The 72089-nt window shown below is 43.8% G+C and overlaps 2 protein-coding genes and 1 long non-coding RNA gene across 5 annotated transcripts in view; 2 read left to right on the top strand and 1 right to left on the bottom strand.

The window, feature by feature from the left end:
- The first annotated feature begins 484 nt into the window (after positions 1–484).
- LOC147031395 (uncharacterized) lies at positions 485–5285 on the top strand. Its single transcript, XR_015052938.1, has 4 exons — positions 485–734; positions 1288–1409; positions 1905–1978; positions 4928–5285. It is a non-coding gene; the product is annotated as an uncharacterized LOC147031395 (long non-coding RNA).
- A 6840-nt stretch (positions 5286–12125) lies between these two features.
- SRP14 (signal recognition particle 14) lies at positions 12126–44024 on the top strand. Its single transcript, XM_085862414.1, has 5 exons — positions 12126–12268; positions 12376–12448; positions 34649–34761; positions 43687–43719; positions 43817–44024. Exons 1-5 carry the CDS (start codon positions 12245–12247, stop codon positions 43904–43906), a joined length of 333 nt encoding a protein of 110 aa, XP_085718540.1. The 5' UTR covers positions 12126–12244; the 3' UTR covers positions 43907–44024.
- Positions 44025–58219: 14195 nt separating this feature from the next.
- Positions 58220–72089, bottom strand: part of LOC147031393 (cytoglobin-2-like) — a 55879-nt gene continuing 42009 nt past the window's right edge. For 2 of the 3 annotated variants that reach the window (XM_085862399.1, XM_085862381.1), the window contains 3 exons: positions 60477–60597; positions 59585–59665; positions 58220–59281 (listed from right to left, as the gene is read on the bottom strand). In XM_085862399.1, the coding sequence (XP_085718525.1) occupies positions 59156–59281; positions 59585–59665; positions 60477–60597 (328 nt within the window). In that variant the 3' untranslated portion in view covers positions 58220–59155. The remainder of the gene's footprint in view (positions 59282–59584; positions 59666–60476; positions 60598–72089) is intronic. The other variant, XM_085862390.1, reaches the window with a different exon arrangement.

The following is a 72089-nucleotide window of genomic DNA, read 5'->3' as shown; positions in this document are numbered from 1 at the left end:
GAAATGATGAAGTTTGTTTGACAAAAATTGGACATTTTGCGCGACAAACGGCAGGTTAAAAGTTCCCCGTCGACGTGAACCGAGTCAGTGTGAACACACCCGGTGCACATGCATGAAGGGCCTCGTCGAACTGTTAACAATTGAAAGCATCCAATGTGACGGGACCCATCATGTGCCAATCACTCTTACAGAGCGTCGGCGTTGCCCAAACGGTCTCTCGGCAAAGGTGAAACTACGTGGTTTACCATCGCCTTCCCAGCAGGAATTTGGAATTCGTTAACGGTGCCGGCGATAGCTCGCCCCACTCGTTAACATCCACCAACTAGTACCGGCAGACGGACTGCCCAGTTTTCCGTCCATCCGAGGGATGGCACACACATTGGAATCAAACACCGGGATGGCAGTTTATACAGTTGCGTCAGGATTCGAACCCAGGCGAACACATCCGTACGTGTACGTACGTCCGTACGTTGGCTACGTAAGTGAGCCGCATGTCCAAAAATCCAAAGGGCGTGGTGTCCGTGCTCCCAGGGAGACGTGCTGGTTTCGTCAGAAAGCGGAAGAGAAGTGATGGCTGATCCCGAATGTCAAACGAAAGTGTTTTTAGCCAACACTTTGAGAGGCCTGAACGAGCTATATAAGTAATGGAGGACAGTTGAATTGTTCAATTGTTCAATTGTTCAATTGTGGATCCAAAAAGGGTTTTGCTGAAGACCGACGTGCGCTTCAACCTGGTAAGTTCCTTCTCTGTCCCTCTACCCATGACTGCTTATTGATTTCAGTTTGCTTCGTGCCTGCGGCCATTTATTGCCGTGGCCTAAAAAAATAAAAAATAAAATAAAAAACCGGCAGCCTCTGATTATAGCAATGTGCAAACAATTGATTCGTTCTTCTTTCATCGTTGTTGAGCAGCCATCAAAATGTGATGTGTTAAGATAGATGTGCATACTTAACGGAGAGTCCCACGGGGCATTACCACGCACCAGCGCCCCAAAAAGGGGGCACTGCTGTTGATGGTATGTTGGTTATGTAGCATGGATTTTCTCAAGTTCCCCATCAGTCCTGGGCAGCTCTTTCTGGCTCGACAACTTCATGAGAAGATAAAAATGGTCATTAAATTTGTGAAAAAACGATGTATTCGATTGTGGTACGTACCTAGTCCTACTAATCCTACTCCTACTCCTCAAGATATACCACTTGCGCAGCTGATTTCAAGTTTTCTTTGAGTTCTTTTAGAGGCTCGTGCTGGCCTTGCTTGGTTTGCACTAATGGTTTACCTTTCTACAGACGATTATTGAACAACCATCGGTGAAAGAAGCTGAAGACCATCATGTGTGGACTTGCTTTTCTCAAGACCTACAGTAGAGCCTTGTTTTCTCAAGAATCAACTCCAAGAATCACAGCAACAGGTGTTTATGATTGTGCTTAAAGAACTTCATTTGCTGTTTCGTAAAACAGCCTGTGGCTGCTGCTTGCGTAATATTTTCCTGGAAGCACAGCTGTGCCGCTGATGCAGTGCCCCCCTCTTACTAGTCAGCTTGTACTCATTTTGCCGACCTCAGAAGGATGACAGGCTGAGTCAACCCACCTGGTGTTGCTTGAATGGCCCGACGGGGGCTCGAACGCAAGACCCGAATTTGGAGGGTATAAATAGAGAAAAATGAATTTGAGTCGGAGTAGAAAAGGGAAAGAAGGTGGGAAGTAAAATGTAGGGTGGAGAGAAGGGGGAGAAGTAATGGATGTGCTCCACAAGAGAAAGAACAGGTTAAAATGCAATGTAGTGCATGTAACATGTAGATGTCCCTGAGCGGATGAATGGAAGCAGTGGCTGGGATGGGTAAGAATAATCGAGTTCAAAGGGTCGAAACCACATCCCAAAACGTTTTCCTTTTCTCGGTTTGCAGACGACAATGTTCGCATGATTGGCCTGGAACTTCGTCGCATCGCCGATGACTTGCACAGACAGATGATGAGCCAGGTACCAATCTCGATTGACACCAAAGTGATGTATAATGTGTTTTGCTCTGATGTTATGTCAAGGGTGAAGTGGTTTCTGTTGTCAGAAATTCTGTCATGCAATTGATTAGTTGTGCAAGATTGTACACAACTGAATGAATTTTTTTTTTTTTTTGCTGGTTTTTGCTATTTTCATCTCAAAGTGCTGGAGACTCGAGTCGAAAATATTTAATGCAGTAGAGATAGAATCGCTGCATAGAACAAGCTGGAAGGGCACTCGGTAGAGCGCATACCTCCGCCACGCAATGCCTGATCCACGAGATCATATCAGGCCCAATACATTTTTGAAATTTCATTCAACGCAGAACTGTATAGTTTTTGGCCCAATCCCTCAATGGTGACGAGTCACTAAAAAAAATTAAATAATTCTCGCATCCAGATACGGATCCGGATCTTCACCAGAATCTTATCAGTTCGTCCTTGTCACACACCGAAGCTGTCCGCAAATTTTCATCCATATCCATGCACAACTTTTTGAGATCTCCTGCACACAAACAAACAAACAAGAAGATGATGTCATGGTGAGCACGATAGTTGCAAAATCCATAAAACAAATTTGACCTCAAAAATAATTGCTGGTTTAATTCAATGACCAAATATGGAACTCCTCTTCAAATTTCAAGTGAATTGGATGAAAATTGACAATTTTAGAAATCGGGCCGATGTGGACCCTTTGGCCAATGTGGACCTCCAAAATAATTGGCGGTTTAAATAAGTGACCTGAAATATAAATCCTCTTCAAATTTGAAGTCGATTGAGGATTTTATAAATCTCACCTCGGTTGTTAACCTTTGGCCTATGTTGACCTTTTGACTACCTTGTGGTGAGATTTCGTGAAGATTGGTTTAAAATTGTGAACTGTCGGCGATAGACAGACAGAATAACAAAATTGACGAACCAATCTACTTGAAAAATCTTCGATTTTGCAAGTAACAAACAGACAGAAAGGGGGTGAAAACATCACCTCCTTCATCGTAAGCAGATGAAACAAACAAACATGTTTCATGTATGATCAAATGTGATTGCTCGCCCTTCCTCGGCAAGTGCTTTCTGCAAGCCTGTGCTATATGCTTCATAAATGACACATCAGTAAAACTTGTGATGTATTTACCAAAATGTGGAGCCCTCAGGATAGCCTCAAGATATGTCCACTCACCTCCAAGCCGTCGAGCTTGAGTTGGAACCTCGACCCAGCTGTAAACTGTCATCCCGGTGTTTCACAGGCAGGTGCGCCGTCTCTCGGATGGACGTTCAACTCGGCGTCTTGTCTCCGAGTATGAGTTGATGGACCTTAAAGGCCCTTTGTCGTCCTTTGTGAACAATAGGCGATTTATCAATGGCATCCTGAACGAAGCACCAATTGCTGCCTGATGTACCAGCGACCCAGTTGATTCCTGTCCAGTATGCAGGGACGGATTAAGGGTGCTTTGGGTCTCGGGCGGTAACCCAACAATGCCCTTCCCATCCCGAACCAATAGGCATCAGTGAGCTAAGTCACAGTGCACTCTGCTCAGTGTGCATAAGGTCACAGTCAGGTCAGGTATTGATCTCAGGATATGTTCCTTTCAATACTATGATGATGTTCGTGTAATATTTTATAATGTTTAAAAATAAATAAATAAATAAATAAACAGCTTTAAAAATTAACATGTTTTAGTTTTGAGTCGGACGGCTCACCCTCAACAACACAATTCTTTACCATCGTCGACAGATACATCCGAAGAGCTGTTTCAATGAGGGGGAATGTTTGGGTGAAGGTGTGTGTCTGGAGGAATGAGTACAGTCTCAGTTCTGCTGACTTTGTTCGTGTGAAGTTTGAAGCTCCGTAGAAGGTGCCGGTTCGGTGGAAACCTGGATAAATTCACTTCCAATCGTGGGTTCCAGACCGTTGGGACAGGAGCGGGCAAGATTTTCTGTGGCTTGCTTGATATTGATCTCGAGTCGAGCGAGACAGACAGAGACTTGCTTGAATAGGAATCCAAGCTTGTCATTGATTTCCTTGTCTGCTCCAGGATGGTATTTCAAAGCACTGATGAACTGATCAATGATGACAAGGAAAGCCTCAGTCTTTAATTTACCCTTTGGTGACAGCACAGTGGTTGAGGCGATAACATTACGTCTTAATTACGATGATTTGGACCCTGGGCGACAGCCCCATACGCCCCACCTCCCCCCCTCCCCCTTTTTAATCTGTCATTGCCAACACGAATTCACCAACAACACCAAAAATCCTTTTTAAACATTTTTAAACCTGCGAATCCTCGAGATCATTGTTTTCTTTCAAATCATATTTTACTTTGGATGTAAGCAACAGAATGTTGATTGAGGTATGCAAAAGCCCTTGTCACACCTTGACGATTTAGCCAGCGTATGGCAAAGTATCAAAATCTATCTAAAACGCTGGCGTACGCTGAACTATTGATGTTTTTTTTCAGTTTTGGGCGAATAATAGTGTATTCATAACGAGTTGGACGTATGCATAACGTATTAGTAACGTACACAGAACGTTTCGATAACTTATAGATAACTTAAGCCTCTGTCACACCTTGACGTTTTAGCCAGCGTATGCCGACGTATGAAAAATTTGGCGAATACGCTGGCACACGTCGAATACGTTATGGGTAAGTTTTGTACACGTTAAGAGCACGCTGGTATACGTCGTAGTACGCCGAGCTCGTCGCCAAATTTTGTGCATGCACAATCAACATCTTGTTGATTTAATCCGTTATTCAACCTATCCACCGACAGGTACTCGGTTTCATCAGCAAGACGAGTTCTTCGTTCCACATATTTTATTTTGTTGATGCCGGGCCATGAAAGACCATGCACGTATAATTGTACGGGATTTGTTTGCGACGTCATGTTGTGTAATTATACAGATGTGTGGTTTTTTTGACTCATCCCTACACAGCGTGGCACCAAACGGGAACATGGAAGAGACTCGAGCAAGAGCCTTCGGCACAACGGAGACTCAGGATGAACTCTGCCGAAGACAAAGCAACGGGTCACTATTTGACCCTTCGGAGGTCCGTGGAACCCTGGGAATTGGCTCTTTGGTCGATGCTTTGATCACGTTTTATATTTATAATGTACATTTAAAGATTGTTGTACAATACGTGTTACATTTTGATGTTGGTTTGTAAATTGAACTGAGTATGGTTTGGTGTTGGCTCAAACAATTTCACTGTACATATTTTAGGATTACTGCTGCATTGTACAATTTTTTTTTTTTAAAGTTTTTGTTTTTAATAAAAACTTTTTGAAAGATATCTGGCATTCAAAAATCTTTTAAAAATAAACGATGGCTTCGTTTCATGACCGGTTGCTTTTTGAAACGGTGACGACGTTTTAGGTTTTCGAACATATCCAAGAGTTTTCTTTTCAATCATGACGTCTTTAAACCACCTACCTCGGGCTGGCAAGATGGTCTTGAGCTTGAGCCACGATGCTCTTACCGAGCCTGGGTTCGAATCCCAGCCCAGCTATAAACTGTCATCCTGGTATTTCACAGACAGGGTGATTCATCAATGTGTGTGCCGTCCCTCGGAAGGACGTTAAACTGTGTGTCCCGTCTGCCGGCATTAATTAGTGGACAGGAAAGGTTTGTCCTTCCACGAAGAGTAGGCAGGCCAATTCAAAATTCCTGACCGAACCTACAGAGGGAATTGCATCAGCGGGACACCCGTGCCCTCAGCCAATGATGCTACCCTGTAGCCTAGTGCTGCATAACATATAAGAAGAGGATCACTTACCTAAACCAGGTGGAACTTAAAAACGACTCTCTGTGCAGTAAATCACTTTCAAAAGGAGCAATTTTACTTTTGCGAGTGTCTGTTATAAATGTAGAAGTCACGACCTTCACTGCGAGAGTAGAGGAGGTTCACCAGCATCGAGACGATGCAAATTCCTGCCATTCGCTTCACCCGTCACTACTGCGAAGTATGGAAGGAAATGCAAGGAACTTTGACACAGGAGGCTGTTTGGCTGATTGTGCGTGCACTTTACCAACACCACTTTAATATGACTGGTTTATCTCCTTTATTACATTTGTGTGGGACAGGACAATGGTGGAGTATCATCTTTCATGATCTTTTTTTGTCTTTTTAAATTTTTTTGTTGTTGTTGTCGGTGTTATTGATGTAACAATTGGTAGTGTACTCAAAAAGCATCGAGCACGTTGTACGTAGCTCTAAGGCAGCTTGTATGTAGGCTTGCCAAGTAGCGTCATTCGCTACCAGGAAACGTGCGTCATCTTATCGCTGTGAAAGTTCACTAAATACAGGACAAATTGTGATCGGTGAATCCTTTTGAAGAAATGTAACATTCTCTCCGAAACTCCGAAACATAACTCCGAAAATGTAACATAACTCCGAAAGACCCCAAAAGATTTGTGAGGACAAAATTATTGGCAGTCAAAGGATTTTGATGCATTACAGAAACCTCTTGCACTCTGTCAATCCAGCAATGTCATCAGACTTTTTCAGGCGTCTGCGTGATAAGGCACTTTCTACCTGCACCCTCCCCTTCCTGGCAAAAGTCAGGGAGGAAATTATTGAACTGGCGTCCCAAGCTAAAAGTGATCACTGCACATCATATTACAAAAGCAGGTTTGTAAGTACATTTTTTTTTTTTTGTAGGGAAGCGGGGAGGATATTGGGAGGGGACGGTTTGGGGTGCGATAAAAACTCAAAAATCTGATATTCACCTCTCCCCTTATCCTGCCAGCTGCACCTTATGGTGGGAATGATTCTGCACATTGACCTTCCAAATGGTGTCAGACGGGTCACCCAGTTTAACGTCCATGTGAGGGACGCCACACACTGATGAATCACCTGAACCTTTCCGCCTTTCGTGAGAAGTTTCGTGACATGAGAGGATATTGTTTGCAGTTTTGGTCGGCACATCGGAGGAAGGAGATAACAGAGAGAGAGAGAGAGAGAGAGAGAGAGAGAGAGAGAGAGAGAGAGAGAGAGAGAGAGAGAGAGAGAGAGAGAGAGAGAGAGAGAGAGAGAGAGAGAGAGAGAGAGAGAGAGAGATAGATATATATATATATATATATATATATATATATATATATATATATATATATATATATATATATATATATATATATATGAAGCTACTAGATTAGGATGAGTCATTTGTTTTCCATACTCTGTTTTCAGGGTAAGTAGAAATAAATAATAATTCACAGATGTGACTCAGAGTATACTGGGCATTTCTGAAAAGCTGAAGCTTGTGGTGAAATGCCTTGAACAATTTACTCTTAGTGGGGGCAGATAACAGCAATTTTTGAGAGGAATCGTGCAAATGATGATACAAGCACCAAATTTGGCACATTTGTTCTCCAGGGGATTCTAATCAAATCTGCCTGATTGGCCATTTGAAAATCCAAATTTTGAAAAATTTGGATTTTCAAACGGCCAATCGGGCAGATTTGATCAGAAAGCCCTGCAGAACAGAAATTTCCAAATTTGATGCTTGTATCATAATTTGCACGATTTTTTCTACTATCTACTACACTATATCAACTACCAGACAAAAGAACTACGAGAAAGAATGGACAAAATTCTGGAATTCAAAGATTGGTTAAACATCGGGGGAATCTTTTAAGCGATAGACCTGCATGTTACATATTGGGACATGAGAAAGTTATTGGGTTTGGCTTGGGTTTCACTGGTCCGTCAATAGCGTTCAGGAGACGAGGACCAAAAATTCTCATTCTATTCCCTGGAGTATGACGTGCGAGTGTTGGGTAAGAACAAATTGTTACAGGATCTGGTATGATAGAAAGTAAGTAAGGAGTAATTAGGTGAAGTAAGAAGAAAAAGTGCAGGTAAGAAAATTATGCACATACTTATACATTAATATCCTTGTGTGTGCGATTTATTACGATGGTTAAATGTCGGTGTTAAGTCTAGCGAAAAGAGGTGCAGTGTGGTCTCAAGGATGAGAGAAGGTAGATAGCCTCAAGGCTCTCTCTTTTTATGCCTCCGCTGACGAAGTCACCGGAGGCATTATGTTTTCGGGTTGTCAGTCCGTACATATGTCCGATGCTAATTACCTCCACCACCGAGGGTGAAGGAGGTTATGTTTTCACCCCCACTCTGTTTGTCTGTGTGCGGGATATCTCAAAAAAGTTGTGGACACTGATCCGGATGAAAATGTTATGGACAGGTTCAGTGTGTGACGAGGACGAAATGAGTAGATTTTGGTGAAGATCCAAATCCGTATCTGGATATGAGAAATATTTAATTTTTAGAGTGATTCCACACCATTGAGAGAAGGGGTTAAAAACGATATTACAGAATGATATTTGAAAGATGTACTGGGCCTGATATGCTCTCGTGGATCAGGCATTATGGGGTGGTGGTAATGCGCTCGATCGAGTGCCCTTCTAGTTTTCTCTGTTTTCTCTGCAACCGCTTATCCCATTGGCAAAAAATTTTTTGCCATCGGTGAAACGACTTATGCAGAATGTTTTAATGATAATTATGACATCATATGTCACCTGGTGTGGCAGCCATGTTGGAAAAAAAATACAAAAACTTTGGATCTCTATCTCTGAAACCACTCTATGGAAAAAAAATTGAAACTTGATACATGTCAAGAACTCCTCATGGGAAACAAGTGTGATTTTTTTTTTTAATGTCATCGGTGGCTTCGTTATGACGTCATAATTGCATTTGTCGAAAACTTTACCGAATCAGTTTGAAAATCTTTGATGTCTCGGGCTAAATTATATGGGGGGGGGGGCGGGGTGGAGAGTTGATGACATAATCAGTCACGTGGTTCAGCAGCCATATTGTTTTTAACGTACAAACCTTCAAACGTTTTAGCTGAACTGATCGAGGCGAAACTTCAGAGTAGTGATCGCCTATCCAAGAGGAACAAAAAAAATTCTCCACCTATGACGTCATAGGTCACATGGTTTGGTTGCTGTGATTTGTTTTTTTGAAGAATAATCCTTTAAAAATCTTCCTCTAAGGAATCAGCTTGGGAATGGGAAACTTCACCCATATGGTCCCCAAGCCTTGGGGAAACCAGGGTGTTCATAAACAATAGGCCACATGATCTGGCAGCCATATTGGGTTGAACGAAAATCTTTAAAATAATTTTAAAACTTCCCGTCCCAGTCGTACAGCTGCTGCAGCGATAAACATTTTAATTCTGCGACGGATTTCACTCGGATTCACACCCTCACTTCCCAAGAAACAGATGACAGAGCATTGCTCCTCCCTGGTGCGTGCTTCTATGGGAGCCGCCATCTTGGAACTACTCTACTGACGTCATATGCTCAATGATGCCAGATCTAAAACAGGCCAAACATGACTTTGAGATATAACATGTCGTCTACAATGACACACATTATATTCTCGAATTTATATCGCCATTTTAATGTTACTTATCGACTGTCCCTCGTACATACATACATACATACGTACATACATACAAACATATGAGACAGACCAACATTTGATGAAAATTTTAAATTTTCATCATAACAAACAGACACACAGACAGAATAACACACAAGACCAACCTATATACTTCAAAAATCTTCGATTTTCGCAAGGAACAAGAAATGTCATGCAGAGCATAATACTTGCCTCATCCATAAAACAAATTTGACTTCAAATATAATTGCTGGTTTAATTCAATGACCAAATATGGAACTCCTGTTCAAATTTCAAGTGAATTGGATGAAAATTGACAATTTTAGAAATCGGGCCGATGTTGACCCTTTGGCCAATGTGGACCTCCAAAATAATTGGCGGTTTAAATAAATGACCTGAAATATAAATCCACTTCATATTTGAAGTCGATCGGATGATGATTGAGAATTTTATAAATCTCACCTAAGTTGTTAACCTTTGGCCTATGTTGACCTTTTGACCTCAAAAACAAAAGGCTTCTTCCTTCAGACAAACTCCACCATGTGGTGAAGTTTCATGAAGATCGGTTTAAAATTGTGATCTGTAGGTGACAACAAACAAACAGACAGACAGATAGGGGTGAAAACATAACCTCCATCCACCTTCAGCGGTGGAGGTAATGATGCACAAGACCAACCAAGATACTTGAAAAAAATCTTCGATTTTCACAAGTAACAAACAAGACGTATGTCGTGCATAGCATGATACTTGCGAGACCCAAATAAACAATAGTTGCCATGAAAACAGCAATTTGGTGATTTGGAAAATTTGACCTGTCAAGTGTTCTTTTTCCATGATGGAATGTTGTGCATAACAAATCTGGTGGATACATTTTCGAATTGCCGCCTAATAGGTGTTTTACATGTTTGGGATGGCATTGACCTTGACCTTTGACTAGATTTTATACACGTATACTACACATGCGTAGTAATAAGCTGTGCAAGTTTCACTCTGATATCTTAAAATTCCTGAAGTTTAGCAACAATTAAATCACAAAATATACCACTTGATGATAATGGGGTAAAATTGCTTGTCATGGATACCACTTTCTCTTTGCCACGTGGGACTTGCCCCTTTGCCACATGGGACTTGCCCCTTTGCCACGCGGGATTGCCTCTTTGCCACGTGGGACTTCTCTTTGCCACGTGGGACTTGCCTCTTTGCCACGTGGGACTTGCCTCTTTGCCACGTGGGACTTTCCTCTTTGCCACGTGGGACTTTCCTCTTTTCCACGTGGGACTTTCCTCTTTGCCACGTGGGACTTGCCTCTTTGCCACGTGGGACTTGCCTCTTTGCCACGTGGGACTTTCCTCTTTGCCACGTGGGACTTTCCTCTTTTCCACGTGGGACTTGCCTCTTTGCCACGTGGGACTTGCCTCTTTGCCACGTGGGACTTGCCTCTTTGCCACGTGGGACTTGCCTCTTTGCCACGTGGGACTTGCCTCTTTGCCACGTGGGACTTGCCTCTTTGCCACGTGGGACTTGCCTCTTTGCCACGTGGGACTTGCCCCTTTGCCTCGTGACTAAAGTGAGCCACGCCTACTGGGAGGAGGTGACTAACGTGAGCTTCGCCCACTGGGAGGAGGCGACTAACGTGAGCCACGCCCGCTGGGAGGAGGCGACTAACGTGAGCCACGTCCACTGGGAGGAGACGACTGACGTGAGCTACGCCCACTGGGAGGAGGTGACTAAAGTGAGCCACGCCTACTGGGAGGAGGTGACTAACGTGAGCTTTGCCCATTGAGAGGAGGTGACTCACGTGAGCTTCGCCCACTGTGAGGAGACGACTAATGTGAGCCACGCCCACTGGGAGGTGACTAACGTGAGCCACGCCCACTGGGAGGAGGCGACGAACGTGAGCCACGCCCACTGGGAGGAGAGGACCGAATTGAGCCACGCCTACTGGAAGGAGGAGACTAACGTGAGCCACGCCCATTGGTAGGAGGCGACTAACGTGAGCCACGCCTACTGGGAGGAGGTGACTAACGTGAGCTTTGCCCATTGAGAGGAGGTGACTCACGTGAGCTTCGCCCACTGTGAGGAGACGACTAATGTGACCCACGCCCACTGGGAGGAGGTGACTAACGTGAGCCACGCCCATTGGGAGGAGGGGCCAAAAGTAAAACAAAGCACAGTGTTTGTATTGTTGAGATTTGGGAGTGTTCGTTACTTGGTTTCGTGAACCGATTTATTCGCAATTCGCATTGATGTCTCACGACGTCGGTCACAGGAATGCACAGAAATCCTCCTTCCAGTGTGCAAAGGTCAAAGGTCCCAACAAATGTCAGGCACACTGTGGTAATACGAGTTTACTGTACTTGGTGAATGTGAACGAGGCTTTAATTAATTATGTTACACACCTGAACCGGCCGTGTGGGGAAAAGTTCAAATTGTTGTAATTTAACATCGAATTCAGCATCACGAGGAACCTTGAGAGTAAAAAAAATCGATTTTTTGTTTGTTTGAAACCTTGGGCAGCGCTCGCCAAGTGGCTTAAGCACTCAAGCATGCACTCCACTCGAAACCGTTGCTAAGGAAGCTCCCTGGTAACGGAACACACCGCAGAGAGCTTGCAAACCTCAGATGGACTGAATCTCGTAAATTTCTACTCTCGCGAGATTTCCCGCACCTCACACAGATTTCGCTCGTAATCAGTATTTTTCATCATGAGGACGACGGTGAGTTTTAGGGAGTGGGACGTAGCGTAAAAGTGCCGATGGATATTAAAATCGGGCAGAAAGGGAGATAACGTAGCGGGGGTTTGAAGGAGTACTTCCGGGTTGAGGCGCAGCATGGTGTTGATGGAGAATGATTCGGTGAGAGCCACGTCCTCCGTACGGATGTCATTGTTTTTGGTGACGTCCTCGTGTCTGTTCATGTTGTCTCGTGTAAAACGTTCAACCGCTTCATTTTTTTATCGCAGTTTCTCAACGAACTCACGCGGCTCTTCCAAAAGCATCGAACGTCGGGTTCCATTTACATCACGATGAAGAAATGTGAGTGAAGATTGAGGAAGAAGGGGTGCTGTGGTGTGTTGTGGTGTGGTGTGGTGTGGCGTGGTAAAACCAACCAGCGTGTGCTCACCTGGGTGTGAATTGTATGACGTCAACGGTGAAGAATCACTTTATATACAAGGAAATGAGACACAGGTGGAGGTCATTCAGCCGCCCCCCCCCCCATCATGTCTGTGCCACATCATCAACACGACACTCATTTATCAACACAAGATCCAAGGAAGAAAATGTAAATTTATGATTATTTTTAAACTGATTTTTTTTTTGTAGTTTTTGTAGTCCCCCCCCCTCAGGGGAGGTGGCATGGGCTTGGTTAAAAACACACAACGTGAACCACATAAAACACCCCTTGACGACATCCCGACCAACAGCACTCCATACGCAATCACCCATCAATGCTCAAAACTACTTTAAAATGTTATCAACATCCCCATACCCTTCTATCTCCATAACATCCAGGTACCTATCTAATTCTAATTTAAACTTATCTACTTTTTTTGCTGCCACTACCTTTCCAGGGAGACCATTCCATGCATCAACTACTCTCTGAGTAAAAGTCCCCTACCTTACTAACGTCTTAACTCTCCTCTTGTGGGCTGTTTCACAGTCATGGTCATTTCTGGTATTTTGTACCCTTGCATGCTAAATAGCTAAATGAGAGGCTGTAGTATCTCTGTCATTAGGGCCAATAGTTGGTACTAGTGATGGCTCAACTTGGACCACTTTTTATTTGACAAAAAATGTAAATTTTTGGCAGAATGGCATAAAAATTGCCATTTTTTTTTGACAAATGGCTGTCTCATTTTCTCCAGGTACACTGCATTCACAGTGTATAAACAAATACAAGCACAAATTGGGACTTTTATTTGTTGTTGCATCAATTCAATATCTCTTCTGTACTTTGTCCACAACATATTATTCATTTCAGACTATGAATATTTGTTTCACCCTCATTAAATATGTCCCACCGTTCGTCCGTCAAAAAATGTCCTCTCTGGAAATGCATATTGTAGAATAATTTTTTTTTATACAAATAAAGGGTCTTTTTAAAAGTTTATTGTGTGTTTTATCAAGTGTGTATATACCTGCACTGATATTATGCTACAAAGTTTGAGTGGAACCAATAACCTTCTATTTGCATGGCCTGCACTGATTGCCTTACATGTGTCCGTCAAAAATGTGTCCTCTCCGGAAACGCCTAAACTGCCACGAGTTGTCAGGAAACTACTTGCTGGCTATAAATTTTGATGTTTTGTAAGGTTGACATGGTCATGAATATCCATTATCAGTAAAAGGTATTTACATTTATGTAATTTATCTTGTTACAACACTGATTGAATGTCCATGTCAAAAATGTCCTCTCCGGAAGAATTTCCTTATTTTTGATTGTGCAGATTAATATTTAGTTCAGGAGATGAACTCTTTCTTTTTCCTTCAGGGCAGGGTGAATATTTCAGTTAGATATAAATTTTAGTGGCTAATCATGTATTACTTAAATGTCTGAGTAACAATACATTTCCAACTGGTCTTTCCTGTGTCAAATGTATGATTAATGATGTATACATGACAAATGATCATGTTGAATAAGATAATATCTTATGTTCTGATTTAATAAATATATATTTTGAATCTGAAAATAAGATAAATGTATTTCTTTCAAGTTATATCATTCAGAATATTCATACATTCATGTAAAGACATATTGTCCTCTCTGGAAGCATTTTGGGGAATTTCCAAATGATATTTAACATGCTGAGAAACTTTTAGTGTATGGAATAAACTGCTGTTTTTTTAAGGACAGGTCCTATTTTGCATTTCGCTTTAAATTTAATTACCGAATTAAATAAAATATATTATTCAATAAATGTCTGAATACTAATACATCTCAAAGTTATCGCATCTTTAGAAACCGTTGGGCTAAATAATACAGCCGGTTTTAAAAAGTTTCAAAATCCCAGTCTCGATTCACTTACTCGGTGTATTTTTTATTGGCATTATAAGATAAATGTATTACTTTGCAGTTATATCTTGTACAGAATGTATTGCTTCATGTCAAAAAATTATGTCCTCTCCAGAAGAAATATGTGATTTTCTTCATATTTTTCATTGTGGTGGTAAACTTTTATTTTCAGAGATAAATTAGTAATTTTTTGAGAATATTTAGAAAAGTACATGTAGTTTTAAAATTTTGTGCTAAATTCCATCATATGCAGTGCTATTAGTGACAGTGGTAATTAAAACATATCTTTTTTTTGGATATTTGAAACTTAGTTCAGTCTTTTATTGATATTTCTACAAATATACTTCATTTGTATACTGAATCATAATTCCAGTAATGGAATAATACTTGTGGAACATATGGAAACCACTGAAGTTTGATAGTGTTGTTATTTTGTGGTTATAGTTGAATTGTATTAATGACTGTTGTAGTTTAAAAAATACTCTCCTAACATCCTTGGGGTATTATTTTTAATAAGAAATATTCATTCAGATGCTCCAAAAATTTGGATATAAGTATTGTAATTAACAATGTTGGATTTGGAGAAATAAAAATATTGAGTTTGAATTTTTAGTGGTTGTGAGACAAACTTGGTACCCTCATTGTGAAACAGCCCTTATTTACTCTCAGGCCATGGCCCCTAGTCCTATCACTGTCTACTCTGTTGAATAATTTATCTGTGCTTATTTTATCTTTACCTTTCAATATCTTAAACATCTCCATCATATTGCCTCCTTTTTGTGTATAAAGCCCTGTCTCCTTCAGCCGCTCCTCATAGCTGAGTCTAGCGATGCCTGGAATCAATCTAGTTGCCCTGCGCTGAACCCTCTCTATGGCATCTATGTCCTAACTGAGTTGTGGTGACCAAAACTCTACACAATATTCTAGATATGACCCTCACTAAATTCCTGTACAATGTTAACACCACTTCTTTTGATTTATAATTGATCCGCCTCCGAATACAACCTAAAACCTCATTTGCTTTACCTATAGCTGCCTGGCACTGTGCTGCCTGCTTACTTCCTGTATCTATTACCACCCCTAGATCCTTCTCCTGTGTGACACGCTCCAAAATTACCCCTTACATCCTGTAATCTCTATTTCCATTGTTCTTTCCCATCCCCAACACCTTACACTTGCTCAGCTTAAATTACATCTGCCAATCTTTTGCAAGTATCAATACTTCCCTGAATCTGATCACCACCCCCTCTGCTATCCACCTCACCTCCAAGCTTTGTGTCATCTGCAAATTTGGAAAGCCTACTCTTTTCGTTTCGTTCCACTATCCAAATCGTTGATGTAAATAATGAAGCGTAATGGTCCGAGTACTGATCCCTGAAGTATCCCGCTACTTACATCCTCCCAGCAAGACATCCTCTCATTCACAGCCACTCTTTGCTTCCTATCACTAAGCCAGTTTACAATCCAATTGGCTACCTGACCAGCCAGTCCACAAGTCTTCACTTTGGCGAACAACCTCCGATGTAGTACCTTATCAAATGCCTTCTTAAAGTCTAGATATACTATGTCCACTGTCTTTCCTTCATCCACCCAATCCGATACTACTTAATTGAACTATAAAAGATTTGTGAGGCAGGAACTACCTTTGGTAAAACCACGCTGACTACCTTTAATTAGTTTGTGTTTGTGTTTGTTTAAATGGTTCCTCATCTGGTCCTTAATTAATGTCTCCAACACCTTCCCCACAACTGAAGTCAAACTAACAGGTCTATAGTTTCCCAATTCTTCTCTGGATCCTTTCTTAAATAGTGGTGTTACATTTGCTACTCTCCAATCCTCCAGTGAACTATTGAAAATATCCGTTTACATCTCGTTTACCTGCTCAGCCACCTCCATAAATACTCTCGGTTACATATTATCTGGACCCGGAGCCTTATATTCTCTTAGATTACCTCGCTGTTCCTTTACTTCCTCCACTCCAACCTGAATGTTCTTTAAAAGCCCTTCCTCACCTCCTCGATAGGATAGATATTCTCAGCTATTGGCAATTCTCCTGACTGTTCTTGTGTAAAAGTTGTAGAAAAATACCAGTTTAATAAGCCTGCCATCTCACTTTCATCACTAACCACTCTCCTGGTGCTATTCCTCAATGGGCCCACACTGGTCCTCACCTGTTCTTTTCCCCTGATATACTTAAAGAAAGCCTTGCTATTATGTTTAATATTCTTAGTCATGTCCTTCTCATACTCTCTTTTGCCTTGCTGAGTTATTTTCTTAACTTGTCTCTGTTTACTCAGATGGTGATATAAATCTAACTCCAGTCCTGTTATTTTAAACCTGATAAATGCCTTCTGCTTCTCCTTAATCGCGTTCTTTATCTCACTGGTCAACCATCCTGGTCTCTTTCTGCTTCTACTTTTACACCTCATTGGAATGTACTTACTCTGCACTTTTCACATTTGGTCCTTGAAGGTTTCCCATTTCTCTGATGCTGATTGTCCTGTTGTTAGTCTCCCAATCTACATCACCCAATTCTCTCCTCATACCCTCAAAGTTTGCTTTCCTGAAATCTAATAGCCTTACCCTATGATCCTGAACTCTAATTCTTAACAGAATCTTTGCACACACAATGTTATGGTCACTTGCTCCTAAATGCTCCCCAACCTCCACCTCCTCCACCATATTTGAATCGTTACTTAAAAGGAGGTCTAACACTGCACTCTCTCTAGTGGGCTTATCCACAAACTGGGTTAACAAGCAATCCTGGACTAAAACTAGGAAATCCTGGACCCAATCTATCCCTGTAAGTTAAAATCCCCCATAATCAATACTCTTCCCTCACCACATGCCCTCCTGAATTATTCATGTACTCCTTCCTCCTCTTCCTTCACACCTGGAGCCCTAAAAAAGCATCCTATCAGTATCATACTGTTTTACAATCTTTAATCTCTACCCAGATATGGAATCCTCGAAAAATTAAATAATTATTTATCCAGATCTGGATTCTGGATCAATATGCAGTACTAGCAAATACAACCCTTCGCTTCGTTGACGGGAATACTAAGGGGTTGGGGAGTAAGAATGGGTGGGGGGGTGAGGAAGGAGGGGGTGTGTAGAAAGGGAAGGCAGTGTGAGGAGAGGACAAGGGAAGGCAGTGTGAGGAGAGGACAAGGGAAGGCAGTGTGAGGAGAGGACAAGGAAAGGCAGTGTGAGGAGAGGACAAGGGAAGGCAGTGTGAGGAGAGGATTTGTCCAGACATAACCACCATCTGGAAATAACCGGTTTTGGGTCACTTCTGGTTTTGGGTTTGGAGCGACAGCAGGGTCTCTCAGGGTTCTCGGCCGACTTTCTCAAAGTTAAGCTTTCCGGTCGTTATTTGTCCCTTTATAACTGTTTATTTCCTCAACTACATGCTTAGTGTGTGTTCCTAGTTCGGTTTTGTTTCAAAAATCATGCTATTTTGTGAGTTTTCGTCGACCTTGTCTTACCTGGTTCCTTGAGGCCTACTAGTCCGGGAGCCAACCTGTGTACGAGGCTGTTTTAGGGTTGGACCTTACAGCCTCTGCTATAAAATTTTACACCCCCAGGATGTTTAGATATATGTTTGCAGTTCATGAAAACCAATGTTGGCAATTCATAAGCTCTTGCGAAAAATTTTGGTGGACGTTTTTGTTTGAGGAAGATTTGAAAAATTTGATAAAACAGCAATTGTCAATAAAATTTCTAAAAAAATTAAAAAATCACATTCATGAAAAATAAATGTGAACTAAATGTAAGAATTCAATCAGTGCATTGTAAAATGACAAAAAAAAATTGCCTTTGTGGAAGTAAACCTCGTAAAAGTACATAATTTTGTGAAAAATGCCTTAAAAATAACGTTTTTTGAAGATGGCCTTTAGAACTTTTCTTATCATAGGCAGATGCTGCATTAGAATACTAATTTCTCTTAATGTGATATGAACATGGTATCCATGGCTAATTAAAACAGCAAATTTGAGTGAGTTCTATCAATTTTTAAAGAGAAAATTAACATTTTTGTCAACCAAAGTTACCCCTACCCCAAAATCCTCTTACTCTATTGAACACAGTTCGGTTAAGGTTTGCTAGATCCAGGTTGGGTACTTCACAGTTCACTCTTCCAAAGGAAAATTCAATGGTCTTTGGAGTGACATGGCCCTGGAGCAGGCATACAACAATGAAGGAAGACATCTCTGTTCAAAGGCATATCTCAGGCACCAGCTGCTCGAGATAAATATGTGAAGACAGCACCATTTCTCACAGCTGTATCAGAGAACATAAAGTCTATGGCTAATCTAGGCCAACAGGAATCTACTCATCATGGAGAAACACATAAGCAGGCAACAGAAGAACATATGCATGTTGAGGAGATCAAGAAAGTGATATGCCAGCAGATGATAAACCCATTCCAGTGTAACAACCAAGTGGATCTGCTCAATAGAGCAACTGGTGAGAAGGATGCTTCAAAAGACTTGGTCCATGCTCAAGCTAAGGGCATGGAAGCCATTATGAAAGCAGAAGAGGTGGTCTCTATTAGATTGAACCACTGAAGCTGGTAACTTTCTCCTCACAGAAGAAATCAAAACCATCAAGGAAACAGAGTTTAATCAGGATCTATCAAGATGAGACTGCAACTACACGTGTGCTGTGTTTCTATCGAGATGCCGACCCAGTCACAAGACAGATTGCATTTTCCCATGAGTGGACAGACTATCCATCATCCCTGTTTGAGGTTGATCCACGCTTAGCACAGGGGTTTGTAATGCGCAAAGGCAACAAGTCTGATTTCGTGGCAGTGCTAATTGCTGAAGCTGAGCAGGATGTTGTTTTACAGCTGCCATCATTACCCACAGAGTGACCTATACACAGTTTATCTGGTAGACACAATGGCATTTGTAAATAAATACCAAAAAATGGGTGCAAAAACATTTGGTGAACTTCCCCAGCTGTATCTTCGCAAGCTCCTTCAGTTCAAACCTGAAATGTGCAACTGTGTCAACATCATTGGTGATCAGGATGATTTTGATGATAGCCATACTTTGAAGGGTCATGAGCAGCAGAGGAGAAACCAGACAGACCAGGCAAGACAATTCTCACCATCCAAGAGTCTAGAAATTCCGGACTGGAATTTACTCATGAAGAATCCAAGAAATAAAGGAAATCTTCAGAACTTCATTGGCACTTCCCTTTGTGAGAGTCCTGAAGCTATTCCGGATGGAGTGACCATCATTCTTGGTGGTATGATGGAAAACAAAGGTCACACTCTTTCCATCACATCAGCATCAAGTTCAGTTCTGGACTTACCTTGTGAAGAACATGAAGAGGCAGACACAAGGATTATTGCTCATCTTGCATATTGTGTGGAATATCCTGATCACCATTGAGCTGTTGTGCATGCAACAGATACAGACATAATTATGCTGTGTATATATCACTTCTGCTGCTTGAACACATTGCAAGAACTCTGGATACAACGGCAGAATCAATACCTACCTATTCATGAGCTGGTAGAAGTGTTGAGCAAGAAGTACCAGAAAATCCTCTTGATGTCGCAGCCACACTTCTGTGCACATATGTGTTGTGTGGATGTGACACAGTGAGCTACTCATTCAGAAGGGGAAAAGAAGAGGTCAGGTCAGGTATGGGAGCATGTGCCAGAACAGCGCGTCGCTGCGTCCACTTTCCGCCGGTACTCCAGGGGCCTCCGTCTGGCCATCCCCCAGGCAGATGCCAGGCCCATCCCCATCTCCTTGAGATGATGGTCAACCTGCTGCAACCATGAGGCACGTGGTCGGCCTACTGGCCTCCTCCACTCATGAGACTCCCTCGCTGAGAGAATCTGGTGAGCAGGATCAGCGTCAGGAAAACTTGCCACATGTCCATACAGCCGCAGCTGACGCTCACGGACTATGCAGGTAACAAATCTCATCCGAGTCTCTCTCAGCAACCGCTCGTTGGACACAAAATCCGACCAGCGATAGCCAAGGATTCTTCGAAGAGACCTGGTACCAAAGGAATTAAGTCTCCGTCTCAGATCCTTGGTCAAAGTCCAAGTCTCGCACCCATAGAGCAAGACTGGAAGTACCAAGGACCTGAAGACTCGGACTTTCGTCCTCCCGCACAGGTACCGGCAGCGCCACACCCCATGATCCAGTAAATCCATGACTCCCCAGGCCCGACCCAGACGTCTATTGACCTCCGGCTCACAACCTGCGGAGACATGAATATCACTGCCAAGGTAAGTGAATCTATCCACGACCTCAACATCCTCACCACAAACAGACACAGACAGGACAGCAGCATCCAAGATGTCACCGAAAGCCTGGATCTTAGTTTTGACCCAAGAAATCCGTAATCCCAACGGCTCCGACTCCTCATTCAGCACCTCGAGGGTCCCCAAGAGGATGTCTAAAGTCACCGCAAAGATGACTGCATCATCTGCAAAATCAAGGTCCGAGATCTTGACATTGCCAAACGATGCACCGCAACTTTATCTCTCCGACATCCTCCCTAAAATCCAGTCCATACAAGTGCTGAAAAGTGTGGGGGCAAGTACACATCCCTGACGAACTCCAGTAACAACTGGAAATAAGTCAGAGATGGTACCACCACACTCCACAGCACTCTCAGTACCAGAGTAGAGTTCAGACATCAGATCGATCAGTTTCGGTGGCACCCCACGAAGACCAAGAATTCTCCAGAGGACATCCCGATTCACTGAATCGAACGCTTTACAGAGATCAACATAGGCTGCAAGCAGACCCTGCGAAACTCTCGTCTGCGTTCGGTGAGGACACGAAGTGCAAGGATACGGTCAATCGTTGACCTCTTTGGTGTAAAGCCTGACTGTTCTGGACGCTGGTGCTCAAGCAGATGGTGGCGAACCCTATCAAGAATTATCCGAGCAAAGACCTTGCCCGGCACTGAGAGCAGCGTCACCCTCGGTAGTTGTTGCAGTCTTGGCGATCACCCTTCCCTTTCCAGAGAGGGACAACAAGGCCCCTCTTCCAGTCAGTTGGGATGATGCCTGTGTTCCTGTGAAAGAAGAGCGGCACAGGTTTCTCTGGGACTGATAGGAAACCTTCCCCACCTTGTTGATTTTGGAAGAGATAGTGAAATGGCAGCAACAGAATGTGTCATTGATGAGGCCAGAGTATACTGGACTGCTCTGCATGGCCAAAAAGGGTTCAGCTGTTTGGATACCCTCAGGCAGCATATGTTTGTCTCTTCAAAATTAGACCTTAGGTCACTGCCAGCAACAGAAGATGCGTTTTACTTCCTTGTTTAAGAGCATTGTATCAATTGCTTCTGTATAGACGTGCACATCTCAGTGACCGAGCACTTCCCCCAGCCACAACATTTGGCAGAACCCTTATCAATGGAAAACTGGTCCCAATTCTCATGTCTAAGCCAGCCAAGCCAAACATAGACAAAACGGTGTCTTGCATGTGCAAATTATCCAAATGTCTGAAACGATGTTCATGCAAAAAGGCTGCTGTGCCTTGCTGAGTGACATGCATATGCCTTGGTCAGAGAGGTTCATGTGGTGGAGTTGTTTCAGAGAGTGACTCTTCCTCTGAAGAGGATGTTTCATGTCACAATATTGTGTTAATCCATTTCTAATTTTATCTTCCTTAAAACCATGGCATGTAAAAGTATGTTCTTGTTCCTGACCCCATTGATAGTCAAGCATTTCTGAGTTGCATAAATCTTTTGTTGTTTGACATATAACCTTGTCAATTGTAGGTAGGTTAAATCTACACCAATTGTGATATAGGAAATGAACTCCTCTTTAATATGAGGGGTCATTTGTGTATATAGGTTTAGTGGTTATGATTTTAGGACAATATGAATTACCCATACCCCCATCCTACATCTTCGCTTTTGCCAACATTTTGTCATCAGAGGGGGCTCGCAAAAGTGTTGACTGTGTTGTTGCGCAAGAGTTTCACCATTGCCAACATTGGTTTTCATATACTCAAAGGGTGTCTCTTTATGAAAATCAACACAAAAATTTTATAGCAGACCGGGCAATTTTTTTTTAATTTTGATCGGTTGGCTCCCGGACTATACCCATCCTTTCCCTCTCGGTGTACGATCGTTTTTATTTGTATTCTCTTCTTATTACCTTCAACTTGCAGATACCCATCTATGACGGGTATGGGGGACAGGACGTATCACAATACTCAGTTACGGTAGTTTTTTTGAATGTTTTGCACCGCATTCAACAGCTCAGATCATATTTGTGGCGTGTCTGGGTGCCCATGGTAGTGTTTGAGACTGGTCGCTTTAGATTGTTGACCTTGACACCTTGTGCCGGATGAGTAACACGAATGATTTGACGTATTCATTGTTTCTATATTACCTCCGCCAACAGATTAACAACATGGCAGGAATTAAGTCGTAAATGCTGAGTTGAACAAACGTCCTGAACTCATGGACTTGGTTAAGTAAAGCACGTAGTCTGGGATCCGGCCGTCGGTTTGACGCAGAACGCTGCTGATTGTGACGTCATCGATTGCCTCTTTGAAAATTCTATCCATATTCGATTTTTTTTGAATCCGCTATCCGTAAATACATGGAACACATAATGTGAAGATTTCAGAAGTATGAACAGAATATGTTCGGAGAAAAGTGTGTTAGACGTTCCAAGCTTACACCCATTATAATATGATTCCTATTTTCCCCACTTTCCCAAACGCCCCCCCCCCCTCCATCTATTCTCTCCCAACTAAACACTGTTTCTTGTCTTAAATTTAAAAATGAGCAAAAAAATACTTTTCTCCCTGCATACCCATGTGTCCCGATCCTTATTCTTGTTCTTAATCCTCCTTCTGCTGGCACACCATCTTTCTTCAACTTGAGCTGACCCACTCACACCATTACCTTCACGATTTCTTCCTGCAACTTTCCATTACCGAATCTTACCTAATCTTCAAAAATCCATCAAAAAAAAAGTTTTTTTTCCTTGTATCCTTTCTAACGATACACCTCCTGAAACCACGTGGTTCTCCCGTTGCCTCGTGATCTGTTTCCACCCCCTGCGTTTACCGATCCAAATTCACCATTCACCTCATGATCTTTTTTTCTTCAACTTTTCCTTCACCGAATTTGATGAAAACTCTCTCAAAAAATAATAATAATAATTATCTCTTATAATGCTTCATCTTCCTCTTTCACATGTGTGGTTCTCATTACTGTATCATAATTCACTACTCTTCTTCTATTTCAACAGACTGCTCTCAATTCCATCTTTCCCACACACATTGTCTAAAAAAATCCAACTGTTACAACATTTCTTATCTCTATTCTCTTGATTCGCCTTGATTGCATCCATCAAGAAATGTCTTTAATCACATTTCTGACCTAAAAATTATTTTTAAAAACCCACTTTGCTATGAATGTTCGCTTTCCATCAACCATCATTTTTTTCCAACTTCAGTGCCATCTCACCCCTCCCACCCCTCCCACCCCTCCCTCTCAAAGCAACCATCACACTCTTCTCCTTCCAAGCTTCCCTCTCACCTTTCTCAAGAACCCCCCCTCACCTTTCTCCCTCAACTCTCCCCACTCACCCTTCTCACCATTCTCAAAGTTGCCCCCCCCCTGCTCACATCCACAAAGCTGCCTCCTTCCTCTGCCCTCTCACCTCCATCTCATCACTCGACCTCAAATTCTCAACTGCCTTCTGGTCCCTCTCTTATTACTCCCCACTGTACCGCAATCCAGCACCACAGAGCCTTTTCTCCTCCTCATCCGCCCCCTCCCCTAGCTCTGCTGCAATCGCTCACACTCTTTCAACAACTCTCCTTACCTCCCCTCCTTCTTTGTCCTACCCTCCACCTCCCCTCCTATTACCTGTACCCCAAGCCTCCTCCCCTCCCTCTTCATTAAAAGTGTGGACCTCAAATATCCGGGGCCTTCGCTCAAACCTTACAGATCTTTCCATACAGGTTGCCACTGACAAACAAGACATAATTTGCCTAACAGAAACTTTCCTCCCTCAAGACGTCTCTGACTCGCAAGTATCTCTTCCTGGTTACTCCCTCCTCCGGTATGACAGACCTGAGCCTCGACCTGGTGGAGGTGTTGCTCTCTTCATCAAAGACTCTATTCCTCACTCTCCATGCACTGCCCTCACTCCCCCACACCCCCAGGAATACCTCTGGCTACGGCTTCCCCTCTATTCCCACCTCATGTTTATATGTGTACTGTACCGTCGACCAAACGGTGATGACTCCATTTACACCTCACTATCCGAAAACATGGACCAACTTCTATCCTCTCATCCAAACTCTCTCTTCCTCATATGTGGTGACTTCAATTGTCATCATGCCAGTTGGCTGAGTGTGGGTACCTCTCTCATCTGTCATGGCACTTCAGCAAAAGACTTCTGCAAATCATTTGGACTGACTTAATCTGTCAACTTCCCGACCCGGATCTCAACCAATGGTACTCCATCTCTTCTGGATCGGATTTTGACAAATTTCCCTGAAAATATCTGTTGTTCTTCCTTTGATCCAATCGGTTCTTCTGACCAGGTGCTTGTCAAAGTGGACATCTCTCTGGCTTATCAGAAACCACCTCAGTGCTATCGAGTCTGGCATTTCACTCAGGCCAACTGGCAGGGTCTCCAAGCAGCCATCAAACTTCGAGACTGGTCTCCCATCGCGACTTTCTCCATCATCAACTCATCCTGGGAATTCTTTCAAAGAAATTTGCTCTGCCTCATGCATCAGATTTGTCCCATCTTGTCTTCAGTTGTCCTACCCTTCCTCCCGCCCTTGCTTCACTGAAGCTTGTGGCGAGGCAGTTGTCCTGAAACAACTTGCCTTTGCCTCATGGAAAGCAAACCCAACTGAGGGTAATCTCAGTTCCTTCCATAAAGCACAGAAAAGGTGTGTGACTACCCTCAGGAGAGCCAGAAAACAACATCTTTCTAATCTCAAGTCTGAACTCTCAAACCTCTCTCCCTCCTCCAAATCCTGGTGGCATCCAATCAAATCTGTTTATTGTGTTTGTTCGCCCCCCCCACCCCGAATCCCCTCCCTTACCTCAAATGGCCGCACTGCTGACACCGCATGTGAAAAGGCTGAATGCCTAAACTCAGTGCTTGCCCCAAAATCTTGTGTCCGAAAGCCATTGCTTTCTGTACCCACCTTACCCAGTCGCACCCAACTTTCCCTGGACTCTGCGACCTTTTCTTCTGACAAAGTGGAGAGCTTGCTGTCAAATCTCACCTCAGATTCTGCAACCGGTCCAGACGGCATCAGCCCATCTGTCCTAAAAACCTGCTCCTCTGTTCTTGCTCACCCTCTCTCTGTTCTATTCACCCTCTCATTTGCTCAAGGTCATCTGCCATCTGCTTGGAAATCAGCAAACATTACTACCCTGCATAAAAAGGTGAAAAAACAGATCCCTGCAACTGCAGACCAATCAGCCTTCTCCCAATCATCAGCAAGGTTATGGCATCCATCATCGCTTCAGACATTAAATCCTTCCTCTTCTCCAATCGCTTGATTTCCGATCATCAATTTGGTTTCAGACCAGGTCACTCTATCCTGGATATGCTGCTTCTGCTCTCCCATCAATGGATGGAGGTAATCGATGCCAGACATAAAATCAGAGCCATATCCCGAGACTTATCACGTGCTTTTGACATGGTCTGGCACCCTGCCCTGCTCACCAAACTCTGTTCCTATGGTATCCAAGGCCATCTCCACTCATGGCTCGCAGACTTCCTCTCCTGTCGCAGCCAACGTGTAGCCCTAAATGGAGTTCTCTCATCCCCTCTTCCTGTCCAGGCTGGAGTTCCTCAAGGCAACGTTCTGAGCCCTGTTCTTTTTCTGGTTTTTATCAATGATCTCTCTGACTGGAAAATCCACTTTATCTCTCTCTTTGCTGATGACTCCACCCTCAGCCGTACCATCTGTCATCCCTCAGACCGGCAAGCAGCAGCTTCTTCGCATTCTGTAGATCTGGGTAAAATCGTTAACTGGGCCAACACGTGTAACATGTCTCTCAATCCTGACAAATCTCACACTCCCACTATGTCTCAACAAAAGGATTGTTTGGAACCCCCCCCCCACCCCCATTTACTTTATCAACAATCCTCTGGAAGAAGTCCTTTCATTCAAGCTTCTGGGTCCCACTATCTGCCATGATCTTTCCTGGGAAAGCCACATTTCCAACCTGGCCTCCAAAGCCAGTCGCCGACAAGGAATCCTCCATCATGCAAAGTCCTTCCTCGGCACACCTGAGCTCCTGACCACATACAAAGCTTTCGTCCGCAACCTGATGGAGGACTGATCTCCCCTCTTGGCTGGTGCTCCTGCCTCTCACCTTTCTCGGTTTCACGCAGTGGAAACCAAGGCATTTAGGATCATTGGTATCTCCCGTGGTGAGGCTGAGTCTTTGGGCAACTCACTCTCTCACTGCTGGCAGGTCAGTGGTCTTTCTGTCTTCTACCATCTCCTCTCCGGTCTCGCCCCCCCCCCCCGCTCTGTCTGCGATATGTCCCCACCATATTTCCGCAGGGCGCTCAAGGTCCGCCAACAACCCCCTTCTGGTTAAACTACCAAAATCACAAATCACTGCTTACATTCACTCTTTTTTTTCTTCTCTTTTTCACGCCTTTTTAATAAACTCCCACACTCTCTTCAATCCCATTCTTCCCTCCAGGCGTTCAAAATAGCCGTTGACCACCACCTATTATCTTCCCCCATCCAAAACCTCAATCTTTTCTACCTCTGTTTGGATATGTACAGTGATAACCACCGTCCGGAGATGACCACCAACTGGGCATAACCACCATCCAGATATGTTCAGAGAGAAAAAGAGATAGATCGATAGATAGATACATAGATTGAAAGATAGATAGATAGGTGGATGCTGCACTGTATTAGGAGGGGTTGGAGCGAAGATGGGACAAAGACAAAAATGAGAGGGGTGGGGGTAGTGGGGATCGGGGAGTTAGCAGAGAATATGTTATGCTTTATGAACAACACACACACACAATCATCGTGTGACAGGCAGAAAAATGTTTTTGGCTCTAATTGAGAAAACGTGTTTATATGGCGAATGGCTCAGAAATCGGGTGTTATAAAATGTATTTTGATTTGAAACTCACAAAGACAAACCATATAAACTTTGTAAAGCACTGCACCGAGTCATTTGAATCACCAATTAATTTAGAAACAGTCACTAGGACAAAGGAAAACGTGATTGCTCATATGCTGCTGAAGTTTATTAAAACCTCCAAGATATGGGATGAAACTTTGTCACCACGGCACCCGCATAACCAAGCATGAAGGCATAAACACACAGCCGCGATGTTTCCCTAAATTAGAGCTCCAAATATACCCATATATGTTCCTCTACCTTGAAGCAACTGCTGACTGGACATCCCAATCAGGACACTAACTGTACCGCCCCGTCCACTGGAGGGCGCTCGGCAAGCGACTTCAGCAATCAAGCGAGCATTCCAATTAAATGGTTGGCAAGCGATAGCTATGTCCGAATGTCCAAACTATGTCCAAATGAAACAAATGAACATTTTTTATACCAGTCAGACCTGCTGCTAAGTTCCATTATAGAGCTTAAATTTTGTAGTTTGGCTTGATTTAAGAGATTCACGAGGTTATGGCATGTGCGGAAATGATATAAAGCCACAAATGCTGGCATTTCCAGGCGCTTAGAAGCACTGAAATGTACCCAGTGATTTGTAGCTATGATAAACGGGCATTCGATAATAATGAGCGAGGAAAGTGGGGAAAAAACTTCATTGTTAAGAAATCGTTGTAGCCTATTCCAAGTCATGGCATGTTTGAGCAGGCCAAAAAACATGGTGGCTTCTAACTCCAGCGAGATAACCCAGGAATACGCCTTAAGTCCCCAGAGGGAAAGGTGACCGAGGATGCGTCTGATGCAGGATATAATTAAATAAGGCCGTTAATTATCTTCAAAAAGGGTGTTTTAATGAACCCAAACACCCAATTTTCACTCTTGCACTTCCTTGGGGAGTTCCCCTTCATGTATGCATGCAAAGTTTCAGGCTGCTCGGTTTCATGGTTTAGGAAATATGGAGGACACACACACACACAGGCATTTATTAGTATAGATTTGAAAAATCTTGGATTTTCGCAAGTAACAAACTGTCCAAAATGTGATATCCTCTCCTCTAGTGAGCTTAACTAGAACGGCACTCAGTAGAGCGCTTACCTTCGCCAGGATGAATAGTTTACGTTTTGTATCCCACTGATCGGTCGGATCTCCTGACCTGAACCAATATTAAATTGGCTTGTTCTTGTCATCCACCAAACTCATCTACCAAGTTTTGCCATAATCCATCGACAACTTTTGGAGACATGCTGTTTATAGTTTTTGGCCCCATCTCTTAATGGTGAAGAATTACTTCAGAAACCTGATGGTATTCATAGAATACTTATCCTGCACAGTCTTGAGATGGACTTGGTGCAAGCCAACTCTTCTATTTTTTTGAAGGGTTTTTTCCTTTTCTTTGATCCAATATAGTGCCAGACCAGTGACTGATGATGTCACTTTTATCAAACTATATTTCCCATGGGTAGTTGATCAATTAGTTAAAGTTTTGTATTGATCAGTTAGTGGTTTCAACAATTCCAGAGAAACATTTTTTCATACTGACCGGATCAAGCATTACACTCGTCAAATTATGACGTCATATTTAAGGCACCGATGACATCATCATGAACGTATCTTATACCATATGGGGAGTACTTGACAGAGCCATGTTTCAATTTCTTCCTTGGAGTGGTTTTGGAGATATAGAGGTGCAAAGTTTTTTTTGGGTTTTTCCAAGATGGCACCTGTACCACGTGACACTATGACATCGTGATCATCATTATAAATTCCTTCAGGAGGAGGTGTGCCTATGGTCAAAATTGTGTCAATTTGACCTGATGTACGGGCATGCACTTATGGGCCCGCACTAGTCATTATAAATTGCTTCAGGAGGAGGTGCACCTATGGTCAAAATTTCGTGTCAATTTGACCTGCAGTTGCAAACAAAATTTTTTTTTCCATTATTTATGAAATCAAGCATTGTTGTAAAATTATGATGTCATAAATAAAGACAGCGATGACATCATCATTAACACATCTTATTCCACATGGGGAGTACTTGACAATGAGCCATGTGAAAATTTTTTCCATGGAGTGGTTTTGGAGATGTAGAAGTGCAAAGTTTTTCGGTTTTTTTTCAAGATGGCGCCTTACCACGTGACCTCTGACGTCATAATTATGACTAAAAAAATGCTCCAGGAGGAGGCGCACTTATTTGGAAAATTTTGTGTCGATCAGACGAACGGTTTCTGAGAAAATTAATTTTTTTATATGCAGACACGTATGTATGGCACACCTACAATGCGACCGGTCACTTAACTCCGCTTTCATTTCGCGAGCGCAGGGTAATTAAAAATTTCTCAGCTCGGGATTCGGATCTTCACCAAAATCTAATGAATATGTCCTTTTCACACACCCAAACCTGCCCATCAAACGTCATCCGAATTTGTCTACAACTTTGTGAGATATCCTGCACACAAGCAAACAATAAAACAGACAGGGGTGAAAAAAAAGACCTCCATCCATCGCAGATGGTGGAGATAAGGAGAGAGTTGATAGAACCTGATAACCCACGCAGTGTTCAAGTACGTACTTCATTTTTAATAAAATAATGAATTTAAAGATCGTTTTTTTAAAAGGAGTATCAACATTCAATGTACATTATTATAAGATGGTGTTGACTCACAGTTTAGGAGATGGAAAGCTTCGTTGATCACCATAGAACACAGCGTCAATCGGCATCGTACATAGGTAGCTATGTTTCAGGTAAAAATGATCTCGCTCCTCTCTGTGTATGTGCGATTGGGACGAATTCCGAGCGAAGGTACGGTAAAACGACAGACTTGTCGTCTTGTTCAAGTTCCAATTCCTCTTCAAAATATAACATTGAATTTTCAAGAAGTCGTTCATCGATCATAAACTGATAAGAAGGATGGGCAGACATGAACCAATTTCTTAATGCCACTTATCGCTTGGTGTGCATGGAATAAAGATGTGGGGATGGACCTTTCACGGCTTGCTCTTTTTTTCCAATCCCAATCTTCCTTGCTATGGGATAATTCATCAATGTTAATCTTAGGCGATTGTTTATATCCGTAAAACATTGTGTCGTGTTTGCCAGTCAAGCCAACTGTACAGAATATTAAAGAGTGACTTGGGTGAGTGCATTGGTTCAATGTGACATTAACACATCGACTCACGATTAGACATGCAATTAATTATTCATTATATTTGACTACGTAACAGGTAACAAGAGTAAAAAGGTAAGAAGTTACAAACTTTTTGTTAGACGTTAAGTTGTATGGAAAGATCACGAGAGTTTGAGATGTTTTTGGTTACTTCCGGATGTTGAAGCATCTCGTGTTAAAACCTCAATTGTCTTCTGCTTATGGGACAATCCAGTAATGACGAGTGTTTTGTAGAAGGAGGGGCTTTTGCAAATGTTCCTGATCTGAGTATGTTTAAATGGTGAAGTCGAGTGAGAGTATAGGGGAGAAGAAGAGCCTTTTGTCGGTTGCTTTGCTGTGTACGGCGCCATGCCAGTGTGGTTCGTGTGTCGCTGGTGTTTTATCCCTTAAAATAAATGCAGCTGTCGACAAAATGCACACACTGGTTGCACATCGATCGGTTTCATGAATCTGCATTGTGTGACACACACGTGCACACACAAATCCCAGGCCTTTTCCATTTGGATTTTAAATGCAATAACATAATTTGCCTGCATTTAGGTTCCTGTGTTTAAAATAAATACACTAAACTTGCTTTTCACACTGAGACTCAAGGGGGCTTCCACAATGCAGAAAGTAATCATGGGTATTGTGCGAAACACAAGTGACATCTTTTTAAAATTTAGGCCAATTCTCCCAGTGAGTATAACATGATCGACTCGTCACGGATCACTGGGTGACATTCAGGTGATTGAAGCTATTCACAGACTAATGCCACGTGGCATTCCCCTGATTGTCAGGTGAACCTGAGGTGATACTTGCACAAAGCCTCAGTTACAATAAATATGTCTGACTTTAACTCTATCAGTCTGCCTGCCTGTCTGGTATTGATATTAAATAATCTTGTGATTGTGCAGCGTGTTTCAAAAGTAAGTGCACTGAACCAAATATGTGTTTCATCTGTTTGTTAATCTTAAAAAGTATAATGTATGCTTGTTCACTTTTCACTTATTATTGACTCTATCGAGTGAGATACCCACCAGCTGAGAGACAAATTAAGTGAACTTATGCCAGCCGAATGTTAACGGTTGATTCCTAAGGCGACCCTTAAAGAATTGTCTAAACATTGGTAGAGAGTGTTTTGGTGCAGCATGTTTTTCGCTATGATGGGAAGTACACTACTGAGGTGCAGGATTGTTTCAGGAGAGATTTGGTGAAGGACGATTGCCCCATTGAGATTGGGTAAAAGCATTGATTGCAAAGTTTTGGGAAACCAGTAGCATTGCAGACAAGTCTCAAAGTGGTTGGCCGAAGGTTGTCACAGATGTGCTATTGCAGGATATTGGCAACCGTTTGCAAATGAGCCCAATAAAAATCTCTGCGACGCTCGTCGCGACAAGTATGTGTCTCACAAACCTCGACCAATAGAGCTGGACAAAGTAATAATGCAGTTTTTTTTGTTTGTTTGTTTTTTTTGTGTACCTTGTCGAGGCTTGTGTGAGAGCTAACACACAACGCACCACAAGGGGGCATGAGACAAGAGGGGAGGGAGTGGGAGGGACAATACAGTTCAGAACAGAGGCATTAGGAGATCTGTGGAAAGGAGAGGGATGGGATGGGGAATAGAAGATGGACATTACAGGGACTTTCAGGAAGGAAAGCAGGGGATTTGAAGGAGGTGGGCTTGGGTGCTTTATCGAGTGTAGAAAAGATCGAGGATTTGGATGGAGGATGATAAGAGGTGGTGGTGAACAGCTGTTTTGAAGGCCTGGAGGGAAGAATGGGAAAGAATAGAGTGAGCGAGTTTATTCCAAAGGTGGGAAAAAGGAGGAATGAAAGAGTGAAGGTGAGCAGTGATTCGTGATTTTGGTAGTTTTACCAGAAGGGGGTTGTTGGCGGACCTTGAGCGCCCTGTGGAAATGTGGTGGGGACAAATTGCAGAGAGAGCAGGGGTGCGAGGCTGGAGAGGAGACGGTAGAAGACAAAGACCACCGACCAACCTGCGGTGATTGAGTGAGAGGCCCAAAGACTCGGCCTCATTGCGGGAGATGCCAATGATCTGAAATGCCTTGGTTTCTACAGCGTGAAACCGAGAAAGGTGGGAGGCAGGAGCACCAGCCCAGAGAGGAGAGCGGTACTTTATCAGGATACAGACAAAAGCTTTGTTCGTGGGCAGGAGCTCAGGAGGGCCGAAGAAGGACTTTGTACGATGGAGGATTCCCAGTTGGCGACTGGCTTTGGAGGTGAGGTTTGGTCCCTGTAAAGTGCATATTGTTCATGAACTTGCACTCGGAGACGAAGAACATCATTCTGTTAATGGCTCCAAAATTTTATAGAAGACGAGTAAAAAAGACATAAGATGTCATAGCCCCCATTGTTTTAGTAATTTTGCCATACGGAGTTAAAGGGCTCATCTACCAGTTCATATTTATGTACAACTCTAATATTTACTAGTCTACCAGTCAGCCATCTTTGATCAGATTGCAAAATATAGTGAGGAGCATGTGTATGCCATCATGTACTGTACTTGTGCCAAGTTTGAACAAAATCAGACCATGCATGTCTGAAATGGTTGGGGACACATTTAAGTAACAAAATGGCCACCAGTCGGCCATCTTGGATCTGATCTCGAAAAAAAATGACGTGCTTATGTAAGTCGTCATTTATTATCTGTGTGCCATGTTTGAACAACATCGGTGAATGCATGCCTGAGAAATGGTTGAGGATGTGTTCAATCTCAGGGGAGAGGGGGGGGTTCAACTAAAATGGCCACCAGTCGGCTATCTTCGATTGCATCGTGAAACAAAATAATGCACATGCGTATGCCATCGTTTGTTGTCTTTGTGCTAATTTCAAATAATATCGGTACATACATGTCTAAGATATGGTTGCGGGCATGCACGCACACAAGCACGGACATGAAAATCGAGACCAAATCCATAAGCCTCCGTTTCGGACCAAGTCCAACGGAGGCTAAAACAAGGGGATTGGGTTGTAGACTGCACCTTCTTTACAGATGAATCATGGCTCCACGTCTGTCATCTGATGACATAAATGGCCAGAACACCAAGATTTTGGCCACAGGGAATCCCTTGCAATCTTCGAAAACCATTGCATCATCAAAAAAATGGTGTATTGTGTACCCTTCCCAGAAGGCATGTTATTGGACCAATATTTTTTGACGATATCATAGATTCCGAATGGTACATTAATGATATTCTCCAGCAGTTTTTCAACGATCTAACAGAAGAGGAGAAACGTGGTGGATGGTTCCAGCACGGTGGTGCAACTGCACACACAGCACATGCAAGCATGCATCGTCAGGACAGATCTTGAAGATCGCATCACGTCTCGTAGTTTATGGCCACCTCATTCTCCCAACTTAACTCCTCCAGACCATTATCTGGTGTGGGGAAAGCTCAAAAACACCTTTTATGGAACCATTCCCCAAACGATAGAATCGATATCCATGGCATCCAGGATGAATGACTGTACAGCGAGAGTTTCAAAACGTGCCGACGTGTCCAACTTTGCCCACAAATGAACGGGTCGTACTTTCGGCATTTGCTATAAATTTGCTGCAACTGTTCAATATTTATCAAAATCAAATCTCCTGTTACCTCTTGTGTGTCTTTGTTGTATTTGACAATAAATACTTTTCTCTGCAAGACTTTTTTTTGATTACACAAGAGGTGTTAAGTCTCTACTGCACTGTTTCTCCTGTAACACCCTGTATTACACCCTGTAACAAGGAAGTTCCTTGGACTTATTGTTTTAACGCTTGGCCTTGCACCTCACGTCTTCATTTTGTAAACCTTCTCTTGTCATTTGCCATTGAAAAGCATGTCTGCTAAGTATTGAGCTTGTATACAACTTGTATATTCGAATTTCCTTTTATTCACTTGTGGGAATTGAGGCAGCTTTTGTGTGTTGCAGATGATGGACGTACCAAGCCTCTGCCCAAGAAGAGTGTCGAGACCAGCACAGAACCAGGAGAAAACAAGTGTTTGCTTCGGGCAACAGATGGCAAGCGCAGGATGAGTACAGTGGTAAGACATTTATTTTTACACGTGTCTAAAGCTCATAGCTGAGCTGATTTGTGGAAGGCTCGTAGTAGAGGTTTCTACTGCGTTATTGTTCCATTTGCAACTCTTGTGCTGGAGCAATTCCACCGCAGTTATACTTGAAGTGTTTCTTGTGCTTCATCTGCAATCTTCGTGAGATAAGGCCCCAAAATCATTGGACATTCCTGTGGAAGAGGAGGAGATCCCATTATCAGGAAGGTCGACATTTTGCAATGCCAGAGAAAAATACAACACGGCAAGTGCAAGCAATTTCTTCTGAGGTTTGCAAAAGTAAATTGCACTGCTTCACACAACAATAGGGTGCAATAAATTTTATCAATAATGTGGAAGACCCGGCACATCATTCAACTCTGCAGTACTCCCCAAAGGGCATGGAAAAGCAAGTGTGGAGAGTAATCGCTACAAGTTTTCATATGTTCTGAATGTTAAGGCCATATAAATTAGCTCTACGTGTTTCCGTAGAGACTATTTTAATCAGTGTGCATGTGTGCGCACATGCAGCTCCTCCTCGGTGATGCTCTTCATTGTTAAATGCTCGGTCTTGTTTTGTTACCTCACCACCGAGGGTGGACGGAGGTTGTGTTTTCACTGGTCTGTCTGTCTGTCTGTCTGTCTGGCTGAATATCTCAAAAAGTTGCGGACGGATTCGGACTGAACTTGTTTGACAGGTTGAGTGAGTGACAAAGACCGATTGTTTAGATTTTGGTGAAGATCCGGATCCATATATGAGTTTTTCGTTAATTGCTTTGCCACCAAAGATGGGCAGTGGTTATATTTTAACCCCTGTTTGTCCGTCTATTTGTCTGTGAGCAGGATATCTCAAAATGTTATTGGTGGAGTTGGATGAAACTTGGTGGACAGGTTGGGTGTGTGACGAGGACAAATTGTTTCAGTTTTGGTGAAGATTCGGATCCAGATATGATAAGTTTTTTTTTTGTAAGTGATTCTTCATCATTGAGAGATCGGACCAAAAACGATATATTGTTACGAATCTGGAAGCCTTTTGCACACAGACAGTAGTCACCGTGGCTTAGTTATTTTGATAAGTATGTGTTTACAGTTAGAATACCTCCTTCTGTCTAATGGGAATTACATGTGTGCGCTACGAGTTATTTTTAGTTAGGTTTTTACAACAACAACTACAACTACAACAACAACGCCACCGTCCCACACTCGACCCGGTCGCCATTACCCATGTGTTTTTGGCTGAAGGCGTGGGCGGAGCCTCCATCGTCTCAGATCGAGGCTCCGCCCCAAGGAAGGGCATGGACGTTTCCTCCAGCCAATGAGCGAGGGGCGAGCACCACACGCGTGCCCCAGTCAATCGGGAGGGTGACCAAGAGTCGTCCAACAACCCCTCGTCCAATCAGGAGGCAAGTGGCGAGGAAAGAAACCCCTCCCACCTCAAGAGAGAAAAAGAGACGAGAGGATGGCAGACAGGAGTGTTCGTGGCGATTGCGGCGCGATCGGTGTTCGTGGTTGAGCGGTCTGCAGTCCTAGTGGTGATTGCGGCGCGGTCTGTGGTCGTGGTTGAGCGGTCTGCAGTCCTGGTGGTGATTGTGGCACGGTCTGTGGTCGTGGTTGCGCAGTCTGCAGTCCTGGTGGCGATTGCGGCGCGGTCTGTGGTCATTTTTGAGCGGTCTGCAGTCTTGGTGCTGACAACGCCAACGTCGTGGGTTCAAGTCCCACTGTGGTGGTTCGGGGTTGGTGTGACCGCACAATGCGGAACAGGTACCCCGGCCCGGCTCTACCGAATAGACACACGGGGTCCAGTTTCGTGTGTGTGTGCGTGTGTGCGTGCGCGCGTGCATGTGGGCCCCATGTGTAAGTAGAATTGTATAAGTGTTTTCCTTTCCTTGTAAATTACATTTTCTTTTATTCTTGATAACTCTGCTCTTTTTGTGCTTCCCCTCCCTGATTATTGTTATAAATAAACCCCTGTTAAATGTACCAGCTCGTTTTCTGTGCTTTCCTTCATTGGCCTCGCAAGGTGCGTATTGAGAAATATTAAGGCTGTTCGGGCCGGTAAGTTGATCATTTGGACCGACCGATCTTGGTAATCTTCGCTCGGTTTACACCTGGATCGGGCTCGGTAAACGGTCCGTTCTGCCCGAGGTCCGTCGAGGGTGTGCTTTTCCCCGGTAGTTGGACGACGTGGGTATTTAGGTATATTAAAATTAGGAAATTAACCCTACCCAACGCCGTCAAAATATTGGCGACCACAGTCCGCTAAGGGACCCGTGAACTCTCGGACTTATCCGAGAGTCACGACCTAAATTCCGGGTGTTCGGTGGGAGACGACTCTACTGCTCCACCTCGTGGTCGTTTATCGCCGCCGAACCCCGGCCCACAACAATATAGCATAATATTTCAAAAGGTTATGGACGGGTTAGTACAATACTTGGTGGATAAGTTGCGTAGGTGACAAGAACAAGCCGATTAGATTTTGGTTCGGGTTAGGATGCATATCTGGCTGATCAGTAGAATACAAAACATAAACTGTTCAGCCCGGCGGAGGTATACACGCTTCCAAGTGCCATTCTAGTTTGTGCTGGAATGGCTTCATTTTTTTCGTTCCTATAGTCCTAAGAATAATTTTAGTTAATTATCGCTCTGCTGACGAAGTCACCATTGGCATTATGTTTTTGGGTTGTCCGTATGTACGTACATCCATCCATGCTAATTTTCTCTGTTTTCTCTGCAATCGCTTATGCGATTGGCACGAAATTTTCACCATAGGTGTGATTACACTGAACAACAAAAATTTTTTACTGGAGATGTGTAAAGTGATTTAGACTAATTTGGGTACGCTGATTTCAAAAATCATAACCGTTTTGCTGTATCACGTCAGGATTTTCAGGAACAGAAATATTCCCATTTCCTAGAAGTCAGGATTTCAATGAAATTTACAAAAATTCATTCATTCATTTATTTCATCATGAATGCTTCAAAATTATAGAAATTACAGAAAAACTCCACTAGAATGTAATTAAAAATGCTTTAGGCATTTGGCTTTGCGTTTGTGCTGCTCTGTGTCAGTTTCACGATGCAGGAACCAGCAGAAATCGCCCATCATGTTCGGGTTGTGCCGCCCTTGGTAACGCGTCTCCATGAGTGAAATCTCTTGGTGGAATCGCTCGCCGTGCTCGTCCGAGACTGCTCCCAAGTTGTCAGGGAAGAAGTTCAGGTGCTGGTGTAGGAAATGGATTTTCAGGGACATCCTGGAGCCAAGTTTCCTGAAGGACTCCAGCAGCTGCTGCACTATTTCTTCATAGTTGTCCGCGCGCTCGTTCCCCAAGAAGTTGTCCGTCACAGCTTTGAAGCTCCTCCACGCTGCCAGCTCTTTGGGGTTTAGAGTTGTCGGAAAAGTTTCGTCCTTCATAATCTGTCGGATTTGCAGTCCAACAAAGACACCAGCCTTGATCTTGGCCTCCGACAAGGTGTTGCCAAAATTTTCCTTGAGGTATAAAAACCCACGCCCATTCAGATCCATTGCCCGTACAAAACTTTTCATCAAGCCGAGCTTTATGTGGAGTGGTGGAAGGAAAACCTTGGCTGGGTCGACAAGGGCGACATGCTTCACGTTGTGTCGACCAGGTACATACTCTTTTCGCTCTTCCCAATCTTGCTTCGTCCAGTGATTCTTGTCGTCTCTGCTATCCCAGAGACAAAGGAAGCACATGTATTTCGTGTAGCCTGACTGCAGCCCTAACAACAGCGCAACCACTTTCAAGTCTCCGCAGATGTGCCAGTTGAAGTCATTGCACTTGATGGAATCAAGCAGCTGCCGCATAGTCTCATAGGTCTCTGTCATGCCGAACGCGTGAGCCAGTGGGACTGATGGTTTCTCGTTGCCATTGTAGAGCAAAACAGCCTTCAAGCTGTTCTTCCCCGAGTCGATGAAGAGGTGCCAGTCTGCAGGATCGTGATCACACCCAAGTTCTTTCAACAGACCGTTGATGTCACTGCAGAATGTCATCGTGTCTTCCATCTCAAAGAACTCAGCCATGTCTCTGTGACATGCTCTGAACAAGGATATCTTGGTGTTAGGTTCAAGTAGATTCCACTGCTGCAGCCTTGATCCAAGCAGCTCTGCCTTCGCCTTTGACAGCGAGAGATCTCTTACAAGATCATTTAAGTCTCCCTGGTTCAGAAGGTGTGATTCTTGAGTGTCGGGTTCAAAAGGTTCATCATCACCATCCTCTTCACCACTGCTTACAGCTATGTTCTGATCAGCTGGAGGTGTTGGAACGGGGTTCTCGTCATCATGAGGCACAGGTTCACGAGCAGAGAAGCAGTCAGCGTACTTGATGTGACCTTTATTCTTCTTGTTGAAGCCGGCGATGCTTGTGCAGCAGAAATAACAATCATCATGATGATTCTGCGGCTCACGCCATATCATGGGCACCGCAAATGGCATGCTCGCGCGCTTGCCCACCAACCACTGAGTCAAGGTTGTGTGACAGCTTGTGCAGCAGATGTGTGGTGCACAGCTCTGTTCTTGGTCCCCCACCTTACACCCGAAGTAGTGAAAGTAGGCGGCCTTCATTTTCACTGCTGTAGATATACTTCGCTGTTGATCTTTTTTGGTATACCGACCACAGACATAACAGAAGTTGTCAGGATGATTGGTACAGGAACGCCTACTCATCTTTATCTGAAAGAAAGAAATATAACACAAGTTAACAACAATTGTACGAAATAGACATGTTAAAGACATATGTAAATTTCATTGAAATCCTGACTTCTAGGCAATGGGAATATTTCTGTTCCTGAAAATCCTGACGTGATACAGCAAAACGGTTATGATTTTTGAAATCAGCATACCCAAATTAGTCTTAATCACTTTACACATCTCCAGTAAAAAAAAAATTTTGAAATTTGTTGTTCAGTGTTAGTCATGTAGAATGTTTTAATGATAATTACGACATCATCGGTCATGTGTTGTGGCAGATATGTTGGAAAAAAGGAAAAACTTTGGACCTCTTTCACCGAAACCGCTCCACAGAGATAAATTGAAACTTGGCTCATGTCAAGTATTCGCAATGGGAAACAAGTGTGATTATTTTTTTTTTTTTGATGATGGTGATGATGTTTCAGCTTTCGTAATGACGTCATAATTACATGTCAAATGCTTTATCCGATCAGGATGAATTTTTGAGTCATTTTGGGCTAAATTGTTTGGGGGGGGGGATTGATGACATCATTGATCACATGCTTCTTCTTCTCCAAAATGGCTGAACAGATTGTGGCAAAATTTTACAAGTATGATTGCCTATCCATAAGGAACAAAACGTTCTCCACCTATGATGTCATAGGTCACATGGTTTGGCAGCTATGATTTTTTTTGAAGAATAAACCTTTAAAAATATTCTTCTCCAGAACGGCAAGACATATCAAGGGGAAACGTCACACACATGTTCCCCAAGCCTTGGGGATACCAGGTTGTTCCCGAATAATTGATAGGTCACATGGTCTGTCAGCCATATTGGATTGAATGAAAATCTTTGAATAAAATTATTTCTCTTGAACCGCTTCGGCGATCGACGCAAAACTTCCCAATTATGATCGTGTCCTGATGGGGAATATATATTTTAAATTTCAACCTGATCGGACGCATGGTCTGGCAGCCAGAATTATTACATTTTTTTGAATCTGGGTTCAGGGATTTAAATCAAACTTGGTACGAGTTTGTACAATTTTGTAATAATGTGGACAGAGTCATATCTGTCTGTCGAAGAGTGAGGTTCTAGTTGTGCAAAGTCCACTCACAGTCAACATGTTGCCATCAATACAACCCTCTTCTCTCCTTTCGCTGTGGAAGCTGGAGTTTCCCAAGGCAGTATTTTTTGCCCAGTTTTGTTCCTGATCTATTTGAATGACCCCTCCGATGCTCTGGAAAACCTCTTCATTTTTGCAGACAACTCCACATTGTGTCGTGCAGTACTCGACATCCCTCTGCAAGGCAGACAGCAGCTGTATCTCTCTGCTGATCTGATAAATGGAACGTGTCTTTCAATGCTGGGAAATTTCAGTCATACTCTATGGCTCCAGAATGATCGTAAAAACAAACCCACATATCTGTTTCCTTCGTCTTCCACTGGAGGAGGTTCACTCTTTTGAACTTCTACGTCTCACCATCAACCATGGCCTCTGCTGGGCTTTTCACGTAGCAAAGCTATCCCCCAAAGCCAGCCACAGACAGGGAATCCTTTGTTGATCCTAGTCTTTCTTTATTTGGAAAATAAAAGCTACTCAAGTTTACAAGGCCTTTGCCGGTAGTGCATTGGAGAACTGCTTCCTGCTATGGACTGGTGCCCCAGCATCTCATGTGTCTCTCCTGGATTCTGTGGAACTTGTAGCTCTCAAAATCATTTGAATCTCCCATTATTAGGGCTCTCTCTCTCTTCCTCTCTTCCTCTCTTCCTCTCTTCCTCTCTTCCTCTCTTCCTCTCTTCCTCTCTTCCTCTCTTCCTCTCTTCCTCTCTTCCTCTCTTCCTCTCTTCCTCTCTTCCTCTCTTCCTCTCTTCCTCTCTTCCTCTCTTCCTCTCTTCCTCTCCCTGTAGCTGCTGGTTGCATCATTGGTTGGGACGCGGCTCTGCCGCTGATGCAGTTGTCCCTTACCAGTACATTGGTACTTATTTTGCCGACCTCGGAAGGATGACAGGCTGCGTCAACCTCCTGGTGTATTTTAATTCAGCGGCCAACGGGGCTTGAACTCAGGACCCGAGGATCCCAAGCCGCCACCCTAACCACTAAGCCAACACCAGGCTTATTATTAGGGCTAATCAGAGGGTATGTTACTCTCAAACCACAGGCATGTTGGTGGTTTCTGTTTTCAACTGTATATTCTCCACCGTTGCTCTCTTGGTCTTCCGTCCCTCCCCAGCAACTCTAAGATGCACACGATCTTCCAGTGACCTCCTCCTGGTTAAACTTGCAAATTCCATTCTGACTGCTCACCTCAACTCATTTATTCCGTGTTTCACCCATCTATGGAATCACCTTCCAATAGCTGTTCTGTTCCACACTTCCCTTTAGGACTTAAAGCAAGCAGTGCACTGCCAACTCTTGTCATCTCTATTTCTGACTCTTTATCTTTATTACCCCCCCCCATTAACCTTTCCTAACTCAACAATTTTACTTACTATTTTCAGTGTTACCGCCCCCTCCCCCTTTTCCCCCCTCTCACTCCACCCTTTCCCTCTATTTACTTTTTTTCCTGTTTCTTCATTCCCTTGATGTTTGTCTCACTGACAGTTCTGCCTTGCTCTTCCATGAGCATGACCCTTGCTCCTGTAAAAGAGAGAAAGAAAAATAACTGTCCATTTTGTTTTTCATCTTTAATTTGGGATTTCCAATCTGGCTTTCTCAGTGCTAATCTCTAAAGTATAACACAAAAAGTCTTGATGATGTGATTCTCTTTTTTGTCCTGTACTTGCATGAAATTTGTCATTTATTGAGGACTATCTTCTACTCCTCTTCAGTCTGGATTTATTTTTGAGAAATAACCCTTAATTTCAGACTTTCTTGTATTCATCCAAAATTCTGGCACTCATTTTGCTTATAATTTTATGTTATTTATGACTGATATTTAACCAGACGATTACACACGTTGTTATGAGAAGCGGCCTTGGGAAAAAAAAAATGCCACGATAAGCTATTTTCCTTTACATGGCTTATGTCCAAGGAGGAAAAACCCCTTGGGGAGTGTGGAATATTATTAGTATTAATATTGTTTTGTAATAACATTAATATTATGCTATTATCATATTGGATCAGAGAACAAACCAAAACTCAGGATATCTTAGAAATAATCAAACTCAGGAAATAAAAATGGGCAGGCCACATGAGCAGAAGGTCAGATAACAGGTGGACAACAATATTAATAACAGAGACCTATGGATGGCAACAGGAACAGGGGAAGACCACATCTATAATGGAGGGATGAAATAGACAAATATTGGGGAAGAGTCAATTGGAACAACAAAGAAAGAACGAGAAGGGCACTCGGTAGAGCGAATACCTCCACCACGCAATGCCTGGTCCACTAGAACATATCGGGCCCATTACATTTTTGAAATGTCAAGGTATATATCGTTTTTGGCCCTATCTGTCAATGGTGAAGAATAACATAGAAAATTAAATAATTATCATATCCAGATTCGGATTTAGATCTTCACCAAAATTGAATAAATTAGTCCTTGTCACCCACCCAACATGTCCACCAAGTTTTGTCTGAATCCGAACACAACTTTTTGAGATATCATGCTATATATCGTTTTTGGCCATATCTCTCAATGGTGAAGAATCACATAAAAAATTCTAGTCGTCGGATCTGGATCCGGATCTTCACCAAAATCTCATGAGTTTGTCCTTGTCACACACCGAACCTGTCCATAAAATTTCATCGGATCCATCCACAACTTTTTGAGATATCAGAGGTAAGGTGGTGGAGGTAAAAAGAGCAATATGGCGTCAACATGCTGAGGCTTTCGTCCAGCAGTGGACTGAAAATAGTTGATGATGATGATCATATTGGTGTTATTAGAAGTGGTCTTTGAAAAATGCCATTGTAAGCTATCTCTACACCTTAACATGGTATTTATCCAAGACGGAAAACCCCTTTGGGGAGGGGGACAAATGAAGTCATGACAACCTCCGTCGTGTGAGCCTTAGTCCTCCTGGCTAGTTTGGTTGAGATTGGATAAGCAACGACCGAATGTATCACGGTTAGATAGACAGACAAGAAATTGCTTATTTTTGTACGATGACATCTTTCCAACTTCTTAGCTTATGAGATTTTGACTTTCTTTGTTAAGGTTCTCTTGGAGAACAGTTTGATCATAGCTATGATAACCCATCCTTTTGTTAATGATTGCCTTTCAGATTGGAACAAAAGAAGTGAACAAGTTTCTGATGGTAAGGGTTTACTTTATCACTCTTCATTGCTCTTTATGAATGTTAATACAGTTTTCCAAATAACATGACTGGATGTCATAACGTGCCTGTTGTGTAGGCGTATTCCAACCTGCTCCGTGCCAATATGGATGGTCTCAAAAAGAAAGACAAAAAGAGTAAGGCAAAGAAGGTGAAGGCGACACAGTGATTCATCTCCATTGTTTCCCTATAAAAGGCTGGTTTTGCACACATGTAATTGCTTTCACTTTACAGTGTACATGACTGACAACAATGAATAAAGGATGACTTTTGTTTTTGTAACTGCACTTGATTCTCAGTTTGTTTGATTTTTTTTTTTTGTTCATCTCAAGGATGAAAGTAAATATTCAGTTGCTAAATATCCAGGTGTCCAAACTATATGTGTACATATGTATATATCATTGACGGAAAATCGTTGATGATCATCATCATATTGTTGTTATTAAAAGCGGCCTCGGAAAAATGCCATGGTAAGCTATCTCTACACCTGAACACGTTTGTTTCTCTTCACCTTAACATGGAAAAGCATGGGGTAAACTTCCTGGGTTTAGATTGCGGTGGTGTGTGGTGGAGTGGTGCTAAGGTGTCGTCCACCAGACTGCAGTCTCCTTGGGTTAACCTGAGGTGGTCCCTTCAGGTGAGTGCCTGGAATGTCTGACCCCGAAGAGAAGATGATCACCTGTCTTTTATCATCTGAGCTCAAGCGTTTGAACATCGGTAATGCAGCACTCTCTGAGGTTCAGAGACCACATAGTGGCGAGATCATGGTGGGTGGTTACACATACTATTGGTCTGGTTGCTCTGATGGTTACCATACTCAAGGAGTTGTCGCAGCTGTGTCTAATAAGCTGACAAAAATGATAATTGAGGTAACACCGGTCAACGAGCGGATTATGAGAATAAGAATTCGTCACTCCTTGGGTGTCGTTTCCCTGCTCTCTGTACATGCTCTGATTTAGGCGAGTGATCTCACCGTGAAGGAGGCATTCTTTGCCATGCTCGAGTCTACAGTTGATCAGTGCCCCAGGCGAGATACTATTCTCGTCATGGGGGATTTCAATGCATCGACTGGAACTGATAGGGATGGTTATGAGACATGTGTTGGTCCCTATGGGTCTGCAACTGTGAACCAGAATAGCACTAATTTCCTTGACTTTGCAAGAAGTCATGGACTTAGGGTGGCTGGTTCATGGTTTCAGAGCCCACAGGCTCATCACTGGACTTGGTATTCCATTGCTCGTGGTGTGGCAAAGCAGAGTGACCATGTACTAGTTGATGGTCACTGGAGGATGATCCAGAACTGCAGGGTCTATCGGAATGCTCACTTCCTCAATAATGACCACAGGCTTGTGGTAGCAACTCTGAAGTTGCAGCATAAATCTGGGAAAATGGTACCATCCCAGCCTCGGCTGTATGTTGGCAAGCTCAAGGATGAGCAGGTAGCTGAGGAGTTTGCGAGCAGGCTGAGTGGGGATTTGGGGGGTCTGGGTGTTTTGCAGAATCCTCAAGAGTCGTGGAGTACCTTCAGGACCACCATCCTTGATGTTGCCAGTGGTCTTGGCACTCACCGTAGGGCGAAGCATTTTGTCTCTCAAGGGACACTGGATAACATTGATTAGAGTGACAGGGCCAGGCTTGATGGCAGAGCTGAGCTGTTCAGGGAGTTGAGGTGTAAAACTGTAAGTGTGCTGAGGGTGGACAAGGAGGCCTATGTGTGAGGAATCTGTGAGGGGGTAGAGAATCACCTGTGGTCAAGTGATTCTCGTCCTGCTTGGAGGGCAGTTCGCCCATTGCGTTCCTCCAAGCGCGTCCCTTGGTGTACTGCAGTAAGAGCAGAAAGTGGTTGGCTCTTGACAGAGGAGTCCGTAGTGAAGGCTCGCTTGGCCGGTTACTTTGAGCGGCTCTACCTGGCTGATCCACCAGCTGTTGAGTTGGATGTCAGGGGTGTTACTATCCCTAATGCTGACCCTCCAATCTACTGTGATCCACCTTCATTTGTGGAAACATAGGCTGCGGTGAACCGGCTGAAATGGGGTAAAGCTCCTGGTATCTGTGGCATCCATGCTGAACTTCTCAAAGCTGGTGGAAATGCTGCACTCGTGTCGTTGAATGCAGTTCTGTGCTCTGCCTGGAACACAGGCATCATCCCAACTTACTGGAAGAGGGGCCTTGTTGTCCCTCTCTGGAAAGGGAAGGGTGGTCGCCAGGATTGCAACAACTACTGAGGGGTGACGCTGCTCTCTGTTCCGAGTAAAGTCTTTGCTCTGGATAATTATTGAGAGGATTCGCCACCATCTGCTTGAGCAATAGCACCCAGAGCAATCACGCTTTACACCAAAGAGGTCAACGATTGACCGTATCCTTGCCCTTCAGGTCCTCACCGAATGCAGACGAGAGTTTCGGCAGGGGCTGCTTGCAGCTGATGTTGATCTCTGCAAAGCGTTCGATTCAGTGAATCGGGATGCCCTCTGGAGGATTCTTGGTCTTTGTCGGGTGCCACCAAAACTGATCAATCTGATGTCTGAACTATACTCTCGGACAGAGAGTGCTGTGAAATGTGGTGATACCATCTCTGACTTATTTTCAGTTGTTACTGGAGTTCTTCTAGCTTGGTGTTGGCGTAGTGGTTAGGGTAGCGGATTGGGATCCAAAAGGTCCTGAATTCAAGCCCCGTTGGCCGCTTGAATTAATACACACCAGGAGGTTGACTCAGCCTGTCATCCTTCCGAGGTCAGTGAAGTGAGTACCAGTGTACTGGGCCCAGTGTATGCCCCGGTTAGAATAGGTGCACCATATCCCTGTGTCGTAAGAGGCCACCAGGGTTGCGTCAGGAAGGGCATCCGGCGTAAAACCTGTGCCAAATCATTATGTGGATCATAACGGATGATCCGCTGTGGCAACCCCTTCTGGGAGCAGCCGAAAGAAGAAGAAGAAGAAGAAGAAGAAGAAGAAGACTGGAGTTCTTCGGGGGTGTGTTCTGGCCCCACACTTTTCAGTGCTTGTTTGGACAAGATTCTGGGAAGGATGTCAGAGAGATCAAGCTGCATTGACCAATCTGCAGATGATGCAGTCGTCTTTGCGTAAACTCTCAATATCCTTTTGGGGGCCCTCGAGGTGCTGAATGAGGAGCCTGAGCTGCTGGGATTACCGGTTTCCTGAGTCAAAACTAATATCCAAGTTTTCAATGACATCTTGGATGCTGCTGTCCTGTCTGTGCCTGTTTGTGGTGAGGATGTTGAGGTCATGGAGAGATTCACTTACCTTGGCAGTGATATTCATGTCTCTGCTGGCTGTGAGTCAGAGGTCAATAGACATTTGGGTTGGGCCTGGGTAGTCATGGATTCACTGGATCATTGGGTGTGGTGCTACCAGTACCTGTGTGGGAGGACAAAAGTCTGAGTCTTCAGGTCCTTGGTGCTTCTAGTCTTTCTCTATGGATGTGAGACTTGGACTAATATTATAATAATGACCGTTTTTACAGCCATTTTTCCCTGCTGTGCAGGGGTTAGGCTTTTTCTTGAGGCAATGTTTTTTTTTATGGCCGGATGCCCTTCCTGACGCCAACCCTGGTCGCCTCTTACGACACACAGGGATATGGTACACCTATTCTAACCGGGGCATACACCGGGACCAGTACACTGGTACTCACTTCGCCGACCTCAGATGGATGACAGGCTGAGTCAACCCCCTGGTGTTAATTCAGCAGCCAACGGGGCTTTAACTCAGGATCCTGGGATACTAAGCCAACACCAGGCTTTGTGAGACTTGGACTCTGACCAGGGATCTGAGACGGAGACTTAATTCCTTTGGTACCAGGTCTCTTCGGAGAATCCTTGGCTATTGCTGGTCAGACTTTGTGTCCAACTGAGAGAGACTCAAATGAGGTTTGTTACCTGCATAGTCCATGAGCGTCAGCTGCGGCTGTATGGACATGTGTCTTGTTTTCCTGAAGCTGATCCTGCTCATTAGATTCTCTCGGTGAGGGTGCATCATGAATGGAGGAGGCCAATGGGCCGACCATGTGCCTCGTGGTTGCAGCAGGTTGATCAGTATCTTAAGGAGATGGGGATAGGCCAGGCATCTGTCTGGGGGTTGGCCAGACGGAGGCCCCTGGAGTACCCGCGGAAAGTGGACGCAGCAACGCACTGCTCCGGCGTATGCTGCCAGCCCTGACCTGACATGAAGAGACATTCTGGGCAAATTTGAAAACCTTTCCGAGATACCAATGTGTGGCTCATGCAAAAAAACACACCCATTACATTCCTTAACGATCCATTATAATGCCATGTCTGTCAGAATGAGAGGAATCAAACCATTGGACACCTTCATTCAAGCATGGTCGTCCATTAATCATGTTGTAAGACTCTTTAATATGAGGAGAGGAAGTGTTTATGACCTCAGAAGACGTTATCAAGTCACTGGATCAACCACCAAGAGGCCAAGAAGTAGACATCCCAAGATAATGATTCCCGCTCAGGATCGATGCATTTGCATGACCCATCTACACAATCGGTTTCAAACTGCCAAGGATACAACTAACACACTTTCTGAACCTCGATTCGGTGACTGCTGCCGTAGTTGGACAATACCCAGTATTGAGATTGTTACTTCCACATTGGATCCCTTTGTGAAAATATTCGCCACAACACAGAATTACGTGATTAGATCACAATGAAATGGACCTGCAATTATTCAGCATTCATATCTGGTAGAGGATTGTGCCTCATCTGTGTCCCATGATATCCCATACATTAATGCCATCAACAGTAATCATGTGTTCAGGTTTTTTTGTTTATGGCAGAGTATATAATCTGCTCTTCCCTTTTCTTTCTCCCAAGAGCCAACTCTCAGCCTACTAATCCACATCCCCAAACTCCAGTCAAAAGCAAGTCGACCTGCTTCCATACAATATGCAATCTCTTAAATGCAAAGCAAATTATAAAATACTGTACTATTCAATTCCACAACATGCTGCTCTTGGCCATGGAAATCGAACCCAAAGGAGACTTCTAAAAACTCATCTTTACCAACTTGACCACTTAACGATCCACTTTGGTACAGAGTGGAAAGTCCTGTGTATTTAACCCTAAGCTTATACAAACCTCAGATGTAAGGATGATATATGTATCATTTTCACAACAGTGAATATCATCAACAAACTATAAATTACCAGGGAACATTTTCATTTCAGAGGAAGTAGTTAACTGAGTTCAGGTAAGGAATGTTAACTGCCGGTATAAACTTCCATCAGGAGTGGAGGAGGGCCCAGGTTGGATACTGAGGGGCAGCACATGTGTTTGATATCCTTCTTCCTCCTGTCCCTCTTCCACTCCTCCTCCCGCCACATCCTTTTTCCCTCCACCCAACCAATAAAGCTATTTAGCTCCTGGCCATTGCCCTCCTCGTGTCTGATGAAGATTGCTGGTGTAAACGTCAGACCTAAGCCTTACCCTAAGCGATTGTTATAGTTGGTGCTTTTGCTCTATAGTAGCAATTCTCCCAATGGCAAGTTGTTTTTTAGCAAGGGATTTTTTTTTTGAGATGTATTGACATTGTATTGGCAACATTGCTCATTATTAGCATAATTCACAACGAATGGCATTACATAAGTAGTCCTGTTTAACAACTATCCAAAGTAAGCTTTAAAAAAAATACTAGCAGGGGTATCCGGTGTTGCCCGGTCTATGTGTTGGGGGGCCTAAAACACTTTCCTACACACACTAAGGAAAATGGGGTCTGGGATCATTTAATATTACCTTTCACTTAGCTGCAAAGGCTTAGGCACGATAGAGCGATTTTAAAATGGCCTGTCATGGTCGCCTGTTGAACTCCCAGTCCCGTGAGATTTGCGGAATTCCCGTGGAATTGCAACTATCAAATGACCATGAGACCCGAAACCAAGAGATTGCAAAATCAACTTCGCACATAGAGAAATGTACTGTACCTTACAGGGTGGTCACAAAGTCCCGTAATGGGTTTTGAGGGTTGTGGAGTAGCGGCTGAAACCCGAATCCTATCCAGGTTCCGCATGATGACTCCATCTTTGCTCTTTACTTCTTCGGGTTCCTTCTTGGTCTTTCGTTTCATTATGTTTTTACCTTATCCCGATGCTGTGTGGACTGTGCTTCCCCGCTGACGGACCTCTAGTAGCTTGAACATGCTGCTGCGTTTGAGCCTGGGGAGTAATTGCTGTAATCTATCTGCCTGGGTTCCACCTGACATCTTTGTTCTTTGTTCCTTTCACACTTCTTTCTAAAAAAAATTCACAATTCTCTTTATTCACTCTAATTCTTCCTTTTTCCTCTTTTTCATCTCTTCTTCTCTCTCTTCCTCTCATTCGTTATCTACAGTATCTCTCTAAGGAGAAGTGAATTCTTGCAGAAATTTTTCTGTAAAGCTCACTTGGCTGTGCCTGGATGGGTTTGAGGGTAGTGAAGTAGTGGCTGAAATCCGAATCCTATCCAGGTTCCTCCTGATGGCTCCACCTTTACTCTTTACTTCTTTGAGCTCCTTCTTGGTCTTCCGTTTCATTACCCATCCCCACATTGTCATCTTCCCTGGTACGTTTTGTTTATATATATATATGTTATTGTTAAAACTTTGGTTTTTATGACAATAAAAGTTTAGTGTATTCATAGTTTACATTTATCATTCATACCTCTTGTGTGTCCATTATAGTTATAAGGTTATGCGGAGGGGGTAATGGGACTTTGTAAACACCCTGTAGATTATTGGTTACGAGGCATTGTAAAAGTGTTACCTTAGAAGTGGAATTGGATGTTATTCGATGCTCGGAAATGTGCCGTCGATGTTTCTGGGTTAGGGCTAACCTCAATCTCTAAATATGGTGCCGTTCAGGAAGAAGAAGAAGAAGAAGATGTATCACTAACTTCAACCGCTTCTGGAAGAGATTTATTTGTATTTACATGTCTGGTAATTGTTTTGTATAAATATATACATATGTGTCCTTGAATATAACTGTCATTACTTTTAAAAGGTTCGGCACTATACAGCAATTAAAAAGAAAAAAAATCGAACTTTCTCTTTCCAAATTTTTGACTTTTTTTTTTGGTTGTTGCTTAAAACACCCCCTGGCACTCACTGACGAACCTCTGAAAGTTTGACAAGGATCCGTTCAGCCATCTCTGAGAAAAATCGTGACACACACAGACAAACAGCTCTCTCATGGTATAGATTGGGAAGGATCGGCTGCTACTGTGACCTTCCAATAGATACATTTACACCAGGATCATAGATGCATTATACTAACCAATGGTATCTGTCAAAGCTAGCTCGCTGTCTGCTTACCCTTGAACCCACAAACCCCAAAGTCACTGTTGTTACAGACAGTGTGTAGCTGACCACACACTGATATATTTTATAATTGGAGCCATTTCTGACCTTTCTCACAAACAATTAGGCTTTGATTTCTTTCAGTGGTTTGTCTTCAAATTGTCTGTTTTTCTTCTTCTTTTTTTGCCCAACAGTATAGTGCAGAAGTACTGTCGCACTTAACTAGGTTTGATTTCTGAACCTACTATTAACTGTTGGATCGGTGCTTTTACAGGACGTTACATCACAAACTGTGCCATCTCTCGGATGGACATTAAGCTGGAGATCTGTCTGCTCGCATTAATCGGTGGACGTTAAAGATGCCACGGTGTCTTTTGTGAAGAGTTGCTGAGTTATCACCAGCACTCTAAACAGATTCCAAATTCCTACCCAAATCGTTACTCGTCAAACGCAAGACCTGGTCAGTCAATTTGTGAAAGACTTGAGTCAAACCTAACCAGGTGAGATTAATCGAGTTCATTGAAGTAGTAGTAGTTGTAGGTGGTTGTGGTGTCACCAATTTGTATTAAACCCCATTCATTATTAATCATTTTGTTGGTGAATGGTTATGTCACATTTACCTTGCTTTAGATTTTGTCTCAAGTGTCAACAAGTCAACAAAACAAATATTTTGTCCACAACAAGAATGCTGGGTCATGTGAAAGTGAATCATAACAGCCAGGACTTGATTTATAACAATGAGTTCATTTCTAATTTTAAAACATTTATTTTGAGCTTGTCAACTGTTTGTTTGATGATTAATGATATTCCGGTCTCAGCATGATTTGTCATCCATTTGTTTCCGATTTTAAATTACAGCTGGAATGGAACTATAACACAGATTTTATCATTTACTTTCACATTTATTATCATTTTGATTCGTAGTAATATAAAAATTGATTGAAGTGCATCATTGTAATGAAGAAGAAAAGCATGCTTTGTCTTCAAAACTGAAGACATCATATCACCAACTAATAATGCTGCCCAACATGCAAGGCTCAAGTGTAATGTTTCAACCAGCTTGCTGTCTTCATCTGGCTCTTCTTGCAATGGAAGTTCTTTTCTTCCATCTTTTCTCCCCCCCCCCCCGTTTCCCCTCTCTGGGAGCATATTTAACACTGAGCATACTGTGCCTGCACAGTCAAGGATGAAGACCACTCAGACTAATTTCAGAACTGAGCCCTTGCCTCCTGTGCAGCTACACTAATGTACAAGGAATAAAAAAAACATTTTTTTTTTTGAATGAAAAAGGATGTAGCAATTGCCTGCCAAAAAGTATGTTGACAAAGTGGGGATGGTCACAATATATTATCTGAAACCATCCCTACATCTCTTTAAATAATGGTCATTCCCTGTCCATCCTTCCATCCATTTGTAATGATAGTGTGTGTTGATTATATTCATGTATGAATTTGACCAGTGAAATATTAAACAGTTTAAAAAAAATCACACACACATTCACTCTCCCTCTCTCCCTCTCCCCCTCTCCCCCTCTCCCCCTCTCCCCTCTCCCTCTCTCCCTCTCTCCGTCTCTCCATCTCTCCCTCTCTCGCTCTCTCCCTCTCTCCCTCTCTCCCTCTCTCCCTCTCTCCCTCTCTCCCTCTCTCACTCTCTCACTCTCTCACTCTCTCACTCTCTCACTCTCTCCCTCTCTCACTCTCTCCCTCTCTCCCTCTCTCCCTCTCTCCCTCTCTCCCTCTCTCACTCTCTCCCTCTCTCCCTCTCTCCCTCTCTCTCGGAATCGCTGACCTACAAATTTTTAAAATCACATTTTGCAATGCCTGTTCATCTTCCATTATTAATTCTTCTTTTTTTTCAAACTTCAGTGCAAATTCATCCTTAAATCTACCTCCTAACTCCTTCCCTGTTTATACCCCCTCCTGACTCCTCCAATCTTATCCCCATCCTAGCATCTCTCAACAGTCCTCTGCCTTATTAACAGCTCCCCCTCTGGTATCCCAAACTGTATGGTTTTCAAACATCTGTGGCCTCTGTTCCAACCAAACAGATATCTCGCTCTCTCAATCAGCACACTCCTCAATATCTCAAACACACACTCTCTCTCTTTCTTCTCCTCACACCTCCTCCTGTTCCCACCCCCTCAAATCTTGTTCCTCCCCTTGTCCGCTCCCATATTTACCATACCACTACCCAGTCTCATCTTTCTCATCTCCCCACAGCTCCCTTTTCCTTCAATTCTCCCCCCTCGCGCTTCTCCCTCAATTCTCCCCCTCACCCTTCTCCCTCAATCTCCCCCCTCACCCTTCTCCCTCAATTCTTCCCTCTCACCCATCTCTCCCCTCAACCCTTCCCCTTCAAATCCCTCTCCTCACCCCTCCCATTCATATCTCCCCTCACTCCCCCTTCTCAAAGCTGCCTCCCCTCATCCCACCCCCAAAAATATCATCATACCTCCTTCTCTTCCCACACCCTCAATTTTTGTTCCTCCCCTGCCTGCTGCCATCTTCACAATGCCTCTATCTGGTCTCATGCTTCCCCTCCCTCCTCTTTCATGGCTGTACCTGCTCTCATAGTCTACCCTTTCCCTCAAAGGTTCCCTCTCACCCCTCCCTTGCAAATCAACCACCTGCTCTTTTTTCAAAGCAAACTTCTTTCGCTTCCCCTCACCTTTCTCAATAGTTCCCCCCACACCTTTCTCCCTCAATTCTTCCCCCTCACCCTTTCAAATATCCCCCTCACTCTCTCTTCTCAAAACTGCACCTCCCCACCCCCCCGCCCTTCACATCCACAAAGCTGCTTCCTTCCCCCACACTCTCTTCCATCTCATTCCTTCACCTCCTCAAATATCCCACTTCCCTTTGTCCCCTCTCTTATTACTCCCCACTGTTACTCATCCCTTCACCACCTTACCCTTTGTCCTCCTCCCCATCTGACCCTCTCCCCTAAATCCTCTGCAATCTGTCAACAACTCTCACTACCTCCACTTCTCCCCTCACTACCCCCTTCCCCTCCCCTGCACCCAAAACCTCCTCCCCTCCCTCTTCCTTAACAGTGTGGATCTCAAACATCCATAGCCTTCGCTCTATCCTGACTGATCTCTCCATACAGGTTACCACTGCGAAACCAAACATAGTCTGCCTAAGGAAGTGGTGGGCAATCTGACTTTTATCAGAAGGCTGCAGCCCTCGCCCTCAAGTAACTGCAAGGGCCACAAGAGCCCATTTACCACAATTGCATGGCAAAAAGTGCTATGTAGTAAATACATTATATAAACATTCAGTTAAAGCCCATCTTCCTATTAATCCAAAAGAAAAAGCATTTAAGGTCATAATTATATGACTTGATCTGATTTCTGGGTGACAATATTTTGTGTAAAATATGATGAAAAGATAATCCTTTCCCTCTGAATTTGAGATTTCTGTGGTGTGGTGTCTTGTATAATGTGGTTGTGTGTGGTGCTGTATGGAGATTCAACTTCTCAGACTTCCTGACCTCCAGCTCTGCAGGCCAATGCAATAAGGATAACTGCAGCCCGACGGGATGTGAAACAACTACGAATGTCGATTTAGAATGGCTAAGACTGGAAGTGTCCACCATCTTATTTAAACATTTACCTGTCCATTGGTTTGGCCCACAAAATTATGGTTCATACCCTTAGTGCGCACCCGTCTAGGTATTCGTATGGCTGAGCAAAACCGTGGGTATGTATTGGCTAATTTTGGAGCCAATCAGTGGGGCAGAACTTCCCATCCATCTGGTCTTTACATGCTAAATTGAATCAATGAAGGAAAGGACGACGTGAGCAGATAGGAAATGAGTAATGGTTCAACAAGCACATTTATTTACAAATACCACCAATGTAATTGGTAGCATGTATTTACAAGCAATCATCAAAAACACACAGGCAGGTAAATACGTATGAGGAAATATATTGCCCTGAGTACTTATACCCCTTCTACAATCTTTTCTTAACTGGTTATACACGTAACATTATGCCATCAGGATCATTCCGAGGAAGCTTAGAGAGGAAGAGCAGTAGACAGAGGCAGAGCAAGGCATCGGTTCAGCCTTTGACTCACCGTGGCACACGTCAACGGATGTGTGCCAATCCTGATACAAGAACGGAATGAGGAAAAGCAGAAAGGTATGTGTCCAATGTATGCTTGAAGAGGACAAGGTGTGAGGTGTGTATGTAAAGCCTCATCTGGAAGGCTCAATAGGCAAATTGTTGATACCTCTTTCAGAATCATGAGTCCCTTCATGAGTCTGGGTAGATGGATAGAGGCTCTTTAGAAGACAGCAAGAGACAGATAGTGCATATCAGTGTGAAGCTACCTTCCTGTGCTAAGGATCTGGCTTGTCCACTCTCGCGCCTCTGCCTTGTGTTCGACTGGTCACAGTGCTGCCTTCCCAGCACTATTTGGCCCAGTCTGGACACAGGTTGTCCCGCTCGAGCGCGACTGATTCTGACAGGTGACTTCTCCTTGGAATGAACAGGCAGGCAGCTTCTTTCTCAGGTCCCGAGCACATTTTAACAGCACAGGCAGACAAACGGTTTGTTACGGGGTCTCCAGTGTGTTCAAACATCAGCAAACAGAATGGCGTTCCACCTTTTAAGCAGCTTGAATGGGGGCGGAGACTTTGGGGGGTAGCTGTCAGAATTCCTGGAGCAAATGTGGACACAGGGAGCAAATGTCATGGCTTGTTTTTTGACCGCGACTGCATTCCCATTGGTGCGCTCGCCAGGCAACACCTCCTTCGGCGCTCTATCATCCTCCAGTTGAAGTCCTCTCTAAGTCAACGCTGCTATGTCTTTAATGGGTTTTCCTGCCCAAATGATTTGAAAATGGGGACGTTGTCCTTTCCCTCGTCTGAATTTGAGATTGTCTGTGGTGTGGTGTCTTATATAATGTGGTTGTTTGTGGTGCTGTATGATAGGGCTAAATAAAGAAAGAAAGGAAATTTACGAATTGTGGGTTGCACCCAATATATACCGGAAGACTGTTAAATGATAATTTAGAAGAGTGAGAAAGCGTAATTGTGTTGTCTGGTGTATGAAATGGCAACCACTGTATGTGAGATTAATAAAGCAGGGTTTTAAAGCAGGAATAAAGGAATGACGGGGGGTTTGGAGGAAGAGGAAAAAGACCTACTCTAGCCCACACAATGCATTTGTCCTGTTTCCCTCGAGACAATGGGTGGGGGTCTGTCTGCGCACATGTACTAATGATATAACTAAATAGGGAACTCTCGTGTCGTGGTTGTTCATTCACCCCGGGGCTGGTTTCATAACTGTCACAATATTTAAAGTGACCATAAACCTCATTTTAAAATGTAAAACCATGAGTGAGGGGGAGCTTGGTTGGGGGGGGGGGTGGTGCTGCAGGTAGATGCATTGCAAGCTGGATATTGCAAATCACTACTTTAATTTTTTTTTTTAAAAAGACAAAATAGGAGTTGACATGACAGCTCAGAGGTAGCGCACTTGTTTTTGAGCTGTCTAATCTGGGTTTGATTTCTGACCCATCTAAAAACGGCCACCTGGTGCTTTTCAGGCAGGCTATTTTAACAATGATGACTTTGGAGGAGCATTAAGCTCATTGTTCCGTTTGATAGCATCCGTTTATGGACATCAAAGATCCTATGGTGTCTTGCGCAAAAGTGGGACATTATGTGCTGGCACCCTGGCCAAATTCCAAAATTCTATCTGATTATTGTTGCAAAAACCAATGGCAAATACCTAGTGGCCCTTGTTATGGAGCACTGACTTCAGTATGCTTGACTGATAAACTTGTGCAGCTGATTCTTTAAGGTTGTAACCTTGTTCCTGCTCAGTGTAATAGCAGAGAAATGCTGACGGCACAAACTTGCTCATGGAGACTTTGATTCAAAGCCACTAAAAGTTGATAAGAGTATGTTTACCGCCATGGGAAATAAGTTGCAGCTGACCTTTTTCAGCATTAACAGTTCCTGCTTTTTGGAAGGGCTCGCACTTCTTTCGGATGCAGGTAGCATAGTTTTGGACAGTCCAGCATGGACTGGATTTGAACCCGGGAGAGATGAGTGTGCATACCTTGAAGCTATTTTGTCGTGCCACGGGCTCACAATCGACGTCAGCCACATCTAATTTCCCACAGTGGTAAAACATACTGTTGTGAACTTTTACTTCAAAAAAATGAATTGTTCATTTTTGCTCACACGTACTGACAGCAACCTTCACAGTGGAGACTTTGCCTTAGACTGCCACATACTGTTCAGCCATGCCGTAGTTTTCTTTTCTCCTACTACTGGCATGAAATGAAATATATAGTGCACATGTCTCCTTAAACACATGCTGGAGGTTTTATGTCACTCTGTCGACCACAAGTCCCAATGACATATTTTCCTTTATCACATTCCTGCAAAATATGGAATAGTCTAGCGTTCATGCTTTACAACAGACTTTCAGGTGAAGCTTATCTCTCACTCGATTATGAATTACGACAACATTTGGATAATTTCCCAGAATCAGGTCGAACACTGCATTGCTCCATTTCTTTTGTGCAACAAATCATGTGCAACAGCAAGGTGCACTAGATCTCTGAAACCATTTCACTTTTCCCTGTGGCATGCTGTCCAGTTATAGCTCCTCTTCCTCTCCATAAATCAGTACCTGGGGAAAGAAAAGCATTCTCTCCCACTTGTTCGTTCACATGTGACCATCACAAGGCTGCTGGTTTGCATCACTTGTGGGGGAGGGGGGATGCCAGCAGCTGCATTTCACCTTGAAGATCAGGGCAGCTATTTGGAATTTAAAAATTACCTGGGGATTTTTAATATCCACCAGCAACTGCTTGCAGACGCTCATTTTCCATTACAAATGACAGCTCACTTATTGGTCCAACATCCTGTCTGTGAAGCACCAGGATGATAGTTTTCGAGTGAAGTCAGGAATTGAACTCTGACTAAATGGCTCAAAATTGCGGACGCTACATTTGATATATCGTGATGGCCTTCTTTGTTGATGCAACTCACTTATCCTGTCTTTACCTCTGTCAAAACAGATGGAGATCCAGGTAAAAATGCTACAGTTAGAACTATAGTAGTCTGCAGAGAATTACAACAAGAAACTAATGTTATTTTGCCTGGCACGAGCAAGTAAGCTGTAATATACTGACAGGTTATTAAAAAACAAATTTTTAAAGCATAGTCTGAGCACATTCAAATTTATTTCACAAAATACTCTCACCATTTCAACTTGTATTTGTGTTAATTTTCGCACAATATCTCTCCGTTTCTGCACACTCAGGTACACTACCTGTAATGGCTCATTTAATCATGTTTATTACATGACAGCAATCGTCTGTTCATTCATATTCAATTCAAATATGTTGAAACGGTGATCCATGAATGCTAAAATGCAACGGTTATGAACTTTGATAATGTTATAAATGCAAAGGATGTTCAAACGCAGCAAAATGTAATTATTATTGCTCTTCCTGTTTAGCAGTATTGAGCCGGTGAGCAACCGTTTACCATATGTTGGTAAAACCGATCATCCGGCACATCACTTTCATGGCGATGCTTTTAGAATATCAATAATATAATTTTGCCTCAAAAATATGTCCACTGTTGAGGGACTGATTTCTCAAAGGAAGTTACAAAGTTGAAAACAAGAAGTGTTGTATTGATATAGATTGAACTTGCAGTGCAGAGCATTGGAGGTTCAAAAAATACAAATAAAAAAGTGAATTTCAAGATTTGTTTGTTGGGTGGGAAGGGTGGGAGGGTTGGATGAGGGATGAGAGGTAGGTGGGGGTTGGGGGGGGTGCAAATTTTTTTGGAATGTTTATTTACTAAAATGCAATTGGTGGAAGCAAATTTATCCTTGGGGAACCTGTAATCGCAACTTGTGTGACAACTGACCGGTTTGGTACAATTTTCATACGTCGTAGCTCTTCCGTGAGTTTACATTATTTGGATCCTCATTTTGGAGATTATTGAAGAGGAATGCTTAGAACTCCAGATAAGAGGTTTTTAATATATTTGTTTGTTAATGAAATTTTACGTATGGAGTTCAGCATAAACAGACTGTTCAGGCCCTCAAACCATGCCGTGTTGTGCTGTCACACATTAAGCGACCGTGTCACACTGGTGGAATGTGTTTCAGCGGTGGAAGCTGCTCCTCTGTCGTGCTCTTCACCGCAACACCACTCTGCTCTTCGGCCCTGAATCCACGGCTCATTGTCCACGTGAGGTAGCAGAAGAGAGCCTTAAAACACACACGATGCTTCTGTGAGCTCGTACGAAAGTTGAAGAAGGTGTGTGACTGCACAGTGGGGATGCAATGTGGTTGAACGGTGAGGTGTAAAGTGAACAGGCAAGTACTTCATTTTCAGAGGAAAAAGCTCCATGAGCCTTTGATCGATTAAAAACAATAATATGAAGAATTCATGCAAGTTGAGTTTTCACATTGATGTGATTTTGTACATATTTTTTTTTCAATAATGTATGGTCTGTCGTTTTGAACTTGTACAATTTCAATAAGTTATGCATTAGACAATATATTTTGTACCTTCCATGCTTCCTCAAGCTCCGGAGTCCATTTGTCTTTAAAAAATGGCCGTATGGTGTCTATGAACTCCAAACCTACAAACTACACAAGCACATTCCCAAAGTTAATTTCCATGTCTCTTTAATATGAGTATACAGTTGCTTGTAATGTCAGCAAGTTAAATCTCTTTCATGTCCTTAACGTCATTATTATGTGGTGAGAAAATTGCTCATTAATTCTGCAGTTTCCATTCAAAATCAGGAATTGGTAACAAATGAAACACTCTCAGCCTCTATGAAAGGCATGACCCTGCTGTAAAAGTGAGCGGTGAAGCAAAAACCCAAAGTTATTTAAGCCAAATGAAACACAGCCTTTATACAATTTCCCAACTTGACCATTGTCCTTTCATAATTATCAATGTGTCGAACTCTGCATAGAGCGTTGGTGCTCCCAAAGCAGTTTCTGGGCAAGGTTTAGGGTTATCCTTATGCTGGATGGTTTGCCATTGCCTTTTCAGCAGTCAAGGGAGGAATTTGGAATTTGTTCAGAGGACCGGCGATAGTGCCTCGTCTTCATGAAGAAGCCCTAACATCTCTAACCTCGTTAACATCCATCAACCGATGCTGACAGATGGGGCGCCGAGTTTAACGTCCTTCTGAGGGACTGCGGACACATCAAGTAATTAATTAATTAATTGCCCTGACTGCAAAACACTAAAATAGCAGTTTATGACTGGGCCAAGTTTAGAACCCAAGCTCGAGAGCTCAGAGGTGCGTGCATACCTTTCGGATATCCTGCGAGCCCCATTGTCCGTTACTTGATCCTAAAATTTCACAAACATTTCAAATCGAGTGCAGTATAGGATGAATCACGTGACTATTACAAAATGAAGTTGTTTCACATCTTTCAATACCATGTAATACTTGGCAGGTGCATTGTAGCGAAAGTGTTTTCTCCCCAGGTCTAGAATAAGTGTTTCCAGCACATCTTCCTGCTCCAACCTGGCAACGGTCTTCTCTATGAAGGACATGACCCTGCGGTTAAAGGGTGATTGTGGACATATCGTTCACCACAATGAGCGGTGAAGCAAAAACTCAATTATTTAATATTTCTTTTTCATTTTCTTTTTACCGAGATGTAACAGAGAAAACTAGAAGGGTACTCGGTTATGCACATACCTTCACCATGCAATGCCTGATCCAATAGAACAGGGGTTTTAACCAGGGGGAATTCTCCCACCACCCCCCCAACCCTCTGGGGGGAATTTTGGGTTTCAAGGGGGAATTGGGACCACAGATTGGCAGACTCAAACCGTTGGCATATTGATCTTTCTACAAACTACAATTCTACAGATTGTACATAATCTACAGGACATCTCAATTTATTGAATAAGGTGTGTTGTCCTGTAGATTATGTACAATCTGTAGAATTGTAGTTTGTTTTTAAATTAAACTGTGACATTCAATAAAATTGAATGTCACAGATTAAATTAAAAATAAAGACAAATATTTCACTTTTTTTATCTGTGGAAATATTCCATTTCTAGTTATCTTTGACTTATTCTTGTTTTTTATTCACAGAATTTTGAGCCCATCATAAGTGTCAAAAAAAGAGGGTACAGTGATTCATGTATTCAATATGGATTCACATCCATCATCATCAAAAATAAATCTTCAAATTTCAAGTCAATCAGATGAAAATTGAGGATTTTAGAAACCTCACTGAAGTTGTTGACCTTTGGCCTATGTTGACCTTTTGGTCTATGCTGACCTTTTTGCCTGGGGTAACCACAAAAATAATAGATGGTTGAATTCAGTGACCTGATATGTAAATCCTTTTTCAAATTTCAACTCAATCAGATGAAAATTGAGGATTTAGAAAATTTGTCCCAAATTGGCCCATGTGGACCTTTTCGGTCAACCAAATTTTTACCAAACTTCAATACAGGACCATCGCAGGGTCGGTGATATTAATCTCTGAAAATTTCACAACGATCGGTTGAGCGGTTTGACCTGGAGGCAAGCGGACAGACAGACAGACAGACACACACACATACACAAATGGAGGCGATCAACATACTTGTCAAAAATATAAAAAAAATTTGCCAAGTAACAGACAGACGTGAAAACATAAGGTCCTTCCACATTCGGTGGCGGAGTTACCAAAGTGCTGTTGAACCCTGTAGAGCTTTGCTTTATGTGTAAGGTCGACATGATCGACGCAGCATTGCACTTCATAGGAGGTTGCAGTTGGGCAAATAAAAGCCATCACAGGAATTATTGGCCATTTGAGGATTGTGGTTGATTACCTCGGGCTTGCTGGCTCATCAATGCTTCTTTTCCACTGCCATTTATTTTATCCATTCCATTTGGCCTCTTTTGGGTTCGATAAAATGGTGCAAGTTTGCTACCATGGCTGAATGGCCACGGATCATGATACCAGTGACCTCCACAATTTCATGTCTTCATGAAGTGAAGTGATCAGTTTTTTTTTTCTATTACTGGCATGAAATGAAATATATTGTGTACACATCTCCTTAAACACATGCCGATGATTTTATATGACCATGCCTACCACAAGTCCCAATGTCATATTTTCCTGCATCACAATCCTGTGAAAGGTTTAACAGTCGAGTGTTACTGCTTCACAACAAACTTGCAGTTAAGCTAACCTCTCACTAGATTATGAATTATGATCATGAGATCCCACATCCTAATGTTCGACAACATTTGGATCATTTCCCACAATCAAGTCCAACACTGCATTTCTCCACTTTATCATATGAAATAGCAAGGTGCACTAGATCACGAGAGGGACAGAGACAGAGACAGAGACAGATGGACGAGGCTCAATCAAGTGCATGAGTAAATGACATCAACAGGACCTCTCCCCAAGTAAGTGGAGGTGCTGCATGAACAAGTAGGTGAGAGAATGCTATTCATTCCCAAGTACTGATTTATGGAGGAGAAAGAGGGCTTTAACTGATCAGGCATGCTTCAGTGAAAAGTAAAACATTGCATGTGAAGAAAATAATTATTTTGGAAGCTTAATATTCTTTACGTCCAAATATGAATATCCTCATGAGTAGGGAGGCGGGGATTGAGTGAAATATGGAAAACGCAGGAAAATGCAAGATGGGAAAGAAAGACAAATGAGGAGAGAGGAATCAAAACGGAAGTGAATTTTGGAAGTCATATGTATATGTATAATGTATATGTATATGTACAGTTTTTGTACACACACTAATAGATGTGTGTGTGTGTGTGTGTGTGTGTGTGTGTGTGTGTGTGTGTGTGTGTGTGTGTGTGTGTGTGTGTGTGTGTGTGTGTGTGTGTGTGTGTGTGTGTGTGTGTGTGTGTGTGTGTGTGTGTGTGTGTGTGTGTGTCTCATTGATTGGTATTTTCATATGTGAGTTTCAGAATGTGGAATGGACTTCTCCCAGGGTGAGCTCAAAGCATCCACCTTCATTTTGTTAAGGGGTCACGATTCATGGACCAAGCTGTGAAGGTTTCTGTTCTCAAAGTTTTGTGCCAAGGGTTCTCTTCAGGATCGTCACTGAACCCTGGACAGCTTCTAAATGTAGTTCGTTTATGGTAATATTCCCATGGATGGTTTTTAGCACACCTGTAAAGTAGTTCTGGGGAGCTTACGGGATGGCGGGTCGTCCGTCCGTTCACAAATACTTGCAACTTCTTCTTAGAAACTTCACATACGATTTCAATGAAATTTTACCACAACCTTCATCACCTGTGACGGCATTTAAAGAAAAAGAAACAAAGGGAGGTCTGAAGGGGTCTACAGAGGGAGTTTCCAGTGGGGGGGGGGGAAGTGGGTTTCCTCCCCAATGAGGTATTTGTTTTCTTCTCAAACGATGCACACAATTCCGATGAAACTTCACGATAACCTTCATCACCCATGATGTACCAAAGTTTGTTCATGACATTAGAAATATCTGGCTCGAAGGGGGATTGCTCCCCAAAATATGTATTTGCTCTCTTCTCCAAAACTACACATACAATTCCGATGAAACTTGACCACCATCTTCACCACCCATGATGTACACGTTTGTTCACGACATTAAAATAAATTGGGGTCTCGGAAGGTCTATGGGGGGGAGGGGGTTGCCCCCCAAAATATGTATTTGCTTTCTTTTCTGAAACCACACACAATTTTGATGAAACTTAACAACAACCTTTATCACCCATGATGTACCAAGGTCTGTTCATGGCATTTAAAACAAAATCCATAGGTATTTACTTTCTTCTCCATGATATATTTTGTGGGTCATCCATGCCTACCAGTGTTTGCCTGATTATCTTATCCAGGCACTACCAGGTGAGCGTCCAGGAGGTATTGCTCCTATGTTTAATATCTCTGTGAGGTTCTTTGTCATCATTCCTGTAGGTCCAGCTATCACTGGAACAACTTTGGCATTCTTCAGCTTCCAGAATCTTCTCACTTCATTCTTGAGATCTTGGTGTTTGGTCATTTTCTTGATTTCTGCATCGTTTAGTCCAAAATCACTGGTATTAACATCTCAATCAGCAATGCCTTCTCTTTTTTTGTACCTAAGTATGATATCTGGGTGCATTGCTTTGTTTTTGATGTTCACGCTCAATGGGATCATTAAGTCGTACGTGAGTGGTCAGTACTTCCACAATTTTTCTGGAATTGGGACATCAACGTTTTTGCAGATGTGCCAGCAGATTACATTATAAACTCTGTTGTGTCATTGTGTGTACAGCTGTTCTGACATGAGTTTGTTTTTGTGTGTGTGTGTTTGGTCATAAGGCGTAATATATCATACTCTTTACTAACCCCACTTCCACCCCTCACCTTTCTCTCTTCTTTTTTTTCCACATTCCTCTCTATATCTCTCTATCTCTATCTCTCACACACACACACACACACACACACACACACACACACACACACACACACACACACACACACACACACACACACACACACACACACACACAGACACAGACACAGACACAGACACACACACCCTCCTCACATCCCTCTCTCCCGCAGTATAGCAACGTTTCGTGAGGCATAGTTTCTCCCCCACCTCCCCCCCACACTTCCTCGCTCTTCCCCCCCCCTTCCTAGCTTCCCCCTTCCTCCTGCCTCCTCTCTCCCCTCTCTCTCTCTCCTCTTTTCCTCTCTCTCCCACCCCTCCCTTCCTACTCAACCCCCCTCCTTAATATCCCCCATCAGCGAAACAACGGGTTGTATTTGCTAGTATTAAATAATAAAGAAAGACCCACACACATCTCTCACCTGTGAATGGAGGGAATAGCCAATCAGCTCTCACCTCATCAACTAAACACAGGTGGCTCGGATGATATAGATAAATAATTGACACCTCCCTCACTCCTCTGGCCGAATAAGCTGCATAAAGCAACCCAAGAAGGCCTGCACAAGATAAGCACTTTACTGCTTCAAACCCTTCCCAGAATTCTTCCACAGCTTTAATTCTCATGTGCGTACTCTGTGTGAACGTCTTTACAGCTGTGGAGGAACTCTGGAAAGGATTTGAAACAGTAAAGCATTTACCTTGTGTAGGCTTTCTTGGATTGCTTTATGCAGCTTCTTTAGCAAGAGGAGTGTGGGAGGTGTCAAATATGTATGTGTATTTATTTATTTATATTCACGAAATATATTGTGACGTCCACGGGACTTGAACAGTCCCGCCAACGTAGAATGAGCCGAAACGATGGAGGCGGTTTATCCTTTACAACCCAAAGATGGCGGTTCTAATCGCTCTACCACAAACGGGACGAGGAAGGTGGCACGAGTCGCTTTTCACTGAGTTAATGATGTTTATTTCTCTAACCAGAAATAATAAGACTCGGCAAGAGGAGGGATCCGGGGCGATTCGACGGGATGGTGGTGTGGGTTCGGGCGTGGGGAAAACACAGACAATTCCAATGAAAATACAAATCTCAAACCCTCTAAGGCGCCAGGTACACGCACGCACGCACGCACGCACGCACGCACGCACGCACGCACGCACACACACACACACACACACACACACACACACACACACACACACACACACACACACACACACACACACACAACGTAGCTGGTCCTGGTGGTCAGGCTGGCCCGTGGTGCGGACGCAACAGTCCCTGGATTGGCGCCGGACGAGCTGGCGTTGCGCTCGTCAGGGGCAGGAGACACCGTGGTACTGTCGACCTCCTGGTGTCGGCCAAAGTCCACTCACAGCCACCAGGGAACCAGTTCTGGCGCCAAGTTGCGAGCAGGAGAGGGAGGCAGGTCTGGCCGCCGTCCGACCCCGTACTCCGAGCCAGCAGAACCCCGGGGCCAACCGAGGTGAGGGGAGAGGCACAGCAAGGCCACGAGACACGATGAAACCAGGATCAAATCAGCGCAATAACACAGCATGCTCCGAGCACAACAGCCTCCACCAAAATGATTTTTCTGTCCCGATCTTCTTCCTCCTCCCTTTTCCCCGAACAGAGCCTTTTTATCCTTCCGTCCTCGTCACTTCCAATCGAGCCGTTTTATTGGCACTCCGCCGTCGCCTTCCGCCAATCGTGATCACGGGGCGGAGCCATCCGCAGCACTGTCACGGCAAGCCTCCAGGGAATAGTAAAAGGGGTTTACGCAGACACACTTACCCTATCCCGTAACCCTATCTAATTACGTGACAATTATCATTTCCCCCTTGAAGAAATGAACATTTACTAGACAACTTATCACCACTGAATTGCTACTTATTACATCGAGATCCTGGTACACTCGAACAGCATGGCATACCTAATGAAACATCCTAATTACCCTTTGAATGCATACCCCCCCCCCCCTCAAACGTAACACTGCCCCCTCCTCTGGTACCTCAGCTCCTGCAAGGTATATCACAGGCGCTACCGTACCAGCCTTAACACTTACTGGCTCACACCTATTTAACCTAACGAAATAAAGTAGGAAGGGCAATGGGCAGCGAGCCGCAGCTAACTTACCTATCCTGCTTAATGTACTACCCCCTTATGGCCTTATCCTCGCCTAAACAATCATTCATTTTTTTTATTTTTATTTTATTTTATCACATGAGAGCACTGAGCGAAGTTGCACTCCATCCTCTGGATCATCGCTCTTGCCCAACACTCTTCCAGTGATCTGGGGAGGGGAAACAAAAGGTTCCACAAAAAAAAAACACAACACTTATGCTTTACATTCCTACTCTAAGCCTTAACGACACTATTCATGGGATATTTACACTTGACCACGTCCCCCAGTGGATGCTAATAGACCCAGCGTTACCTGGGGAGCCAATTTTCAAATTTGCTTGCCCCAAAATTATGCGGACCTCATGCCCTTGCTGCACATGTTAAGTTGTGCGGGATCGAGTGGGACTCACACATCTTCACATCACTCACATCATGGTTATCATCACATTTCTAGGTCATGGTCCCCATTTTAATGATGCAGGCTGAATCCCGTCATGGCCGTGGGGTGGGTTACCACAAGATGATGGGGGCATCTCAGGTGCAACCATGCCCACAGGTAAGCTTTAGTCCAACCCGGACGTTTCTCCGCCCCCGCTCCCTTTGATTCCCACCCCCCTGGTAGCCATCAGCTCTAACCCCGTACAACACACTGGAAGGGGTCTCACTGGCTCCTCTGGCCTTCCTGGGTCGCCAAGGTCCTACCCGCCTTGGTCGCCCAACCAGACCCTCTCCCAGTTGCCTCCAGACACTGTCACCGTTAGCCACCAGGGGTGAATCTCCTTGAAGGGGGTCGCAATTCCCGCTCACCGTGAGCTTCAGCAATCCCTGTGGACAAGCACATCATCCCCACCCACAAAACCCACATGACTCCCCCACCCCATCGGCCTTACATGTGACACCTGCATTTCTAACACTTCACCGACCATGACCTTCCCTGTTACCACACCATGTCCAATTAAAAATCAATGTGTGCACCATACATTTCACTTCCTAACTTAAAACAACTCACACAGCACTTCTCACCGGATCCACGCACCAGCCATTGGACAGCCACTTGTGCCCGCTTTGTTACCAATTACCCACTGTCCCGATTGTCACTCTAAAACCCAGCAGAACTTACAAACCCATGCCAATTTTCCCACAATTCACTATTTTCACCAAAGGAGGGCACTTCGCCACAATCTCAGCAGCCGAGCATGGCCCTATATGCTCAGCCCGATCTAGTCTCCCCGACCCCAGAAAGTGATTTCCGGACCCGACCTATAAAAAGGCATCTCGGATAGACCTGGCGGTTCAGCAGGAGGATTCATCCTCTCTGGGCTTGGAAGTCTATTGGAGGGTCTCTCCATCGCCGGGTACCGGCAATATCGTTGCATGTGTCCTCTTCGCCCGCACCGGAAACAACTCCCCATAAAAGGCCCCCGTGGGTATCGGTGTAATGTCTCTTCCGGTTCCGGACCCCCTCGGCCATAATCGAATTTCTCTATTGGCTGGGCTGGACCCCGCCGCTTTGGCACACCAACTACCGGATTACCCTTTATCAAACTTGACAGTTTCTGGCAAATTTCCTGCAACATTTGGGTAATGCCAATTTCTCCCAGCCCCCCTCCCTGATCCCGAATCTCCGCCTGTCGGATCGTCACCGATGGCCTCTCGGGCACCTGACCCGGCCGACTCCACGAGGCCAGCCTGGCCGCGCACGCGGCCGCTCGATGCACGGTGGGTGGATCCTGTAACTCCACTAGCGCTCGGACCTCAGGGTCAGGAAGATCAGCTAAAAATTTCTCTAGTGCCAGTCTGTCCCATGCCTCCACTGTAAGGTCCCGATACGTGATCCTGACTGATTGGTAAATGTCCTGTGCCAGCTCCTGCACTGTCTCACCCGGCTTTAATCTGCGGTGCTGGAGCTGGGCCCGCACCAGATCACAGTTCGCTGCGAACCCAAACCGACGGCTCAACGCCTCGTAAATGTGGGAGCTGGTCAACATCCCTCCGCGATCACGTTTAACACATCTGCGGCTGGTCCCCGCAACGTTGCCACCAAATTCCCTGTACGTTCCCGCTCATTCCACCCGTTTAGTCGGGAAATACACTCAAATTGCGTCAGAAAAGCTTCAAGGCTCCCTGACCCGTCAAAATTTACCAGGGGGATCACTTTTCCAGTGGCCCGCTTCCCAGTTTCTCCCTTGTCCGAATCCAGCCCACGGATCAAACACCCTTGTGGCTGCGTATCTGATTTCGGAGCCCACTGTGGCCAAAGATGTTTTGTGGTGAGGGTCTCATGGGTCAATTTTGCCTCCTGTTCCAAACGTTGAATGGACCGATTCACCTCTTCCCGCAGGATCTTCTGGGCCCGCACAACCTCCTCCAAGGCTCCGTCGCGAGTTTGTAGCTGCTCCTCAACCAACAGGGAACACTCTACTTACAAAAGACGGCTCTTCCAGGCCTTTATCCAAGACTTCATCTTGGCTCATAATTTTATCTTGTTCGTCCAAACGAGCCTCTAATCCTTTTACCTCCTCCGCCAAATTCATCCCTTGCTTCCTCAGCTCTCCCCTCTCTTCTACTTGCAGCTGCATACGAGCATCCACACAGGCACGATGACGTTCCAGGCTTTCATCCACTTTATCAACCCGAATGTTCGTTGCATCAATTTTATCTACCAATTTTTTTCGTATATTTTCCCCCTCCAATGTAATTTCTACCTTTGTTTCCTCCAATCTATCCTCCAATTTACTTTGTATCTCCCCCAATTGAACATCCACACACTCCTGCATCTCAGTTTTCATTTTCTACATCTTTTCCCCCAATTCATCCCTCATTAAATCAATCCGTGCACCCAACTGTACCCCCATTACCCCCAATTGATCTGTCATTTATGCCCTCTGTGCCACGAATTGATTTGCTATTTGTGCTGTCATGTCCCCTATTAAACGTTCCAACATTGTCTGGATCGACAACGCACCGGTTTCCGGCGCTGCCGGCTCCATTACGGGCAATGAAGCACGGTCCAGGCTCGGAATGGGGGAGGTTCCAATCCGACCCCCGTCTCTTCCTTCTTCCCCCGACTCGCTGCCAGACACGTGGCCTTCCTCCTCAAACATCTGCACATCCACCATGGTGCAGAAATCCCGTTTGCCGCCAATCAAATTTAATTTGAAAAATCCCGCCAAAATTTTCCCGCGCTTTTCTGTAGTAATTTTATATTCCAATCCGTGGCGAGATTTCAGTTCTGGTATATTCTCCCGATACCGAATATAATTTAGAGGGGTTCGAACATCCCACTCCTGACACCAATGTGACGTCCACGGGACTTGAACAGTCCCGCCAACGAAGAATGAGCCGAAACGATGGAGGCGGTTTATCCTTTACAACCCAAAGATGGCGGTTCTAATCGCTCTACCGCAAACGGGACGAGGAAGGTGGCACGAGTCGCTTTTCACTGAGTTAATGATGTTTATTTCTCTAACCAGAAATAATAAGACTCGGCAAGAGGAGGGACCCGAGGCGATTCGAAGGGATGGTGGTGTGGGTTCGGGCGTGGGGAAAACAGACAATTCCAATGAATATACAAATCTCAAACCCTCTAAGGCGCCAGGTACACACACACACACACACACACACACACACACACACACACACACACACACACACACACACACACACACACACACACACAACGTAGCTGGTCCTGGTGGTCAGGCTGGCCTGTGGTGCGGACGCAACAGTCCCTGGATTGGCGCCGGACAAGCTGGCGTTGCGCTCATCAGGGGCAGGAGACACCGTGGTACTGTCGACCTCCTGGTGTCGGCCCAAGTCCACTCACAGCCACCAGGGAACCAGTTCTGGCGCCAAGTTGCGAGCAGGAGAGGGAGGCAGGTCCGGCCGCCGTTCGACCCCGTACTCCGAGCCAGCAGAACCCCAGAGCCAACCGAGGTGAGGCGCGAGGCACAGCAAGGCCACGAGACACGATGAAACCAGGATCGAATCAGCGCAACAACACAGCACGCTCCCAGCACAACAGCCTCCACCAAAACGGTTTTTCTGTCCCGATCTTCTTCCTCCTCCCTTTTCCCCGAACAGAGCCTTTTTATCCTCGAGTCCTCGTCACTTCCAATCGAGCCGTTTATTGGCCCTCCGCCGTCGCCTTCTGCCAATCGTGATCACGGGGCGGAGCCATCCGCAGCACTGTCCTGTGACGTCACGGCCAGCCTCCAGGGAATACTAAAAGGGGTTTACGCAGACACACTTACCCTATCCCGTATCCCTATCTAATTACGTGACAATTACCATTTCCCCCTTGAAGAAATGGACATTTACTGGACAACTTATCACCACTGAATTGCTACTTATTACATCGAGATCCTGGTAAACTCGAACAGCATGGCATACCTAATTAAACATCCTAATTACCCTTTGAATGCATACCCCCCCCTCAAACGTAACAATATATATATATATATATATATATATATATATATATATATATATATATATATATATATATGTACATATACATATGTTAGCGGGGTGTGGTTACCCATTGTGTTAGCATACAAGGAATTTTTATGCACACGAGGAGGCCATTTGGCCCATCATGCCTACACCACACCAATACTATATTTTTTAATAGATCTGTCAATATCCATTCCCTTCAAGTATAGCCTTTTGACTGCTACACTGGTACTCATTTCACCAACCTCAGAAGGATGACAGGCTGAGTCAACTCCTTGGTGTTAATTCAGCAGCCAACGGGACTTGAACTTGGGATCCTAGGATCCCAAGCGACCACCCTAACCATAAAGCCAACACCAGGTTCAGTATGTTTCCCCATTGTCTTGGATCACCATATGAACTATGTTCCCCCATTGTCTTGAGTCACTCAGTTCCATTTGATTTTTCTTTTTATTTTATTTTTATTTATTTATATTTTCATTTATGGATGATTTCCGACAGTTCCGTGATTGCTTTTTTTCCTGGTGTAACAGCTTCAATGTCCACCGGCACGCAAAATTACTGTGCCTCCCCATTGTCTCGGGTTTCTCCCCTGCATTTTTTAAAACTTATTTATATTTTCATTTATGGATGTTGTCCATGTGTCGGACTAAATCCAATGGAGATAGGGGGAGTGCTTGTCACACTCCACATGTTTCGATTTACCTGCCGATCGCATCACGTGCCTTCTGGTTGAATGGTTTGCCTTAGCGGTAACCATCGACTGGGTGGCAAACAGGCAGTTGTTCTTTGCGGATTATGCGGTTTTACCGTGTGAGACATAATCCACGGTGATGATCACCATAACAGTCAAGAGGTGCATCTGATGTTTAAACAACGAATGTGATGATAATTGGTTAAAAATTTATTGGTATGCCATCCTGATGAGTGAAAACAAGCCCAAATTCAGGATGGCATGGCTTGAAGTCATAGGGATTCACTCCTACGGAGTAGTCCAATTGTATGACTATGCTTCCTGGTCTTTTGAGGTTAGATGTGTGTGTTTGTTTGACCATGTGCTTCAGCCTTTGGGCTGAGTTGCATGT

Source organism: Eptatretus burgeri, chromosome 2 (assembly GCF_056783735.1).
Source record: "Eptatretus burgeri isolate ZD-2024b chromosome 2, Ebu_testis_v1, whole genome shotgun sequence".
Lineage (NCBI taxonomy): Eukaryota > Metazoa > Chordata > Myxini > Myxiniformes > Myxinidae > Eptatretus > Eptatretus burgeri.
The sequence above is the reverse complement of the archived record's forward strand: the minus strand, read 5'-3'. Positions and strand labels throughout refer to the sequence as shown.

Bases quoted from the DNA above. Each gene is read 5' to 3' on its own strand.
- SRP14 (XM_085862414.1), top strand. From the start codon at position 12,245: ATGGTGTTGATGGAGAATGATTCG. The intron at 12,269-12,375 runs GTGAGAGCCACG...TTTTTATCGCAG, and splicing joins TGTTGATGGAGAATGATTCG to TTTCTCAACGAACTCACGCG. The intron at 12,449-34,648 runs GTGAGTGAAGAT...TGTGTGTTGCAG, and splicing joins TTACATCACGATGAAGAAAT to ATGATGGACGTACCAAGCCT.